Here is a 60948-nt window from a genome sequence, read left to right on the forward strand (position 1 = left end):
TAAATCAGCTATATACACTTGTACATACACTTACATGAATATATAAAAATCTATTGGCTGTGATGAGTGAAGGAGAATATAATAGGAAGGGATGGAATAAGAATATATTTTTCTCAATCTTGTACTTTAAAATTACAATAGTAATCATTTCTAGTCAAATGTTTGTGGTTATACTCCGCCCCTGCCCCCCGACACACACACACACTTGATGCATGGGAAGCGCTCAGAGCAATGGTACTACATATTCTGGGCACTTGTATTATTATATTCCTATTGTCAGTAACCTTATCCTCCACAACTATCAACACTGATATACCTTTCATCAGAGAAATTTAAACAAGATTTACAGGAGAAGTTCATTTATTCACACAACGCATCTTTGAGGCAAGGCTATAATTCCAAAATCTACAGACATAATAAACGACTTGCCCAGATTCTCAAACAAGTCAGGAAATGATCCAGAGACAGAATTCCACTCTTGTACAAATAAATATACACACTGGCTCTTAGCACAGAGCTATAAATACTCCATCCCCTGGCGTCTCAGTCCCTCCTCAAGTAATTGAGTGTTTAAATGACTTGCAAACCTTCACTTTGGCTTTAAAAACTGCCTATGTCTGGGATTCTTTTTTAAAGGAATGGCTTTATAACAACCTTCCCAAGAAAGTCAAGAGAATAAGATTCGTTTTCACCTTCTGCAAGAAGACTCTAGAAGAAATATTGTTTTCCCAAATGACAGCTCTGATCACATCCTTTCTCCTAAGATCAAAAACTTAGCAGGGGAACTCTCTAACTGCATTGCCCTGATTCTGGAAGCTTTCTTAAGGAAGTAGGAGGATAAATGAATCAAGAAAACTGATCAAGCGCTTGCCTCTTCCAATAACTTTGAGTGCAACCATATGTAACTCCATCAACTTTTCTGATCCTAAATTCCTCATCTGTAAAGTAAAAATGCTTCCCTGATTAAATACATGGGCTGTCTCAAGATTCAAATAAGACAGACTGTTAAGCGCTGGATACGTTATTATTGAATAAAAAAGAAAGAAATAAAAAAGGAAGGACATGACTGCTCCTAGGTATGGTGGAGGAGAAAGTTTATTGTAGATAAAAGGGAGAGCATAGCCAGAGGCAGGGACATCTGGGAGAGTCTAGAGTGGACATGACCCTGAGCCATGGGAGGAGAGAGTAGAAAAGAGGCGAACCAGGTACAGCAGCCAAGAGGGCAAAGGGTTAAAAATAAAAAATAAAAAATGGAGGCGGGGGGAGGTAACCAAAATGGCATGGTTATATTGAGAAGACTCTATGGGGGAAGGGCAGCCCAGCCCTTGTCTGGATAGTTCAGGGTAGAGGACAGGGTGGGCCAGTCCTGCCCTCTAAGAGTTAAGGACTGAGGGATTCTGGGAGAACCTGGCAGCCAAGTCTGCTTTGATGTGTTAAAATAGGCACCTCAGTCATTTGTTCCAAGGTTTGAGACTTAACAATTATTAAGGGAGTTCTTCATATATTTCCCACCCCATATTCAAAATATGAAAATGTCTGGTTTGCTAAGTTTAAGTCTCTCCAGTGGGAGCCCAATAATCATCTTGCTTTGTTTTGTTTTAGAGTGAGTTCTCAACTTCACCATCTAGAAAAGGAGCATATGAAACGTGTTAGGTGTGCCAGGTTTAAAGGAGTAGATTAAAGGATGTTACATTGGAACTGTTCCTCACCGCAGTATCTGCCATTGTCCTCTCTTCTGTTTCTGTTCTTCTGTTCTCATGACCCCACTTTCAGAGCTGAATTAAGATATGGGCATTTGGGCAGTAGCTCAAATCATTCACTTACCAGGGGCGCTGTGGTATCATTGACTATGAAGTCTCTACAGAGGTAATTCAGGCAGCCATGGGTAAACTCTCACATGCCAGTAGGTACTCCTCACTGCTGTGATAAATACCCCACAGTAGCGACTTGAGAGAAGGACTTGTGGGAAGGAATTGTTGCGGAAGGATAAGGCAGCCGATTGCACTGCACATGTGGGCAGGTAGAGAGAGGTGAATGCTGGGACTCAGCTGACTTCCTCCTTCCCCCTTTTCACTCAGTCTGGGACTCCAGTTCATGGGATGCTGCCACCCACAGCCAAAGTGGCTCCTTCCTAGTCAGTTAAGCCTCTGGAAACACCCTCACAGACACATCCTGAGATGTGTCTCCTAGATGATTTCAAACCCTAGATGATTAACAATGAGAATTAACCATCACACAGGGATATGAATATGTGTTTGCCCCACTTGAAATACAGCCCAGGCAAGTAGAAATTACAAAAACACTAACTGAACATTTACTGTATGCTTTTTACATACCAGGCCCTGTGCCAAGAGCTTTACATGTGTTATTTATTTTAAACCCAGCAATTATATGTGATTAAACCTATTTTCCTGATGAGGACATTGAGACACCAAAGGTTGTTGCACAGGTAGCATATGGTGGTGTTATTTGGATGCAGTCTTCCTCCAGGACCTGTACTATGCCTTATAGCCCTCCCCTAGTTTTGTAATCAGTTATTACGGTTTGAATATACAATGGTACCACACAGGCTCTCATGTCTGCACACTTGGTCCTGGATGGTGGTTCTGTTTGGAGGAGGCTGTGGACCTTTTAGGGAGTGGGACCTAGCAGGCAGAAGTGGATTGCTAAAGGGTGGACCTTGAGGGCTATCGCCTGGCCCCACTCTGGACTGACAGCTCTCTCTGTTTCATGATCCATTGAGATATAAAAAGCTCCTCAAGGAGCAGCTGTAGACAGAGTCTCAGTTGCCATGCCTTCCCTGCCATAATGTACTCTAGCCCTTTAAGGTATGAGCCAAAATAAATCCTCCATCCCATCAGTTGTTGTCAGTTGTTTGGTTACAATAAAAAGAAAATGAATCAAGATAGAAAACGGGTATCAGGAGTGAGACTGTTGCTCTGATAAACCCATGCTGTTTGTAGGCTGTTGTAGACCACTAGGATTCCTAGTGGCTGTACCCAGCAGGACTGCATGGAGAGGTTGATTGGACCCCAGGCCTGAGTACCAGCTGTTTGTAAGGGTCTTCACTTGACTGTAGCCAGCAAGGCAGAGGGCTTTTGCTCCACCCCTTGGCATTGTTATAAATAGCCCTTAGGAATAAAGTTCTGGGCCGGTGGATAAGGATCCAGGCCCACCTGAGTCTGTCCTGTGTTTCCTCTCCCCTCTTTATTTCTAAGTCTCTTATCCCTCATTCCTCAAGAGTCCCTGGGGTAAAAAAGTGGGGGGGGGCTGCTGGTCCCCCACAGTAGGATTCAAAGTTGGCTAGCAAAAGGATTGTAGAGGAGTTTGGAGCTGTGGGCTAGGGAGCCCCAGAGTGCTGCTGTATGCTGCTCTGGCCAAGCCATTCTGCTGGCAGCTTGGAACACCAGGATGCCAACAGAAACACAGCCTGGGAAGGCTGAGCTTGGAAGGTTTCAGAGGGGACTGGGGCTTTATCAGGAACCAGATCCAAAGCCACCGGCCTTATGTTCTGGAAAAGCATCTGGCTGTGTCCTGAAAACCTGAGTGAGGCTGACTTCAAAAGCAGTGGGCTACTTTGTCTGGTGGAGGAAATTTCAAGTTGCATTGCTTTCAGGCTGCAGCATGATTACTACTAACTGCTTTTAGCAGAATTACTGAGAAAAGAGAGCACAAAGTAGGGCAGAAAGATTTTTTTTTAATACTCATTTTGTCAAGGAAAAGAACTCATATATATTCAAAACTGTCAACAGGGCAGATAAGGCAGATGGATGCAGACAAAGTAGTCAAAGGAAGATTGATAGCAAGGAGAAATCTCAGACTGTGCACTGAGACAATAGGGAAGGTGCTTTGAGAACAAGACTCCAGTTACCACAAGCTCCAGGGTATAAAATGTATGTAAATATGAAATTCTTTCACTTAAAAGGAGAGTACCTGAGAAGTTAGAGGCTCTAAGGCACCCTGCTGAAATAAGACAACCTACACAAGTATTTTCCATCTTCCGCCAGCCATGCATTCAGCGTAGCTGCAGCTGCAGTTCAATGGAATCAGGCTACACCACAAGCTGGTAGTGTAACTTGGCATCATACAAATACTGCTGGCTTTCCAAGCACACTTAATGCAAGGGTTATAGCATCATGGAGGTCTATGCCAAATTCCCCAAAAACCCTGTGGCTAGGCAATACATGGCAGGATCGGATTCCCCAAAGAGAGGCCGGAGAGACTATGCATTGCAATAAAGATTACAAGATATCAGCAATGCTAAGAATGTGAGATGTCTGTGAAGAAAGACTGCAAGCACCAAGTGGAGCCAGCCCAAGAGAGAATGCGCATGCATAGCAGGGAAAACCTGGAGGAGTGGGTCCACCTAAGCCTATTGGAATTCAGAGGATGTCATCTCAAGTTCCAGATATCAGACATGGAGCTGCAGATCCATTTGCCCTGTTGAGTTCTGCTCTTGCTTTGGTTGGGTTTTTCCTTGCTATTCCCCTGCTCCTCCTTTTTGGAATGGGATTGTTTACTCTGTGCAACACACACTGGAAGTGTGTAGTTTGTTTTTTATTTTGTAAGAGTTTAGAGTTAAGAGATTGCCTTAGCCGGGCGGTGGTGGCGCACGCCTTTAATCCCAGCACTCGGGAGGCAGAGGCAGGCGGATCTCTGTGAGTTCAAGGCCAGCCTGGGCTACCAAGTGAGTTCCAGGAAAGGCGCAAAGCTACACAGAGAAACCCTGTCTCGAAAAACCAAAAGAAAAAAGAAAAAAAAGAGAGAGAGAGAGAGATTGCCTTGAGTCCCAGAAAAGACTTCAGCTTTGGAATGTTGGAACTGTTAAGGTTATGGGGACTTATGAAGGTGGATTTCATTTTTGCGTTATGAGATAGCCATGAGTCTACAGTAGCCAGGACCAGCATGTTATGGTTTGAATAGGAGATGTCCCCAGGGGGCCCATGCACTTGAACACTTGGTCCCTAGCTGGTGGCACTGTTTTGGGAAGCTGTGGAATCTTCAGGAGGTGGGGTCCAGCTAGAAGTGGGTCTCTAGGGTCTGGGCCTTGAAGATTGTAGCCAGCCCTGCTTCTGGTCCAAGAGCTATACTTTCTAATCCATTGAGATACAACACACTACACCACAAGGTTCCACTGCCATGTGCAGAGTTCTAGCATTCACAATTTCCAGCTCTGATAGACTACATCCTTTCAAATTGGGAGCCAAATAAAGTGTTCCTCCTTAAAATTGTTTCTGTAAGGTTTTTGGCCACTGTAATAAAAGAAGTAACTAATCAGTCTGCCAAACGTGTTTGCGTCTTGCCTCTTTATGCGGAAGGTATTTGATGAAATTCATTAGGTAGACTAAAACTAAAACCATAGAATTATTCATGGCTCAAGCTATTGACTAGGAACTGGTGACCTATTTTAAACCTGTTAGATAATATGTTTCAAAAAATGTGCTCAGTTCAGAAAAAATGCAAAGGAGGGCACTACAGAAAACGGTGAAATGCATACCAAAATATCTCAAAATAGTTACGCTGCTTAGGGATATGTATAATTCAACTGATGGAAAATTAGTTTTTTACTGCCCCCATAAAATATGTATTAAGCATGTATTTAAACAATGTGAAAGGAGTATCAGGACATGTGGCATATTAAACAGATTTCACTCTACCCAGTTAAATAGATTTACAAGGAGGAATTAGGGGTTTATAAAAGTCCCGGAGGAGTTGGAACAGGGTTGAGGCTGGACTTTGAGAGACAACTTCCAGAACCCCATCACAGAACTAGCTCAACTTGGGCACCACACTTACGTGGCACTTACAGAACTGGGAGTCTCAAGCTCACCATGATCTGAACCAGCATGATGCCCCTCATCATCCTTGAAACATAGGAGCTCAATACAAGGACATCTACTAGGACTGTCTCAGAAAAAACAAACAAACAAACAAAAACATTACTTCCTAGTGGAAACCACAGAAATGGCAAAAGTACAGCCTTCACTTGAACCTTCATGTTCACCTTCCACACAGTCCTAAGGCAAACCTGTTTTACAGAAACTAGGTTTATAATCCAACCTGTAAGGTCTTCTGGTAAATTTGATCTGTGTTTCAAGCCTCAAACAATAAGACCTACTATTAGAATTAAATCCTTCAATCTATGATGTAATCAACAATCAGATGCCAAACTATTAATCAGACTAGTGTACCCACCCATCTTGCTCTAGGCCTGATGTAATCGTCCTGGCAGGAGTGAAGAAAGCCACTGTGCCCCTCCCTTTGGCTATCAGGCTATTGAAATGATGGTCTCCAAAGAATGATGGGAAAAGAAAAGGACTGAAGCCTGGTGCCAGCTTAAGGAAGAACTTGGTTTCCAAGAAGAGATTTCACCCAGTCTGAGAACTCATCAGACTACCTTGCAAGACAGACAGGAGCCAGGACAATGATAGGTCACTGACAGGCAGGACCACATCTTGACCAGAAACTTCATACTCACGCATACCACTACTGACCACTAGTGACCACTAGTGGAGGGGAAGGGCTCCAGGTATTCCTGTCCTTTCTCATCTTCCTATTACCTCTGCTACTGTAAAATTAAAGAACATTAAAAATAGTTTTTGAGAAACTGGACTTGATGGTACAAATCTGTAACCCAGTACTTGGAAGGTAAAGGTAGGAGGATAAAGATTTCCTGGTCATCCTCAAGTCCATTCTGAGTTTTAGACCAGCTGAAACTACATGAGACCCAGTCTCAAAATCCCCAAAAATGTAAATACAAAAATTTATTATTTCTGAGAACCCTGAATGCCATACCAAAAGGAGTTGATTGCCCAACAACAGAGATACTAAATAAGGAAATGACTTTAATATCTGTATTTTATGAAAAGTATCTATTTTAATTACTCATCTCATTGCTGTGATAAAGTACCTAACCTAAGAAACTTAAGGTTTATTTTGGCTCACAGTTACCGGGGGTAGTCTATCATGTGGAGGAAATAATAGTCTTAGGAGCTTGAGGCACCTGGTCACATTGAATCCAGTCTGGAAGCAGAGACAGATGAACACTGCTCTTCAGCTGGCTTTCTTTTTATGCAGTACATATGCATCACATGGTATGATGCCACCGACACTCAGGGTGGGTCTTCCCACCTCAGTTAATCTAATCTAAATAATCCCTCATAGTTATGCCCAGAGGCTTGTCTCCTAGACGATACTAGGTCTTGCCAAGTTGACAATATTAACCATCATAGTATACACATACACAGATAAATCTGAGAGATTGGCTAGGAAATAGACTAGAATTAAACTGATGACTGGGGCTAGAGAAAAGGATGGACAAAGAAATCTATTAATGGAGGGCTTCTCGGCAGGTGAGATGAGAAGCAAAAGTAAATTTCATGTCTCATTAATAAATGGAACCTCCTGAAACTGAAAAGTTTTTGTAAGGCAAAGGACACAGTCAATAAGACAAAACATCAGCCTACAGACTGAGAAAAGATCTTCACCAACCCCACATCTGACAGAGGGCTGATCTCCAAAATATATAAAGAACTCATGAAGCTAGACAACAAAATACCAAATAATCCATTAAAAAGTGGGATACAGATTTAAATAGAGAATTCTCAACAGAAGAATCTCCAATGGCCAAGATACACTTAAAGAATTGTTCAACATCCTTAACTATGAGGGAAATGCAAATCAAAACGACTCTGAGATACCATCTTACACCTGTCAGAATTGCTAAGATCAAAAACACTAATGACAGCCTATGTTGGAAAGGATATGGAGCAAGGGGAACACTCCTCCACTGCTGTGGGAGTGCAAACTCATAAGCCACTCTGGATATCAGTATGGAGATTTCTCAGAAAATTGGGAATCAGCCGGGCGGTGGTGGCGCACGCCTTTAATCCCAGCACTTGGGAGGCAGAGCAGGCGGATCTCTGTGAGTTCGAGGCCAGCCTGGGCTATCAAGTGAGCTCCAGGAAAGGCACAAAGCTACTTAGAGAAACCCTGTCTCGAAAAACCAAAAAAAAAAAAAAAAAAAAAAACAAACAAAAAAAAACAAAAGAAAAAAGAAAATTGGGAATCAACCTACCTCAAGACCCACCAATACCACTCTTGAGCATATACCCAAAGGATGCTCAATCATACCACAAGGACACTTGCTTAACTATGTTTATGGAAGCATTATTTGTAATAGCCAGAACCTGGAAACAACTTAGATGCCCCTCAACCAAAGAATGGATACCAGAATGAAGTATTACTCAGTGGTAAAAAAAAAAAAAAAAAAAAAAAGACATGAAATTTGCAGGCAAATGGATAGAACTAGAAAAAAATCATCCTGAGTAACTCAAACCCAGAAAGACAAACACAGTATATACTCACTCATGAGTGGATATTAGATATAAAGCAAAGAATAACCAGGCTACAACCCAGAGAAGCTAGGTAACAAGGAGGACCCTAAGAGGGACACATGGATTGCCCTGGGAAGGAGAAACAGATAAGATCTCCTGGGTAAACTGGGAGCAGGGGTAGGGGTAGGGGAGAGGTAGTGGGGGTTGGTAACATGAGGGATTGGGATGGTCAAGTTGGGGGAGGGATGGAGAAGGAGAATAATGAAAGAGATATTTTGATAGAGGAGGACCATTATGGGGTTAGAGAGAAACCTGGTGCCAGGGAAACTCCTAGGAATCCACAAGGATGACCCCAGCTAAGGCTCCTAGCAATAGTAGAGAAGGTGACTGAACTGGCCTTCTTCTGTAATCAGATTGGTGAGTACCCTAATTGTTATCATATAGCTTTCATCCAGTAACTGATGGAAGCAGATACAGAGATCCACAGCCAAGCACTGGGCCGAGCTCCAGGAGAGCAGTTGAAGAGAGGAAGGACGGAGTATATGAGCAAAGGGAGGGGGTCAAGATCATGACAGGGAAACCCACAGAGACCCAAGCTCATGGGAGCTCATAGACTCTAGTTTAGACCAACAGCTGTGGAGCCGGTCGGTATGGGACTGACCCAGGCCCTCTGCATATGGGTGACAGTTGTTTAGCTTGGTCTGTTTATGGGGCCCCTGGCAGTGGAACCAAGACCTGTCCCTGGCACATGAGCTGACTTTTTGGAACCTATTTCCTACGGTGGGATACCTTGCTCAGCCTGGATAAGGCGGGGAGGTGGGGGCGGAGCTTAGTCCTGCCTCAACTTGATATGTCATGCTTTGTAAATTGCTTTGTTGATTCCCATGGGAGGCCTTACTCTTTCTGAATGGAAACAGAGGAGGAGTAGATTGGGGGTGGGTGGGTAGAAGGGAGGTGGGGGAAAGGAAAGGAAGAAAGGAGGAAAGGGAAACTGTGGTTGGTATGTAAAATAAATAAATAAATTTTAATAAAAAAAATTGTGTCTCTCACTGTTCTGTAAGTTTCCTCTGAGGTTGAAAGATTCCATCTGGAAAGCCTGAGGGCAAACAACTCAAAATAGCTTTAGAAAGTCCCTGAATCTGACCAGATTCACTAGGCCCCTCCCGGCCAGCGTAAGAAATAAAAGCTAAGAGTCCCCCTCAGATCGAAGGAAACTGAGCTTCCAAGAAGATTCCCAGAGGTGAAAAACTGCAAAGACTCTGAGACCAGATGAGCAGCCTGGAAGAGGTTTAGGCCAACTGAGGCACCTGGAAAGGACACTCTCAACCTGTTGAGCTGCCTGCAGGCTGTGCAGTGCGCTTCAAGCTCCCAGCTTTATGCTGGAGTGGACTTTGGTTGTGCAGCTGTCTTTGAGTCATTTCTGTCCCTGTAAGTAATCCCTCACCTCTATTCCTGTAGGTAACCCCCACAGAACTAACTGGTTCGCCAAATTGGACTCTGATATGTTGTTTTTTGTTTTGTTTTGTTTGTTTTCAGATAATAAGTTCCACCACTAACAAAGTAAGCCAAATTCAGCCAAATTACAAGTATAGTAACAAGCTTATTGAAAACAAAGTAATTCTTGAGTAGGTTCACTGGTCTCAGAGAACAAGGCCAGAGAAGTTGCGCCCACACAAGCTAAGGCAGGGAGGTTTTATAGATCTTAGGCAAGGGGTGGTGATATGTTAGCCAGAAGCTGGGACTGTTCCCAAGTATTGCAAAGACTAAGCCCCTGGGTGGGCACTTGGGTGGGTGGGCTGGTCATGTCAGGAAGGTGGGTTGCACTGGCTGCCAGAAATATAGAACTGGCTTTTGGTGCCATTCCTTTGTTGAGTGCAGGCAAAGTTGGGGGAAGTAGAGCAGATGGGGTTTTCTAGCTTGTGCAGGGGTGAGCTAGAAATTCCAACCGTGTAGTCTCCATACTCTGGTCTGCCACGGGCTCCCTATCAGGGGTGAAGAGACTTGTGTTGCATCTCCTCAGAGAAAGTTTTGTCACACAACAACCACTTTTCCTTCTTTCCAGAATTACTTCCTTTTAGGCACAGCCCCTCATCTATTCCATGGGGTTTGAGTGGTGGATGAGAATAAATCTGCTCTCAAAACAGGAGAAGAGCTCAAGAGATGATTGAGCAGCTAACACTTGCTGCTCTTGCAGAGGACCCGTTTGGTTCCCAGCACTCATGTCAGGCAGCTCACAACTGCCTCGCATCTCCAGCTCCAGGGCTTCTGATGCCCTCTTTTGGCCTCTGCAAACACTTGCGTGCACACACACAAACACACACACACACACACACACACACACACACACACACACACAGAAGGGGAGGAGGGGAGGGGAAGGAGAGAGTATGAACATATTAAAATAAGTCTTATATACACACACACACACACAGAAGGGAGAGGGAGGAAGAGAGAGTATGAAATAAAAATAACTCTTTACACACACAGAGAGAGTAGAGAGAGAAGGGGAGGAGGGAAGGGGAAGGAGAGAGTATTAAAATAAGTCTTTAAACACACACACACACACACACACACACACACACACCCAGAGTGTAGGGTTTTAAAAGAATATAAAATTTTTAAGTATTTTACATACTTACTACTTATGTGTATGGGTGAATACATATAAATGAATATGAGAGAAATAGTGCAAGTCTCTGGAGGGAATATAAGCTACTTAAATACCTAATAATAATTTGACATGATTTGTTTGGTCATTAATACAGTCAGAATGTGTTAAATTTTATGTAATGGTTACTTCTTAGGTCTTTAAGTTTAACTTATAAATACTATATGTTTTTAAATTTCATAATCATAAAATATGGACACTTCCACTTATACTTTGCTATGATCTAATTCACAAGCTTAACTAAATATTTCTTAAATATTTAATATTATTTATATATTCAACTAATTAAGTTTCCTTAGACATCTAAAACTATGATTACAAATGTAGGAATATCTTAGGCAGTGAACTCTTTATAAGCATTTCTATAACTTTGGCAAATCTAATACCAATAAACCAATCTTATACATGTGGTCACTAAACAAGCAGCCTTTACTTACCAAGCTTCATAGATGTCAAAAGCCAAGAATGCATAATGCTAATGATAATGTTCACAGAAATAATGAAACCGTATTACCATTGTTAAATGTTTCAGATTCTGAAACTGGTCAGTGGTGGTGCATGCCGCCTTTAATCCCAGCAGTTGGGAGGCAGAGGTAGGTGGTTCTCTGTGAGTTCAAGGCCAGCCTGGTCTACAAACCAAGTTCCAGGACAGCCAGGGCTATTACACAGAGAAACTCTGTTTCAAACAAAAACAAGTGTTACAGGTTCTGATAGAAATGGAGGTGCAGCACACCAGTCTTCCTTCAAGAAAGGACATACTGCATTGTTTGGGAAAGATGGTCTCTAGCTGTCAACTCTTTCAGGATCTGTCTGGGTAGCAGGCATGCCCTTCCAGGGCATCTATTAGCTGAGAGAGATAGGGTGCATCATCAGGCCCAGAGTGAGACACTGGCCCACAACACTGGACTCAAAGCTTCTTGGCTCATCATCTCTTCTGGAGAATTTACCTGCAGTGCAATCTAACCACAACCAAGATCAACAGAATTGCCATCTCAGACTTCCTACAGGAACCAAGTTCTTGTCACTGTTTCGGTGATGATTTTACTTGAGCCCAGATCACAGGGTTTTTTGTCTGTTTGTGTGTGTGTGTGTGTGTGTGTGTGTGTGTGTGTGTGTGTGTACATCTAAGAGATTAAACTCAGGTATTGTTCTTCCAGAGCCATCTTGTTTCTTTTCTTTTCTCTAAAGTTTCTTTTACTTCATGTGTATGAGTGCTTTGCCTGCATGCGTGTATGTGCACCACATGTGTGCCTGTTGGATTCCCTGGAACTGAGCCACCAGATGGACGCTGGTAATCAATCCCAGGTCATCTGCAGGAGCAACAAGTTCTCTGAACCTCTGAACCAGTTCTCCAGTCCTCCCGTCTTGTTTCTTAAGACACTGGGATCTTGGGGCTGGAGAGATGGCTCAGTGGTTAAGAGCACTGGCTGTTCTTCCAGAGGACCTGAGCTCAATTCCCAGCAACCACATGGCAGATCACAACCATCCGGAATGAGATCTAGTGCGTTCTTCTGGCCTGCAGCCATACATTGCTAATATTCTGATCCTGCCCCTTGGAGCCCACCCTGCATCCTGAGGTAGAAGCCTCTTCTTAAAGAAGAACTCTGCCCATCTTTCTCTGTCTCTCCCTCATGTGCACCCCTCGACCACTCTTTCTCTCTTCTTTCATATCTTCATCTCTCTATAAAAAATTAAATCAGGGCCGTGGTGGCGCACACCTTTAATCCCAGCACTTGGGAGGCAGAGCCAGGCGGATCTCTGTGAGTTCGAGGCCAGCCTGGTCTACAGAGTGAGTTCCAGGAAAGGCACAAAGCTACACAGAGAAACCCTGTCTCAAAAAACCAAAAAAGAAAAGAAAAAAGAAAAAAATCGCAAATAAATAAATAAATAAATAAATAAATAAATGACACTGGGATCTTGAGCTTGCCAATTAGGTTAGACTGCCAGGTCAGAAAGCTTCAGGACTCTGCCTTCCCCAGCTCTGAGATTACAAATGTGTCACTCTGCCTCACTTCTTAAATTGGTGCTAGGTACTAAACTCAGGTCTTCACACTAGCCCTTTCCTACAAGAACCTTACTGAATTATCTTCCTACCCCTCCCTCCACATTTTCGAGACAAGGTCTTGCTTTGTAACCCTGACACTTCTCAGTCTTGGTGAGAATCTTCTTTCCTCAGCCTTCTCAGCGCTGGGATTTCACATATGTGCCAACACACCAGCTTTCAGTTCCTTTTTAAAAGTGAGGCTCCACCTTCTTACTTGATATATTACTGTAACCTTCCAAGTCTAATATAAATTAACTTTGCATGAATGCATACATGCCCACAAGCAAACACATAATTTGTGGTTCCCACAACTAGAATTGAACCTAACACAGTCTATTACTTGGACAAATTTGCAAAATTTATTTTTTTATGCTCCATGTCCTTCCCTGTAAATAAGATCTGATCATAGACTTTTGAAGAGAAAGAGTTAATACATTTAAAAGTACATAAAACAGCCCCTGGCTCCTATGGCATATTCAATAAATATTAGCTAATATCATTATTAGCTGAGTCCTATACTGTTTGTATTTATCTCGTAACCAACGTTTTATAATAATTTGACAAAGCAATGACAGAAAACCATCTGTATGTTTTAAGAACATTATAGAATCTTGTCTATTAACATGTTTAATTGATTAAATATTCTTCCCATTGTTCTAATTTTGAGTTTTTTCCCGTTTACAAAAGATACAAATCAGGTATGTGAAGTTTAGATTAGAAGCATATATGTAAATGTAAAATAAATATATGAAATATTATTCCAAAATTATACTGAAGCTAGACAACTTCATTCGGTCCTGGAAACAATTATTAAGAGTTGGTCTTCTTTCGACATATGAAGACGCTTGATCACAAGTTGAAGGAGCATGTTTAAGAAAAACAGATCTCCTTGGTGTTAACTCCAAATGGAGAATTTTCTGTCGTTGGCGCAGGGTTTGAAACAATCCAACCTTCAGCCACTCCTGTGAAGTCTCACAAGACCAAAATTTTGTAAATAATGGGCCCCACTATCTAGTACTACTTGTACTTTCACACACAAAGTATTATCTATTTCAAGGTGCCAATCTAGGGAATGTCTTCAGGTCTACTGGGATGCCACACGATACCAAAGTGAAGAGTGCACACAGCCTCAAACCTAACCATGCCCTTCTGGGAAAAAAGGGAGGACAAAGATGGATGGCTTAAAACATCCAAACGTTGCAGCCCACCAACGGAGGGTTCAGGAATAAGCTGGTAACTGTAAGGGGCACCTCAGAAAAAGAAGAAGTCTAGGGACTTTCTCTTTCGTCCCACACCTTGGCCACCTGGGAGACCTGACCTCGGCGGGGCCGGAACCCCTGACTGCCACGGTCAAGAATGATGCACAGTGGAGAAAGTGAGTTTTCCTCCCCGCTTCCCGGTACGGCGTGTCCGGGTCACGGAGTAGGGCCTTGAAGAAGTTGCTGAGATCCAGCAGCTAGGGCTCGCGAGTTTCCGATCCACACCTGTCAGCGCCACCCGCGCAGGACACCTGAGCCGAGGGGAATGCCGCCCTGGGCCTCCGCCTATCTAACGGCATCACCTAGGTGGAACTGGCGAAGCCCGGGAATCCGCTCCTGAACCAGCGCTGAGCCAACCACGGCGGACCGGGACTCGGAGAACAAGAGCCCCGCAGGCTACAGCCGGGCTCTCCGGGACCCCGCTCAGCCAGCTAGCAGCCCGCTCCGCGCCTCAACCAAGCCTGGGCCCTTAGTCCCGCCTTACTGCTCAGCGCGGATTGGTGGCAGGGATAAGCTCTGGCGCTGATTGGACGGCGGCGAAGTCGCTCCCGCAGACCGTAGCGTCTAGCCGCCCCGGAGCACTCAAAGGATGTCCAGGCCGAGCACCGCGCCGGCCGCGAATCGGAGCCCTTAGAGGTGCCCTAGGCGGTATCCCCGAGCTGACGGCATCTCCCCGTCCCGCATCCTCCTCCCCTCGGTTTTGTTTTTCATCCCTCCCTCCTCCCTCCAGTCCGCGACGACTGGCTCTAGACCCGGCTCTGGCCTCGCTGAAGGTGAGGAGCAGAGCCGCCGGCGAGTGGGCCGCTCTGAAATGGCCGCTAGCCTGAGCTGTCTAAGATGGCGCTCTCGTGCTGGGCTGGGGACCGTGGCGCCGCGCTGCAGCCCAGCCGCGGCCGAGACAGGAGGCTGCTGAAATGGAAAGGGGTCGGGTGTTGACACGACTTCATGTCGACCGCACAGGTGGTGACATCCTGGGGCGAGAGAGATCCTCAGGCCAGCGTGGGCAGCGACGGGAAGCGAGCGTCCGGGGGCGTGGCGGGCGGCGGGCAGCGCACACCTGAGTCCTCCCCGACAAGTCACTGAGGGATGGCTGCCCCTGGCCGCGGGGCAAGGTGAAAAAGGTCGAAAAGCTCGGAGGTCCCGGCCTAGATGCCTGGCCTCTCCTGCTTCCTAGCCTTCGTGCTTGGCCTGTGCTCCCGCCCCTTATGGAGATAGTGTTCACACCTAGGACAGCCCCACGGCGAAGGCCAAGGCTGAAAGGACAGCTTACCTTTCAGTTCAGGCCAAAGGGAGTGAACTGAACACAGGAGCACAGGTTATTTGTCCTCAGGAGTTGGCGGGATGTACCTCTGAAGAGAAAGGCATGAGGTGCTGCTTTAAGAAAATGAAGCTACTTGTTCTCTGCCCACTTGACGACAAGGGGAGGAGGGGTCTGAATTTTATGGTGAACCATTGGTTCCATGAAATGTTTTTGTTTTCGGGTTTGTTTGTTTGTTTGTTTGTTTGCCAAATTCAAATCAAGGCTGAAAAGAGAGGCCACTGCTAAGGAATGGATTTTATAACTGCTGCCCAGTTTAAGATTGCTGCCTCTGGCAGTTGCAGCATGCTGGTAATCTGTTTCTGCACACACACCAACTCTTAGTACCAGATGGTTGTGGTGCTTGATGAAGTAGAGGAAAACTCACAAGTACTGGTGAAGCACATGGGCTGTACAGTCAAACTTCTGGGGCTCAGTTCTTGATTCTTCACTAACAAAATGTGTTAACCTAGCAGGTAACACCTTCTCTGTGTCTTTCTCTAAAGTGCAGTCATTAACATTCCCAGATTTTTGACAATTGGATCAATTAACCTATGTGAGGAATTGAGCACAGATCCTAACAGCTCACAGAAAGTAATAAAAAGTCACTCAGTGAGCACTAGTTGTCAGATTGGGGACAGAATTTGGTCATCATAATGGCATATGTCATATAACACTTGCCTGTATGATTTCATTTTAGATTCAGCGTTTAGTTTTAGAGATATTGAAATGGGGCTGTACTTCTTAAAAATAGGCTTAGTTTTGTTTGTTTTTTCCCAAAAAAATTTTCTGTGTTGTCAGTGGGTAAAGAAGCATTTCAAAGCAGGGAAACTGCCAGAATAGGAAGTAAAATGAAAATATTAGCATGTTTACTACCTGGTAGGCACAGTCTGTTTATATCCAAGAGCTGCACTGCAGTGAAGAATCGTTTGTATTGACTATTTAAAATATGAATGTTCATAGTGGAAGTTTATAGTTCCGATTGTCACAGTGTCTAATTTTAACCTTTCTTATTCTAGGCTTCTGGTTACTCCCATTCCCACCCTATCCTTTAATTTTATTCTTTTGAAGAATCTGCATTTCAAGCTATCAAGTTGGAGAGAGTGATTGCAGAAAGAAGTGTTCATTGTTCAGGTATCTTACCTACTAGCTATTAGCAGGAAAACCATTTGATTTAAGGGTCTAAAAGGAAAAGAGAGAGCTTAATTTGTAACCACATGAAGTTTAAAATCAACGGGATCGATCTGTATAGCTTACAAATTTAGTTTAAAACTTAGAAAACAGTATTCATTAAATGGTCTTAAGTTCGCATTACTCTTGTGTTTCTTTTATTACACGAGAGAAAAACCTACTAAAGTAAGTTTATATTTTCTTAAGATTTTGATTATTACCTCTAACACAACAGTAGTCAGTAATTAGTAACACTGTGTATTACTTTTAAAAAAAAAGTCTTTAAGATAATATAAATAGATATGTACTTTTAAGTCTAGAGAAGTAGTATCTGCTTTTTGGCTTGTAGTTTATTCTTCATTGTAAATACATAATGCTTAGGATACACTAGAATTCTCTGTCCTGGAACACTGTTTTCAATATAGCTTATTAGAATTGTTGCAGCCCTGAAGGGAGACTTCTGATACATAATACTATCAACATTTAATGCATCTAATGACAGTAGTTATCAGAAAGATAAAAGCAATTCTAAGATACTATCTACTATGAGATAAGGTTGGTAAATTATAGGCCACACAGTCTGTTTTGGTACATAAAGTTTTATTGGAACACCCACCCATTCTTTAATCTGTTGTTGTGCTATAACTACAGAGTTGAATAGTTGCATCAGAGCCTGTATGACCCACAAAGCAAACATTTTTACTGTATGGTCTTAAATGTTTACCAACCCTTACCATGGAAGGATTCCTAAAGATGTTTCCAAAGAGCTCTTCCTTAAAAATGTACATATGAACTCCTTCTTATTTCGTAGCTTAATAGTTCCCAGTTATTTTTAGTATGTTAATATTCTCTGAGTGTTTTGAGAAAAAAAATGATACTAGCAATAATTTTCTTTATAGTTTAATATAAGTTGATTTGAATGTAAGCTTGACTACTAAACTCATTTCTGTAGTTTTTATTTTTATGTGATAATCTGCCTTTAAGAAAGGTGTGCCATACCTGAGAGTACCAGAAGTCGAATGAGAGATCACCTGATAAAAGAACAAGTGATGTTCCACTTCAAAGTGATGCATAGGCAGCATTTATGAATTAACTGATGTGTTGCTATATATCTTCTCTCATCTTTGTTTCTTGTTTTACAATTTCAAAACATTTGTGATACTCGGTGTTAAGTCTAAATTAACCACATTTTGTACCACAAACTCGTTACCCATGGATCTTTTGCTGAAACAAGGAAGTCTTAAACAAGAAGCAGAATCATTTTGTTACCAAATTGTATCTGAATCAGACAGTCCAAAGGTTGGAGTAGTACAAAGTGAAGATGAACCATTGCGGTCTTCAGTTTCTATAAAACCAGAAGGTGAGCTTTCCAGGGTCAATTTTATGTCCAGTTCCAATAAAATAGCAACATTTAGTAAGAAAATAAAAAGAAGAAAATATGATGAAAGTTATTTGTCATTTGGATTTACTCACTTTGGAAATCGAGATGTACCTCATGCACAATGCATATTATGTAAGAAGATTTTGTCCAATAGCTCTTTAGCTCCTAGTAAGCTTCGAAGACATTTAGAAACTAAACACATTGCATATAAAGACAAAGACATCAGCTTTTTCAAGCAGTATCTTGATTCACCTGAAAACAGTAAACCTCCAGCACCTAAGACTGTCAATACAGATAATGAAAGTGCTACAGAAGCATCATACAATGTAAGTTACCACATAGCCCTGAGTGGAGAGGCTCATACTATTGGAGAATTGCTTATCAAACCTTGTGCAAAAGATGTAGTGATGCGGATGTTTGATGAACACTATAGTAAAAAAATAGATGCAATACAACTCTCAAACAGTACTGTGGCACGCCGAATTAAAGATCTAGCTGCTGACATTGAAGAAGAGCTTGTTTGTAGACTGAAAATTTGTGATGGGTTTTCACTGCAACTAGATGAATCAGCTGATATTTCAGGACTTGCTGTGCTGCTTGTGTTTATTCGTTATAGGTTTAATAAATCTATTGAGGAAGACCTACTCTTATGTGAATCTTTGCAGAGTAATGCAACTGGTGAAGAAATTTTCAACTGCATCAACAGTTTTATGCAGAAACATGAAATTGAATGGAAAAAATGTGTTGATGTTTGCAGTGATGCTTCTAGGGCAGTGGATGGGAAAATTGCCGAGGCTGTCACCTTGATAAAATATGTAGCTCCAGAAAGTACCAGTAGTCACTGCTTCTTCTATCAACATGCATTAGTAGTTAAAATAATGCCTGCATCTCTAAAAAGTGTGCTAGATCAAGCAGTCCACATTATCAGTTACATCAAAGCTCGACCACATCAATCCTGGGCACTAAAAATTTTATGTGAAGAAATGGGTGCTCAGCACACAGCACTTCTTCTGAATACAGAAGTGAGGTAAAGTTCTTTTAAGACTTTTTGAGCTTCGGCACAAACTATTGGTTTTTATGGATTCTGCTTTTCGACTATCCGGTTGCTTAACAAATTCATCTTGGCTGCTAAGACTTGCTTATCTTGCTGACATTTTTACTAAATTAAATGAGGTTAATCTGTCAATGCAAGGAAAGAATATAACATTGTTTACAGTGTTTGATAAAATATCGTCATTGTTAAGAAAATTGGAGTTTTGGGCCTCATCTGTAGAAGAAGAAAACTTTGATTGTTTTCCTACACTCAGTGACTTTTTGACTGAAATTAATTCTACAATTGATAAAGATATTTGTGGTGCTATTGTGCAGCATCTAAGGGGTTTGCATTCTACTCTTTTGAAATATTTTCCTGTAACAAGTGAGAGTAATGCTTGGGTTAGAAATCCATTTACAGTAACTGTTAAACCAGCCTCATTAGTAGCACAAGACTATGAGAGCCTGATTGATTTAACATCCGATTCCCAAGTGAAACAAACTTTCAGTGAACTGTCATTAAATGATTTTTGGAGTAGCCTAATTCATGAATACCCAAACATTGCAGGACGTGCTGTTTGTGTACTCCTTCCTTTTGCAACAATGCACCTTTGTGAAACAGGGTTTTCATATTATGCTGCAACAAAAACAAAATACAGGAAAAGACTTGATGCTGCACCTCATATGCGGATCCGACTTAGCAACATTACACCCAATATTAAACGAATATGTGGTAAAAAGACACAAAAACACTGTTCTCATTGAAATTGGACAGTTTGGGATGTCTCTTGATAATGTAAGATGAAAATAAAAGATTATTTACTTCATCTCTAGTATTGGAATTTTAAGAAACTAAGTCAAAAATTCAAATGTCATTGCTATTATTTCTTACATTGTAAATTTCAAAGGGTTCCATAGTCACAACTGGGAAATGATGATCCATAAAATAAATAAAGTTCTAGTTCCTTACTTAGTGTAGCACTTTAGAGTGTAGTTCCTACCCTTTTTCTATCCATGTTTGCCCTACAACTCTCCAGTTCTGTGAAATGTCTTTCCAGTCTCTTAAAAAAACAGCAATTTCATGCTTTCAGGTCTCAAAAACTCAGTCATCCACATCTTGCTTCCTGGTGACTTCTACTTACTTTTCAATACTATGACTTAATTTGCCATGATGCTTTTTCTAAATATTTCAGTTTTCACCCTATTTTATCCTGTTGTATACTCTGTGTGTGTGTGTGTGTGTGTGTGTGTGTGTGTGTGTGTGTGTGTGTGTCTATGTGTGTGTGTAGTATCTTGTGATTTTAAATGTTACTGGGCTGATCCTTTAGAGCATCTTACCCAGCTCCCAGCTCTCTACCTTCATTATCTGGCAAAAGCCTTTACTAAAGTTCAGTAAAAAGGAGAGGAGGAGGATAGTGAAGGAGAACCAACAAAAAAATGGAAATGGAGATTTCTTACTTCACTAGTTGGTATGGTGACGTGTACATCAAGTTTGGGGGGTTTTGGCTGTGGCTCAGGTACTCTGTTAGCTAGAATTCAGTATGACCCTTCTGCGAAAGTCATTGAGGAATGTCCCATCATTTTGATACACTCTGAACTACAGAGGGAAAGGGGAAGAAATAGTGAAGAATACTTCAGATATTTTCTCAGTTCTTCTTAGATTATTGCAAATTCCATTGTGCTTTAGCCTAAATTAATGAGGTTTTTTGTGTAAAGTACTTGGATGGCTAACTTAATTTATTAATGCTATTAATTTATTCTTGGAGTACTATAAAACATTCCTTGTTGACTTGCTGTCTCTGGACTACTTTTCCCATGTCATGTCATATAACATTGGTAACCAATTCTGTTAAATATTTTGTGTTGCTCCTGGATTCAAGAGCTACTACAAATAGTCATTATTTAATCTCACTTACTGAAACATTTATTCTCCTATTTTGGCAAATTGTGGTAAAATGACTTGGGCTCAAACATCCATTCTACTACTTAACTAAATGTTTGACTACAGCATTCTGAACTTTGTTAAATTTCCTTTTAATTCTTTTTTATTTATCTTATTTTATTTGGGGAGGGGTCCCCAGACAGGGTTTCTTTGTGTAACATTGGCTGTCCTGGAATTCGCTCTGTAGGCCAGAATAGCCTCAAACTCACAGAGATCTTCCTGCCTCTGCCTCCCAAATGCTGGGATTAAAGGTATGCACTGCTACCACCCAACTCAGTTAATTCATTTTTAAAATTAGCTTTCAGGGTGATTTTGAAAGTTAAGTGAGACTGTGTTTAAAGACTATGACCCAGAATAGGTGTATGGCATATGTCCTCTACTGTATCAAGTGTTCCCAATAAATTTGACTTAATAATTCACTAAGAGGCTCAATAGTTGTCTAAGCCAGAAAACATATTTTGATATGAGGCAAAATGAAGCACTTCTGTCCAGGTTCTCCCATACTCCTGCCTTTGTCAGCTTATTAAACATCTGTCTATCTGTCACCTCAGTAAATTGTTGTTTATGATTAATGTTTGTAACAACACTGTAAGACTTGGACTTGAGCAAGGTCACACCAAATGGTAAAAGTTTAGTCTTTCTTAAAGATGATACTTTTCTCTGTCATTGCCTTTCAGACTTTTCAAAGAAAAAGTGACTTTATAATTCAGCACAATATTCCCTCCTAAAATCTGAACATTTGAAATGTTTTTTTTTCTAAATTCATCCAAAATGGACCATCTACTTTAAACTATAACTTTATTTTCTTGTAAAAAACAATATATAAATCACTGTAATATAAAATTAAGTATTCAAAAGTACATCATAGTTTCCCATACATAGTGTACATTCTATGAACACACCTGGTATTAAATATGCCCCAGTTTGAGAAGCATGCACAGAGCCGAGTCTGTATCTGTCTTGTACTGAAATCTGGTAATTAAAGACTCTGTATGTGATTGCTGAGCTTGATTAAATCTCTCTCCAGGATGTCCCACTCTTCAAATATATTCTTTTCCTGAACCACATTTCTTTTGGCAGTCTGGTTTCTTCTATTTAAATTCAGTCTCATTAACTAGGACCCTGTTACCTGCTATTGGGTCTCTAAGGCTGACCTTGCCCAACTTGATACCAACTCAAGAATTCCGAAACCTATCTGGCCCCTTGTGTTTTGATGAGCATGCATAACTAGAGAGAATGGGCTCTTAGCATGCATGTAAAGATGATCTGATGCCGGCTAGAGGACAGACTTGACTCCCACATCACAACTTCTTCTAAAATGCTCTAATCTCTTAGTTCTAACCAAATCCCCAGAGAGAAGACTCTTTCTCTCTATGTTTAAATACTTCTTGCCCTTCACAATTGGCTGTCTGTTCTATAAAAACCAAAGTTAGCAACACTGCCAGTCTCCCTTTCTTGACTGTTTACAAGCCTTTTGGTTATAGTGTCAGACAGCATCCTTGAGCACAGGAGCCTCTCAAGCCAGAGGGAAGCCACTATCTGATAACTGATAACTTTACACACACACAACACAAAAGAAATGTTGAAAGAAGAAATAAATGTCATTTGACTTGAGTATCTACTTGGGGTCTAAATGGTATCTTCAAGGCACTATCAATGACAGCTACCCTACCTGCCTATCAAGCAGTGATGCTCAGATGTGTTCAACCCCAAAGGACTTTATCTTGTAATCTCTGTATTTCAAATAGTTGAAATTACTTAGATTTCTTTTTTTTTTTTTTTTTTTTTTTTTCCATCACAGGCAATTTATTTTGTTCTATTCATTCACAGTTAATACAGAAAATACTTGGAAACATTTCCATATAATGTTTGACACAGAAACCATCAAATAGAAGTATACAATGTTGACAGGAGGCAGTACATTTATAATTTATAACCCCAAATGTATTTATAAATTAGAAATGGAAAGATCTACAAATGAAATTATGAAGGTTCACCAAAGTCATTTAATCTGTCAGTTTCTCATTCATTTTTATGTCTTAATAATATTCTATTGTATGAATAAGCCACATTTTATTTCTCTCCAGTATTTGATAGCTATTTGAGTTGTTTTAACTTTTTTACTATTAGCAACACACTGCTGTAAACCTTCATGTACATGTTTCATAGGTGCACATTTTCAGTAGTTTGAGGATATATTCCTAAGGGTAGAATTGTTGAGTAACAGAGTAACAATGTTTTGCATTTTGACCAACCACCAAACTGTTTTGCCATAGTGGCACACCATTTTACAATCTCACCAAATCCTTGTTTTTAAGGCTCTGATTTTTGTACAAAAGCATTCAATCATTCTGTCAGACCAAACCAGGAAAAGTAAGCTATAGTTCAGAGCTGTTCTATTCCATTTACTATGCAAAGCCATTCTTGGCGTTTGCAACTCTCAGCCCTTTTGAGTATTCTTGCAGTGTTCACCTTTTCCTCCACCACTTTTTTTTTCTTCTTTTTTTCTGGTTTATTCCTATCTATTACAAATGTATAAAAAATCCTCCATCAACGCTGCTGATAGCAGCAGAACCTTGAGAAATATACCTTTGGTTTGCCTCAGAAAAGGAACACATATTGTACTGTAAAGTTTATAAAATTGGCGCAAAACATTGTGATAATGTTACAATACCAGTTTTAAGAGTTCAGTGACTAATGGGGAGCCGATGGGATACATGCAGAACTGTGAAAGCGATCTCACTTAGCCAGCTGTACACGTAGACTGTAAATCTACATTCAGATCATTTCTGATCTAAGACTATCATCTCAGTTTATCTGTTGAGGTCAACCAGGAAACCCTAGAATATACCTTGATTTTTGCAAAAAACAAAATAGGGGGAGGGGTTTTTTCAGCATTTCAGTCCACGAGTAACAGTATCCTAACAGGCAAAGTGTTCTCTCACTGTCAACATAGAATGAACTGCTGCTGGAGGTCAACTTGGGCTTTAATTTGCATTAGCGCTTACATGCATAGTAGTCCAAGTTGTTGACCTCATGACTTTAAAAAGTAACTCTAAAAAAGTAAAATGGCCCTTCTTGGAAGACTAAAGAAAGACATCCAGCCATAGTTGTAAAAAATCTCATCAAAACAATATACCCTTTTATGAATTACGCCCCAATTAAAAAAAAAAAAAAAAAAGTAGCCCCAAATAAGAAGCAGCTCTGAAAAAGAAAATACAACTTAAGATATTTGAAAAAAACAAGGTGAATACAGGTTCAAAAATAATTAAGATACATTTTCTTAAGGCTACCTAGAATTAGGCTTTAAAGAATTCTACCATTTCAAGTTTACCACTAGTTACTAGATACCTATTTACAAACAAGATGTTCACCTTTTTTGTTCCTTTATCAAGAGAAAAATCTACCTTCAGATTATAAGGGTGGTGATGGGGAGGGACTAGAAAACAAGATTCAAACAATCCCATGTAAATATCACAATTTTCAAATGGAAGAACTCCAAACTGCACTAGAAGAACCAATCACTAAGACACTTTCCATTGAAATGATTTAAGTACAACTACATGGCACCAAGGTTTAGATTACTTAGATTTCTTAATGAGGATTGTTCCTTTTTAATCTCGACTTATATCCACACATAAAGACAATGGTGATCGAGTTTTCTTATGGGTCATTTATAAAACTCAACACATTTCTTTTTGGTTTGTTTGGTTTTTGGTTTTTGTTCTTGTGTATCCCTGGCTTTTCAAGAACTCTGTTTTTAGACCATGCTAGCCCCAAATTCATGGAGATTTGCCTGCCTCTACCTCCTGAGTGCTAGTATTTAAGGTGTGCATCACCATGCGCAGCAGCAACTTCCTTCCTTCCTTTTTTTCTTTTTTTTTTTTTTTTTTTTCCAAGACTGGATTTTTCTGTGTAGTTCTGGCTGGCCTGGAACTTGTTCTATAGACCATGGTGTGCTTAAACTAAGAGATCCACCTGCCTCTGCTTCCTGAGTGCTGGGATTAAAGACATGTGCTGCCACCACCACCACCCTACCAAACTTATGATCATAGAAAAGTGGATTGAATTTTCTAGTTAAAAGGTGAAATACAATTCTTAAAGCCTTCCTTAAACAGGATGAGAAACTAGTCTGTATTTCAAGAGCTTCAAAGGCAGCATTTCATCGGAAAAACTCCCTATTGCCTTAAGATTGTTTTATTCCCTAAAATGTAATTCACCTACAATTTACAAAATGGTCCATCAGCTTTGGAAATGTACCTGTGGAACTGCTTCATCTTTCTTTCTTTCTTTCTTTTTTTTAAGTTACTATAACTGACTACTGTTAATTAGCACAGTGGAAAGAATTCTAAAGTAGGTATCAAGAGATTTGTGTTCCATAACTAATTAACTGTCTTACATTTAAGTTCATGCCTCTCTAGGTTTTAGTTAATTTTTTAAATGAAAAGGATTGAACTGGCCGGGTGGCAGTGGTGCATACCTTTAATCCCAGCACTTGGGAGGCAGAGGCAGGCAGATCTTTGTGAGTTCAAGGCCAGCCTGATCTACAGAGCAAGATCCAGGACAGGCACTAAAACTACCCAGAGAAACCCTGTCTTGGGAAAAAAAAAAAAAAAGGATTGAACTGAAGTGAGTTCTAAAGTTTTATAAGATATGATCAAATTTTAAACCCAGATAAAGATTAGGGACTCAGTTATTTGAAATTTAAAGGTTTTGTGTGTGTGTGTGTGTGTGTGTGTGTGTGTGTGTGTGTGTGTGTGACTCAGCTGTTCAGAGCTCTTGTTGCTCTTTCAAAGGACCCAGTTGCCAGCACCCTCATGGCAGCTCTCAACCATCTATAACTCTACTTCCAGGGGATCCAACTCTTCTGACTTCTGTGGGCACCAGGAATACATGTGGTATATATACTTCTATCCATGTGGGCAAAACACTCAAACACATAAAATTAATAAACCTAAAAATTTTTGTTTGTTTTTTGAGACAGGGTTTCTCTTCATATTCCTGGCTGTCCTGAAACTCACTCTAGACCAGGCTGACCTTGAACTCACAAAGCTAACCTTTTTCAATTATCCTTTTACCATAATACTTTCCATCAATCCCAGCACTTGGGAGGCAGAGGCAGGCAGATCTTTGTGAGTTCAAGGCCAAATTTAACAAATTGCCCTTTCATAGATACTGACTGGAAAGAATGAAGTGTTTTGAGGGAGGGAGACATGCTTTGAAATTTGGGAAACATTTAAGGACAGGCTAAAATGTGCAGTTAGGTCCAGTTATCTTTTCCATCTTATGCATCCTCAGTTGGTAGAGCATAAATCTATCATAGTTACTAGTCTATTCCTGTGAGGAGATACCATGACCAAGGCAACTTATAAAAGAAAGCATTTTATTGGAGACTTGATTACAGTTTCAGAAGGCTAGTCCATAATCATGGTGGGGAGCAGAGCAACAAGCAGTCATGGCGCTGGAGCAGTAGCTGAGAGTTTTACATCCTGATCTGTAGACAGAGAGGGGCTACTGGGCCTGGTGTGGACTTATGAAGCCTCAAAGCCTACCCCTAAGGACAAACCTCATCCAACAAGGTCTTCTTAAATAGTTCACTAACTGGGGACTAAGCATGCAAATATATGAGCCTATGGGAGCCATTCTCATTCAAATTACCACAAGATTATATGTAGTTTCCAGAGTGTTCTTTGCCCCAATCCACAAGAAGAAACATTTTGCATTATGTTCTCTGTGTATGTGTGTATATACTAAAGTTCCCTAACAGCCCTAATTTTGCAAATGTGAGGTGCATTCTCTAGGTTTAAAGTTCTGTATTTAACTTATTAAATGATGGCTAAGACTGATTCATTTGGGGGTTTTAACCCACAATTTGAAAGAAATTCTTCAGGAACCTGGATCTAAGCCAATTAAGGTAGAGTATTACTCTAGCTACAGGATTAGTGTGTGGCTCAATACAGGCTAGTGAAAAGCAAAGACAATATTTAAGGGAGTTAGAAAATATTTCTTTACTTAAGGAAGAGATAAATATCCTGTGTGCTAGAATACTGTGGCACCATAGCTTAACACCTATGGAAGCCAATATATATAAATGAGTGCAAAGCCAAAAAAATTGATAAATTAAAACTTGGGCCTTAACCAAATCACACTTGATCACTACCTTGCTTTCATTTTTTTTAAAGTCAACTAGACTAATAAATGCTTTTTAATGTCCAAAAGAGTTTTAGTTGTGATTTCTATTATAAGCAAAAATCCATCTTAACATGATGGTCTAGAAGGAAAGCAAGAAGTAACAGAATTTCTTGAACTTTGCTGTGGTGTGTGCCATTCCAAAGTAACATTATTTTCTAGCCATCTACCAGTGTTTTCCATTTAAAACTACCACTGGTACTATTTTATAGATGAGAAGCTCAATTAGAACATGGCTTGATAATAGATATCATCAAATGTCTTTTTCTCTCAGTGGGACAACTTGATATGGATTTTTTTTTTAAGTTTAGGCTATGCTAGTCTTGAATTTGCTATATAATTGAAACTACAGATAAGGACCTATTCAATTTTCTTTAATTTGCTGAAGGTTAGCGTCTTAGTTAAGGTTTTGTTGCTGTGATGAGATATCATGATCACAGCAATTCTTTTTTTTTTTTTTTGGGGGGGGGGGGCGTTCAAGACAGGGTTTCTCTGCGTAGCTTTGCACCTTTCCTGGAGCTCACTTGGTAGCCCAGGCTGGCCTCGAACTCACAGAGATTCGCCTGGCTCTGCCTCCCGAGTGCTGGGATTAAAGAAAGGCATGCGCCTCCACCGCCCGGCTGATCACAGCAACTCTTATGAAGGAAAACATTTAATTGGTGGTAGCTTACAGTTCAGATGTTTAGTCCATTATCGTCATGGTAGGAATCATGGCAGCAATTGGGCAGATAGGGTGCTGAAGAGGTAGCTCAGAGTTCTACATTTGGGTGGACAGGCAGCAGGAAGGACAAGTGAGCCAGCCAGCTGGCCTAGCTTCATCTTCTGAAACCTCAAAGCCCACCTCACAGTGACACACTTTCTCCAACAAGGCCACATCTCCAATAATGACAGTCCTTATGGGCCAATGGGAGCCGTTTTCATTCAAACCACCACAGTAAAGATGATGAAATTTAAAAACAACACCTTAGTCAGTCATGATTTGCAGAGGAACTGCCAGGCAGAAGTAGTGTGAGTAGTTCTCTACATTAAAAGTTGTTTTTTGTCAAAAACTTTAAATAGGTTCCCTAAAGGAGCCATTAATATAAGCATGGCCCCTATCCAAGATACTCTTGAAAAGCTTAGTTTTTATAACAGTGGTACCTTGAAAGACTTCTGAGATCTTTCACTTTAAAGACCATTTTGAGAAATGTACACAGTAGTGGAGACTCATCTGTTTTTTGTTTCCTTGAGATAGGATAGCACAGAATTCGCTTTGTAGCCGAAGCTAGCCTAGAATTCTGTCCTACTCCAGCCTCCCAATTACTGAGAGTGCAGGTATGCAACACTGTTCCTGGCTTACGACTTGCTGGGTTTTTTGGTTTTGTTTCTTGTTTTTTTGAGTTTGGGTTTCTTTTCATAATGTATAGCACCTTTTATATCAGGCTCTTTGTGTAACTTAAATTGAACAATTACCTGATTTGACCTAGAGAAATAGAGTATACTAGTCAGGCCTGTAATCTATGAAAATCCCCAATTTTGTTGTCTTAGGGCTTCTATTACTGTGACCAAAAAGCAAGTTTGTGTAGTAAAGGGTTTATTCGGCTTACATTTCCACATCACTGTTCATCATTGAAGGAAATCGGGACAGGAATTCAAACAGGGTAGGAACCTGGAGGCAGGAGCTGATGCAGAGGCTATGGAGAGGTGCTGCTCACTGACTTGCTCCCCCTGGCTTGTTCAGCCTGCTTTCTTAGAGAACCAAGGACCACCAACCCAGGGATGGCACCACTCACAATGGGCTGAGCCCTCTCCCGTCAATCACTAATTACAAAAATGCCTTACGGCCAGATCATATGGAAGCATTTTCTCATCTGAGGTTTCTTCCTTTCAGATGACTCTAGCTTGTGTCAAGTTGATCTAAAATTAGCCAGGACTTTTGCTTTTGTTTTTATCAAGTGAGAGGAATGACTGTCACATGAAGAGACCTTAACTAGGTCCCTTCACCCGCACAGCTGCTGGATCTTGGCTGCTATGCCTCTCCCTACTCCTCCTCTCCTCTGAGAATTCTTGAGGAGTAGATTTTGCTGTTGGGATTATTTTAAGCATAATTTTTAAATTCTATTCTTCTTGAATCATGATTTTAAGGCTTCATATAAAGTATTCCTTCCTCCCTGCCCAAACTAGTAAAGGGGAACGGTGATCTGAATAATAGAGCATGGGATAAACTTAGACAATAGGACTTCATCCCACAGCTTTTCTCTGCTACCTGAAACAGTGTTTTAAAAATTAGTCCATCCATTTCAGAGCACTTCATAGGTGTTAGGTAACTCATTCTTCACAATTATATAACTAAGTCATACCTATTGAGAGAATTCATTGTTTAATACTTAGGAAATACTTTGTTCTTTTTACAGGAATCTTTAAAGGGCAAATGTTACTTTTTAATTCCAGATGATCAATGAAAAGACACTGTTAGGCTAGCAGAAAGAAACAACTGTAGTATTATCTTCAAAAATGCAAATGATTTTGGCGTGCTCGAAGAGTTTACCAGTTTCATTCAGCCACTCCGATTCATCATTTCTTTTCTCGACCAAGCACCTGTTCCAAGAGACACAAGTGAATACTTCTGCCTTAACAGCAACTCACTTTTGACGTGCATATCATTTAAATGTGCACATGGGATCTATCAAAGCACCATAGTTTGTTCAGACAGTTGTCATCAGGAATTAAACCATCTTTTCAGAAAGTCTTGTGTGTGTGTTGGGAGGGAGGATTTTGACAATAAATTGTATTTATTCCAGAAAACAGGTTACTCTAAAACCTGCAGTATCCAGACGAGTACAGAATTTTGCTTTCATCTATGTATAGTTCTGAGTTTAGTGACTTCTCAGTCTTACTCAATAAACTTGAGTTACAACATTTTCATATTGTTCTTGGGTTCATCATCAGTCCAACACTAAATTCTGCATTACTACTGAGTAAGCTGTATCTGTTGTACTTTTGATTATTTTTATACTTAAGAGAAAAGGCACTCTTGTTAACTAAACTACATGCCAAGAGATGAGTAAAGCTTATGAAGCAAAAGACCTGAAGTTGAGAACTCAAATTCTGTTAATCAATGAAAAATTGTTTAGTCTATATATAAAGCCCTTTCTGGAATTTAGTCAATGAAATAAACCAAGCCAGTGCTGTGTGTTGTATAACTGCTTATAAAATAGCCTTAGGGAGTCATGACAAAGCTAATGATAAATATTGCATTTTCAAGTCAAAATATTTTGAAACATAACCTTGACTATTTCTTAATAAACACTAACATCAGCTTCAAGAGAGCAGATTCTTTGAGTTCCTTCTGTCTTTGTATTCTGAACATAAAATAATTCCTTATGATTAATGTCTATTTACTGAGTAAAGGTTGAATGTTAGTTACACAGTAGTGAAGGAAAGGGTTTAGGCGTGATTCTCAGGTCTAATAACTTTCTAACTGTGAGACCCTGAACAAGTCACTTAAGTCTTCTGACCCTAAGTTTCTTCATCTCTTAAAGGAAAGTAATAATTGACCAAGCATGACAGCACACTATCATTGTAGGACTTAAGAGGTGAAAGTAGGAAGATGAGTGCAACATTAGCCTTAGCTACATGAGACTTAATCTCAAAAAAAAAAAGTATCTGCTCTGCCCAAAGTAAAGTCATCTAATTATGTAAACCACCATGGAAAATGCTGTAGCTTTATTTAAAGTCATTATTTTAATACCAACAGTGTTATAACAGAATGTAGCCTGCAAGAGTAGACTTGAGTTCATAATAACATTCTTTTTTCTTCAATAATATACTGAGTGTCAATTGCTTTATGTAATTGCATTTAATACATTTGTGAAGTAGACTATTAACCCTGTTTTAGAGACTAGGAAACTAAGTTTGTTATCTGATGCATTAAAAAAAGAAGAAGAAAAAAGAAAAGAAAATTTTAATTCTAGCACTTGGGAGGCAGAGGCAGACAGATCTCTGTGAGTTCAAGGCCAGCCTGGTCTACAGAGTAAGTTCCAGGATGGCCAAGACTATGCAAAGAAACCCTGTCTCAAAAACAAAACAAAAAATGGTGTTTTAAAGCTAGAGTAAGTTTTGAGAGTTTTTTGGTTGGTTGGTTGGTTGGTTGTTTGTTTGGTTTTTTTTTTTTTTTTTTTTTTTTTTTTGGTCCAGCTTAAGGGTTTAGGCGTGATTCTCAGGTCTAATAACTTTCTTTTTTAACTTTAATAAAAGTTTTAAAATTAATAACTTAATTTTTATGTTTATGTATTTATATACTAAAATATTGACCCGAGGACCTTATGCATGCTTGGCAAGCACGCTGCCAGTGATCTCTAGCCACAGCAGTATTCCTTAATTCACAGTTTTTAGCATGTCAGGAATCAAATGCAGCCTAGCTTCAAACTCTGCTTTGGAACCTCTCACAAGCTGGTAGTGAAAGTGTGGCCAGGACTGTAGTCGTTTTGAGACTCCACTAGGGAAAGGTGTACTTCCACATTTATTTGTGTCAGCAGGATGTGGTTTCTCTTGAGCTGTTCCAAGTTCTTTAATACGTGGACTTCTGTAGGGCAGATCACAACATACCTAAGCTGGCTTAGTCAAGGTGAACAAGTGAAAGTGCCAGGAAGACTGCAGTCAGTCTTGTTTGGAGACAGAGCTAGATAAATGTGCGTGCTAGATAAATGCTACACTGTTGAGCTACATCCCTATTTCTCAAGTCAATTTATTTATAATCCAGTTGTTTAGAATTGATACCCCTGTGTTTCTGCTGTGTTCTAGTCATTCAAAACAAGTCAACTACATGATCCTGTTCCTATGCAAGATGTGAGAGTATTACACAAGGGCATAGATACCAGGAGGCACAGATCATTGTCAGCAATTATAGGAGGCATCTCCCGTAGCCTGGGAGAGCTGAAGTTGCTTTTCCAGTTTCACATCGGTAATGGGTAGCAAACCTGAGACTCCCAAGTCACATGTGCCTAGCAGCAAAGCCAGTGTACCCATCTATTATTCTTCTCCCAGTGAATGTAGAGTGATGTTTGGCTGGCATAAACCCACTTAGAAATTAATAATTCTTCACTTTTTAAAATCTGTTTGTTCTCCAACATAGAATAAGCTGCTTTCATTCTAATTGTTTTTGCAAGGATTGTTCATCTTAAGCATTTTCTTCATAAATGTAAAGAGGTAAACTTTTCATTTTTTGTTTGTGATAACTGCCAAATTTCAGCAGTATCTGAATTTTCCTTTTTAAAAAAAGTATAAGGGGAAGTTACTTTTCAGCAAGGCTAAAGAAAATAATTTAGTAGATATCCTGGTACAATGAATAGACTGTGGGAGAACATATCTTTCATTTGTTAATTTACTCATAGTTTAGTCAGGGAAGGACATAGACATTTGTAAATAATAAAAGCATGTACAAGATACAGTATAAATCTAGTTAAGAAATAATGACCAAAGATGTATGACTCAAGAACTAATACAGGAAAAAATACTTTGAGCCTTGCCACAAATTTGAATTTTCCAGGTAACCATAACACTGAGTTTTTTATTATTATTATATATAATTATTATTATTATTATTATTATTAAGTCCAAGTTTAGATTATGAGTGGATTTATAATTTTTGAGGACATTCTGAACCAGTTCAAAACAACAAAAAACTAGATATTTGTCTGGGACAAGAGCTGTAGCTCGTAGTGAAAGCATTTGCCTCACATGTAAAACATCCTAGATTGAATACTCAGTACTGTCAAAAATAAATAAATAAATTACAAATAAAGCAGCATGTGTTCCAAAGAAGAATAAAGTAACAAAACTGGAAGAGTAAGTTTCAGAAACATTTTTTAGTTACTCCAAAAGACTAATTGAGGGTTTGGCTCAGTTGGTAGAGTGCCTCAAGTGTATGAAGTTCTGGGTTCAGTCCCCAACACTGTAAAACTGGGTGTAATGGTTGCACACCTTTAACCCCAGAACTTGGGAGGCAGACACAGGCATATCTCTGTGAGTTCAAGACCAGCATAGTCTACATAGTGAGTTCCAGACTGGGCAAGCTACATAGCAAGACCTTGTCTCAAAAAAACAAAAACAAAAAAAACCCCACAAAAACTATAGTGAAATACACACACACACACACACACAACTCCCCCCACACACACATACATACATATTCATGTCTGCATAACATAACATACATATGTAAAGAATACTTTATTATGAAGTACATTTAGATTTACAGAAATCTCAAAAATAACCTTCACAAAGAATCCCCTAATGTTAACATGGAATAATGATTAAAATTAATTTTAAAAAAACGAAGCCATTATAAAAATTAGAAATATGACTTATATATACTAGAACAAAAAAATAAAGTCAATGTTAATGATTAACATGTATAGATGGGTGCTAAATAAAAGGAGATTGATAGTTGCTCTATCCTTATTTCTACACCTATTTATTATGTTGTGTTACCTTCTGTATTTTGTGGATTTGAGTTTTCAATGAATTTATAACCCTCAATCTTGAAATTTTTGAGTCCCTAGTATTTCCGCTTGAATGAATTACTAAGACTCCTTTTAACATTTCTCACTCTATTTGGCAACACAAGGTGAATGGCTGTGTCTCTTTCAAACCATTTTCATTCTTTTTTGGTATGTAGCAGCAACCATATTTCCCCTGGCTAAATGGAACTCTGTTTTCTTTCATTGTTCCAGTGGCATAAGAAGCCCAAAATAAGGCCAGATGTGGTGGCACATGCCACCTGCTCTACATAGTGAGTTCTAGGACAGCCAGGGCTGTGTAGGAAGACCCTGTCTCTAAAAAAGAGAAAAAAAAAAACACCAAAATAATCCAACAATAATATAAACTTTCAGTTAAGTGAAGGTTAGGCCATTCTTGGGTTTTCTGGGGAGAGTTTTTTCTGGGGAGAGTATTATTACTTCCATGGATACTAAGATCTCTAGGCAAAGATCAAAGTTAAGGGACCAGAAAGCAAAATATGTTATGAGTTGGATCAGCAAGCGTAACAGATGAGAGAAGCAGCACTTGATGTTTGCTGCTGCTAGTTCACTAAGCATAATGCTGTAGGACAGGGATGAAGAGTAGAATGAAAATGTAAAGGATGTGTAGGTACTGGCCTGTCATGTATTCTTTGCCTTTGTTTGTAACTCTTCTAAAGTGTAAAAAAAAAAAAAAAAAAAAATGTGAGGGGGTGAATTTTCAAGACAGAGTTTCTTGTGTAGCCCTGGCTGTCCTGGAACTCATTCTGTAGATCAGGCTGACCTTGAGCTCACAGATCTTCCTGCCTCTGCCTCCAAGTGCTGGGACTACAGGCATGCGTGGGCCACTACTGCCCATCATAAAAACATTCCCAAAGGTTGTACAAAAACAGGATGTGGGAAATATTTGCCCTTAGATTATAATTTGCTAAACCCTGTTTTGGGCAGCACTGTAAATTTGAAAAGTACTCCCTCCCTGCTGACGTTGAAGCTAGCTAAGTTTAGAAAGCCATTTAAGAGTTCTAAAGCCCAGCTCTTTGTGGATAATGGGGTATAGTTAGATCAGTGAGTCTTGTGAGCATAGGGATTAACACTACTGTTTGATAATTTGTTTAAAGATGTGATATATGCCTATCTCCTGTGCATGGATTTACTTTTATATATCCCTTTTAGTGAAGGGTGAGAGAAATATTTATGTATGTTACTTCAGATATCCTTGATATGCAAGATCGTTCCTCAGTACTCTATACACAAGGCTTTCTGTGTCTGAATTTCCCAAGACTAAGAAATTAGTGAGAGCTCTTCCCCTTAGTGAGGCCTCTCAGTCAGGCCTAAGTTAGAGTTTGTTCATTTGCCCAAATCTTTAATTTCTTAGTGAGGTGCCATGTACTTTAATACTGGAAACTAATCAGCCACAAAACAACCAAAGATCTGTAAGCCAAACACTTCAATCACCATTCCTGACCCTATTTTATAATTTGCAGTGTGACTATAGCCATTACATCTTGCCACCTACCCTCTGCCACTTTGGGGTCCTTCATGAACACTGATATATGAATGCTCGTTTTGAGCCTGGCATGGTGGCCCACGCCTTTAATCCCAGCATTTGGGGAGGCAGAGGCAGGCAGATCTCTGTGAGTTGGAGGCCAGCTTGGTCTACAAAGTGAGTTCCAGGACAGCTAATGTTCACAGTTGCTTGATTTATTCTACCAGTCTATTTCTTCACATTCTAGTGGGAGATAACGTGCTTTAGGCCTAGTTAGGACAGGAATAGATGATCATGTACAAATAACAACCCAGACTCTGGAACTTGTCTTCAATCTTATATTTTAAAAAAAATGTTCAGGCGGTAGTGGCACACGCCTTTAATCCCAGCACTCGGGAGGCAGAGGCAGGTGGATCTCTGTGAGTTTGAGGCCAGCCTGGGCTACAGAGTGAGTTCCAGGACAGGCTCCAAAGCTACACAGAGAAACCCTGTCTCAAAAATAAAACAAACAAAAAAATGTTGGCACTCAACTTTATTTTGTTTTAGTCATTGGATGAATCTTGTTTTTAATTAGCACAATAACCCTTCTAACTACCCAAACTAGTGTCCCCAGGATCTCTTGTAAGCAAGTATTCTTATATCATCAATAAAACCAGTGTAATAAAATTACATTTTCCTACAAAGAACACATATTCCTCAGCATTTTGCTTCTGTGACTTAGCAAAATCTTGTCATTCTTCTGCCATGTAATCCTTCTCTCATGTTTACTTTGTAACTGATTGCCTGGAGAATACTAGGGTCTGCCTCAATTTAATACCTACAGCTAGTGAAGGGGTAGTAGGCTAAAAAAGGAAAGCTGGTATTCCATGCAAGATGAGCTCTGTATTATCTATTACTGTATAGCAAATTACCAAAATTTAGCAACTAAAAATAATGATTGTCCTGTATAAAACTTTAGGCCTGTAATGTGGGATTAGCTGGGTAGTTCTGGTTTAGGTTCCCTTGTCAATTGGTATCAAGGTGTCAGTGGAGGTAACAGGCATAAGAAGAGTTGACCAGAGCTGATAGAACTGATTTAAAGATAGCTCACTGACATGTCAAGTAAAGTAATGCTGGATGTTGGCTGAAGATTTCATTGCCATCCTCAAAACATGGCCTTTGACTTTTCCCACACCAAAGAGAGAACAAATTGGAAACTACAATATTTTTTTACATTGCTTCAGCAATAATGACATCAGCGTCATTTGTGCAATATTCCACAGGTAACATAGGTCAGTCTACCTTAGAGTGGAAAGAGATGGTATACATAGGGATTTAATAAAAGTTGAAATCATTGGGCTTTTTTGGAGACTGACTACCATGAAAGTACAATAGGATTTTCAAGCTAGGAAAGTCCACCCTCATTAGGAGGGGAAAGGGACTGCTGTGGGCAATGAACACTCAATATTTTGTGGGAATGGGAAGTCATTTTTGAAGTTTCATTCTTTTCCAGTGAATATCCTAGTGTTCACACCATACATCAATGTTAATTTTACCTCTGTAATTCAGCATTCCACTGACTCATAATCTGCTTCTGCTTTTGGTGTTAGACTTGTAGCTTTGGAGACAAGACATTTTTAAAGCAATACTAGAAAGCCCCTGGTTTTGTGAACATGCTCTCAGCTGAGAATTTGCAATCTTCTCCCCCCCTCCATTTTTTGATACAGGGTTTCTATATGTAGCCTTTGCTACCCTTGAAATCTCTTAGTAGACCAGGCTGTCCTCAAAGTCACAGAGATCTGCCTGCCACAGCCTCCCAAGTGTTAGAGTTAAAGGTGTGTGCTGCCACTGCTCGACTGAGAATCTGGAATCTTGAGTATAATTTTCTGTAAAATTTTTACACAGGAACATCCAGCACAAACCCTACTTTTTGTGTCTTTTATTATTTCCATAACAGTCTATAACTGTTGTCAGTTGGCCCATCAAAGACTTTCCTTTAATAGGCTCTTCATTCCACATAACCACAGGTAATATTTTTTAACAAAAATAGTATATTTTCTCATGTAACTGGAATTAATGGGTAGACCTAGATCCAAGGACTTGAATTTTTAAGAATCCCCTATCATCTCTTGGTTCTGCCTTCCTTTGCTGTGATTGTATTCCCGAGAGACCCCTCCATGTGATAACAAAGATGATACCTGTCTTAATCTCACTGTCTTAGCAATTCATAGGTGATATTTAAATGAATTTCTCCTACGTATATCATGAACTCCCAGCTTTCTAATAGAAGTCAAATCCTCACTGTTTTCAGATACAACCAGTTTAGATAACTCATCCAACATTCCTGTTTCCGGAAAAATCTGTTGCTTACATCCTGATGCCTAAATTTGATTGTCAATGCTTTCATCTTGGTTTTTGGTTTTTGGTTTTTGAAGACAAGGTTTCTCTGTGTAACAGCTCAGGCTGGCCTCAAACTCACAGAAATCCACCTGCTCTGCATCTAGAGTGCTAGGATTAAAGGTGTGCACCACCACTGCCCATCTTGGTTATCAACTTGAAACATCTGGAAAGAGGGAACCTCAATTGAGAAACTGCCTCTAAAAGATTGGTCTGTGGGCATGTCTGTGGAGGCATTTTCTTGATTGCTAGTTGATGACACTGTATGGTGTCATCCCTGGGTAGGGAGGCCTGGGGTATATATAAAAGGTAGCTGAAGATGAGCAAGGAAGCAAGCAAGCTAGTAAGCAGCTTTTCGCCCTAAAGTTCCTGCCCTTAATGATAGACTGTGATCAGGAGATGTAAATAAACCCTTTCCTCCCCAAGTTGATTTTGGTTAACAAAGACCCAAACTAATACACACACTTCTGTTTGGTTGGTTTTGGTCTGCAGGTTGGGAGGAATAGGGTCTCAAACTGTAACTCAGGATGGCCTAAAACTCACTATGTAGTCTTGGCTGGCCTTGAGTTGATGGTGATCTTCCTGCTTTAACCTCCAAAATGTTGGGATTAAAGATGTGAGTCACCATTCCCAGCTACAACTTTTGTTATTACTGCATATATAGGTTCAGTTGCATAAAAGAAAATGAAGGCAAGTGTGGTGGTCTGAATAGGAACAGCCCCCATAGACTCATGTGTTTGAATGCTTGGCCCAAACACAGTGGCACTATTAGGAGGTGTAGCCTGGTTGGAGGAAATGTGTCACTGTGTGGGTGGGCTTTGAGGTCTTCTATGCTCAAGCTATGGCCAATGTGGTACACAGTCTCCTGATGACTGTGGATTAAGATGTAGAACTTTTAGCTCCTTCTTCAGCACCAGGCCTGCATGCTGCTATGCTTCTCGCCATGACAGTAATGGACTAAACCTCTAAAACTGTAAGCCAGCCTCAATTAAATGTTTTCCTTATAAGAGTTGCTGTGGTCATTGCCCTTCACAGCAATAAAACCCTAACTAAGACTGCTAGTTTAGGCAAAAATAAGAAAAGATGTAATACAATAGACTTAATGTCTAGAAACCCATTGAAAAGACTAAAGGAGAGAGCTATAGGTCCCACTATTTGGAATCATCTTTAGTACTCATAACCACTCTTATATCTACTGTGATTAGAAAAGCTCCCACCTTATGGCTGTAGTTACCACCAGTGCTGTTCACCATGCAATCACATTATCAATGTTGCTGCTGCTGTTAGAAAAAGGCAACTAATAGGGGCTGGAGAGATGGCTCAGTGGTTAAGAGCACCTACTGCTCTTCCAGAGGTCCTGAGTTCAATTCCCAGCAACCACATGGTGGCTCACAACCACTTGTAAAGCAGGGCGGTGGTGGCCCACGCCTTTAATCCCAGCACTCGGGAGGCAGAGCCAGGCGGATCTCTGTGAGTTCAAGGCCAGCCTGGGCTACCAAGTGAGTTCCAGGAAAGGCGCAAAGCTACACAGAGAAACCCTGTCTTGAAAAACCAAAAAAAGAAAAAGAAAAAGAAAGAAAAGGCAACTAACTGCAGAGTCACATGCATCATCTCTAACAAGTCCACACAGCACATTACATTCCATGCATCTTTTCTCATATTTTAGTTTTGAATTTCTCTTAATGCAACACATTGGAATGAATCTAGAATCCTAAGTGAAACTGGAGTCCAAGGAATGTCACTTGTTAGCTATGTCACTAGTTCTGTCCATACATATGGACAGACAGACATACCCACAAAGGATTGCCATTGTACTGTAGAATATATTGCTGGTTATATTGGCTATATTTTAGCTAGTTCTTTAAAAAAAAAAATAGGGTTTTTTTCCAGATTTAGTTTCCTTGCTTTTATTAGCATAACCATAATTAAACACTGTACTATTTTTTATTATTTTTATTTTTTGTGCATTGGTGTTTTGGCATGGGTGTTAGGTCCTCTAGAACCGGAGTTACAGACAGTTGTGATCTGCCATGTGGTTGCTGGGAATTGAGCTCAGGTCCTCTGGAAGAACAGCCAGTGCTTTTAACCACTGAGCCATCTCCCCAGCCCTAAACACTGTACTATTTTATAATTCTTTGAGATTATAATAATTTTTAAAGCATTTACATGAAACTTTCTGTTTATGAATACAGAAAATTCAAGGATTTTGTCAAATTTGGATTTGAATTTTGGCCTAAAATTTGTTTTCTAACTATATAACTTTGAATAAACTTTTTAAACTTTAGCTGTACAGTGAGGCTTGTAATACTTTCCTCAATGAGTTGTGAGAATTGAATAATATATGAAAGTGCCTGAAGTACAGGAAACACTTAACATTAAAGTGTCTTTCCCCATCTCCTAGGATTCAGGAGCTGGAAAGAACATAAAAGATAACCTAGTCAAACCACACAATACTAATAAACCCTACAATACTAATAAACCCAAAGTCAAAGGAAGCAGATTCCCATAGCAAAGAATCATTTGGCCCTTATATGTCAATAGTGTTGGGATTGAGAAATACTGGCTTAGATTTAGACTCAAGACTTGTTTTTTCAGACTGTACTTCATTACATAGTCTTGGCTGGCTTGGTATCCAGCTGTATTGACTACTTTGACTTCAGACTTGTTTGTGATCCTTCCTCCTCTGCCTCCTGAGTGCTGTGACTATAGAAGCATGCTGATGTGCCAGGATAGACCCAAGACTTGTTCATTAGTCCTTAGGTTGTCAATTTAGTACTTTTATAAGATTATGTTATTTCTTTTCATTTCTGCCAATAACTTCCTCCAGCTGAAATACCTAAAGTTTAAAACCCTAAAGGATAAAATCCCCAAAATATAATTCTGGAAACAAAGTCAGCTAGGCACAGTAGTGAGTCAACAGTCCTAGCTATGTGGATGATGGCAGAACAGTACCTTGAGCTTAGCACTTACAAAGAGACCTTGTCTGAAACAAAAACTCTTCCATATAACCATACTCCCTGTTAGACAAGGTCAGCCTCACAACTCCCTTTAGACAAGGTCAGCCTCCACATTCCCTTTAGACAGAGTCAGCCTCCACATTCCCTTTAGACAAGGTCACCCTCTACACTCCCTTTAGACAAGGTCAGCCTCCACACTCCCTTTAGACAAGGTTGGCCTTCATACTCCCTGCTAAACTAGGTCGGCCTAGGTTTCTTTAATTTTATGTTTTTTGGGTTTTTTTTTTTTTTTGGTTTTTTGTTTGTATGTTTTTTGTTTTGTTTTTCAAGACAGGGTTTCTCTGTGTAGCTTTGTGCCTTTCCTGGATCTCACTCTGTAGTCCAGGCTGGCCACGAACTCACAGAGATCTGCCTGCCTCTGCCTCCCAAGTGCTGGGATTAAAGGTGTGCGCCACCACCGCCCGACTAATTTTATGTTTATACAATGTTTCTCCCAGAAGACTAACAGCAATTTGGGAAATAGTAAACCACACTTCTCACATTCTGTATGCTTATTGCACCTAACAGTTTTTATTTTTACTTACTGTTGTGTGTGATTGTGGGTTTGCATGTTCTACAGCAGACTCTCAGGAGTCACTTCTCTTCTCCCATGGTTTCTGGGGATGAAACTCAGGTTGTCAGCTTCGCACAGCAAGCACTTTTACCAGTGACCCATCTTGCTAGCTCATGTTTCACAGTATTAATCTATAAAGATAATAGACCAACTTCTTCAGAATGTTCCTATTCTCTAGACAGAAGGCCCAGAAAGAAAAATAGGACCCTCACCTATTCAACCTCGTCAAGTAAATCAAATCTTGGTTTCATGGGTCTTCATCTATTATGACCCATTCTTGACCAACCCAGGTTTTTATGTTGGCTTTTGATTTCTTTGCAAGTTTCTTGTTTGCTTGTTTTTAGCTACTCTCTCTCCTAATGGCCAGAGAACCTGTTTCCATTTCTCCAGCTTCTCTATCCCCTAATACCCTAGTACCCTGGACTTCCTGTTTTATAACACATCACACTTCAGTTTCTTTGTCAGTTGTCTTTCTTCCAAGGAACTTCTAGTTAACATGAAGGCAGAGATGACTTCTGCCTACCTTCATTATTCCATCCCCAGCATCTCACACAGTGCCAGCACATGGCAGACATTCAGTAGTTATTATTGGATGCATACAGTACTGTCTCAAATTTCTTTCAGATACATACTAGTAAATAACAATTTATATCACATTTTTAGTGCAATTGAACTTTTCTACACAAAATGAGTTATTAAAACATAATGGACTCCAGAAGGAAATTCAACAGAAAGTACAAACAAGAAAATTTAAATCTTTAAAATGTGACTTCCTGTTTTAACACATGCTGATTAATGTTTTAGGGTCATGAGATCTGCTCCACAGCCCTCCTGACTATGGCACTTTCCTAGACTAGTACTTCTTACCCCTTTGTTCTCTGAGGTTCCAGTATATGAGTCCTGGGGAATAACTAGTGCACATAAAAGAAAATAAGCCTTTTTTTTAATGCCTTTCTCCTATGCCCTATCTTTGGGTCTGGGGAGATGGCTCAGCAGTTAAGAGTATTGGCTACTCTCCCAGGTTCAATTCCTAGCTCCCACATGGTAGCTCATTACTGTCTGAAACTCCAGTTCCAGGGGGTCTATATGCAGACAAAACAGCAATGCACATAAAAATAAATAAATTATACAAAAAAAAGAAGCCTATCTATGGTAGTTTGAATGTAATCAGGTCTCATAATCTCATAGGGGATGGCACTATTAGGAGATGTGGCTTTGTTGGAGCAGGTCTGGCCTTGTTGGAGGAAGTATGTCACTGTAGAGGTGGGCTTTGAGGTCTCATATATGCCCAAACCACACCCAGTGCTTTAGTCCACTTCCTGTTGCCTTCTGATGAAGATGTAGCCAGCACCATGTGTGCCTGTATACTGCCATGCTCCCTGCCATGATAATGGACTAAACCTCTAAACTGTAAGCCTCTACCACATTTAAATGTTTCCCTTTATAAGAGTTGCCATGGTCTGGTATCTCTTCACAGTAATAGAAATCCTAACTAAGACAGAAGTTGATACCAAGAGTAGGGTATTGATGTGATAAATTGGACCATGTCTTTTGTTTGGAGGAATTTAGACTTTGGTACTTTGGGTCAGGAAAGCAGTGGAATGCTTTAAGCATTGCTTAATGGGCCATACTAGTAGGAGCATGGAAGATAGTGGTGCTGAGAGTGATTTTAAACTGTGGGGATCAAGAGGTTTCAGAGGAGAAAAGTGTTAGTATGTGGCCTAGAGACTGGTCTTGTAATATTTTGGTGAAGAATGTGGCTGCTTTTGTCCTTGTCTGAAAAGTCTGCCTGAAGCTAAAGTGAAGAGTTTTGGATTAATTCCACTGGGCAGAGGAAATCTCAAAGCAGCCTAGTATAGACTCTATCATGTGATTATTAGTAATGACTCTGATGAAGATTTATAATGAAAAAACGCAAGCTGCGCAAATAAAAATACAGATTGGGAAAAGGGCCACCAGGAAATGGAATAGAGCTAAATCCTGTGTTTAAGGAGACAAATGGATTAAGAAATTGAATGAAGGGAATGGTGACCTCAGGGCAAGATCCTACCCAGCTAAATTTCCAACTGTGAAAAGGAATTAAAAGTTTAGAGCCAGAAGTGGTGGTACATGCCTTTAATCCCAGCACCCCAGAGGCAAAGTCTGGTGGATCTCTGAGTTTAAGGCCAGCCTGGTCCACAGAGCAAGTCCAAGGACAGCCAGACTTAGGCAGTGAATGTAACCATCAAAATCAGAAAGCTGGTGAAGATGTAATTGAACAAGGGGGCCATATTCTAGCCATGGCAAGCAGCAGAACTTGGCAGCTTCAGTCACATGGTTCTGGCTTTAGAGTTAAGGATAGAAGAAACAGGTTATGGAATTTGCCTCCACACCTAAGGAAAGCCACTGAGGCCAGACATGTGTCAGGGGTGCCCCTGCATGGAGGCCTAGAGAGGCCATTCTGTGAAGCTGTAAAGGTGAAGCCTAGATTGCTTTGGAGACCCCAAGATGTTAGAGATGGGATACCTGCTGAGGAGAACTGTTAACAGGGAGTGGAGCCAGCCCAAGAGGAAGAAGTGTGTTGCAGTCAACAAAGATGAACAGAGTTGGGGGTCTGAAGAGTGTTTTGACATCAGACACGGAGATGCAGAGTTTGGAGTTTGCCCAGCTGGTTTTCAGTCTTGCTTTTTGTCCTGTATTTTCCCCCAATATACTCCCTTCCCTGCATTTGGAATAGTAATGTATATCCTGTGTCATTATATGTTGGAAGTATGTGATCTGTTTTTTTATTTTGATTTTACAGGGGATTACAGTTAAGGGATTACATGAATCCCAGAAGAGACTTTAAGCTTTGGACTTTAAAACATTGTTGAGACTGTGATAGATTATGGGGACTTTTGAAGTTGTACTAAATACATTTTGCATTGATATTGTTACAAGCTTATGGGGGCCAGGGAGTAGAATGTGGTAGTTTGAGTGTAATTGGCCCCCATAATCTCATAAGGAGTGGCATTGTTAGGAGGTATGGCTTTGTTGAAGTAGGTGTGGCCTTGTTGGAGGAAGTATGTCACTGTGGGGGTGGGCTTGAGGTCTCATATATGCCCAAACCCCCATTGCTTGAGTTCACTTCCTGTTGCCTTCTGATGAAGATGTAGCCAGTACCATGTCTGGTTGCATGCTGCCATACTCTTTGCCATGATGATAATAGACTGAACCTCTGAACTGTAAGCTGCCACTGCAATGAAATGTTTTCCTTTATAAGAGTTGCCATGGTCATTGTGTCTCTTCACAGCAATAGAAACCCTAACTAAGACACTGTCTTTCTTTGACTCTCTCTGTAATGGTTGAACCAAGAGAGCTGGCAAGGCAAACCTCTTGAGTTAATCAGAAAGAAAAGAAAAAAAATACTTTAATCTAACCAAGACCGTTTCTTCTTGATTGCCTCCATTTTAGAAACATGCCAAACAAAAATTTTAAATTCATTAAGTTAAACTAAATTTCATATACCACTTGAATATATTTTTAGAAAAGATTGATTTAAAAGTATATTAGTCCACTTGGGTGGGTATAACATTACCATTCACTGGGCAATTTTTTAACTATAGCAAATTTTTTTTTTCTTAATCTGGAGGTTGGGAAGTCCAAAACCAAAGTCCCAGCAGATCCAGTGTCAGGTAAGGGCCCTGCTTCTGATTCATAGGTGGTTCTCCTCTTTGTGTCTATGATGAAGAAGCAAAACAAGCTCCCTTGGTCCTTCATCAGAGCACTTACCATATTAATAAGGGATCTCCCCTCTTGATCTAATCACCTCCCAAAGGCCTTACTTCTTAAACTGTCACCTGGGGAATTAAAACTTCAGCATATAAATTGGTCCAGGGAAGCACATTTCACACCCCATAGCAGACATTTTCTTAGCCATGATCATTACTACTTGTCAGATTTTAAGAATTAGGGAGAAATATTAAAATTCTAAGTTTAAGCATGCTGCCACTACTAAAAGGTCAACTTGATTCTCTGGAGCCATCTGTTATTTACCCCATCCTCCTTGCCAAGTTTTGTCCTTGACTTAACTCTTTCTGTTTTCCTCTCTTTCCTCCTTCCACTCTTCTTCATCCTCCTTCTCCTTGCTTCCCTCACTTTGGCTCTCTGCAATCTCCTTAATAGTAGCCCAAGGATTGATGACCCTCTGAAATCCACTGCTCTGTTACCCACTACCCAAGCTGTATGAGGGAATGAGTCACTCCATTCTATGGCTAGCAGACATCCTTGTTCTTGGGCCAAACAGGTAGTCAACTCCTGTTTAATGTAGCTAGTTACCCCAGGGTTCTTTTTTCTAATTTAGAAATGTGGTAGTATAGTTTATAGCTTTTTTTTTTGGGGGGGGGGATTCGAGACAGGGTTTCTCTGTGTAGCTTTGCGCCTTTCCTGGAACTCCAGGCCGGCCTCGAACTCAAAGAAACCCTCCTGCCTCTGCCTCCCAGTGCTGGGATTAAAGGTGTGTGCCACCACCGCCCAGCTAGTTTATAGCTCTGAAACCCATTTACTTATTTTTCTGTGTCTATGTCTTCTTGTCTATTAAAGAAATAATATCAACTACCTCCTAAGATTGGTATACACTTATGAAATATTTGGAACACAGAGTGAAACATGGTAAACATCTGCATTTATTATTATTATGGATTGACCCAGGACCTTGCTTGAGAGAGACTCATAGTACTTCTTATATCACAGTAACAATTCAGCAAGTGTTTATTAGCCATAGGATCCAGACAGTGTGCTAGGCAGATCATAGATTTGAAACAAAAACTAACCTCAGCTTTCATGAGCACTGCTTGCTCTATTGATAGTGCCAATGGCAAGGAATAGCTTGTTTTTCTTGATGATCCTTTTGTTGGTTTGTTTCGACACAGGGTCTTGCTAAGTAGCCTTGGCTGGCTTGAACTGCTGTATGATGCAGGCTGCTCTCAAACTTAGAGCAACTCTTCTCCCTCTATCTCCTGGGTGCTGGAATTACAGATTTGTGCCACCATTCCAGGTTCTACTGGTGTGTGTTGTGTGTGTGTGTGTGTGTGTGTGTGTGTGTGTGTGTGTGTGTGTGTATTTTACCCTGCTAAGCCATCTCACCAGATCTGTTTACTTTTTCATGCAAAAAAGCATTTTTACCTTAACTTGACACTCTCTCTCTCTCTCTCTCTCTCTCTCTCTCTCTCTCTCTCTCTCTCTCTCTCTCACACACACACACACACACACACACACACACATGTGTGCATGTATTTATTTTTGAGGAAGGGTCTATGAGTTCATCCCTTCCTGGAATTTGATATATAGACTAGTCTGGCCCTGAATTTACAGAGATCACCTGCCTCTGCCTCCTGAGTGCTGGGATTAAAAAGTTTGCCCCCACGCCTAGCTGCTGAGCCAGCTGGTTGGCTGTTGTTCACATACTGCTATCCCAGTAGAAAACACCTTTTTGTAATAGCCCTAGCATTCTTTTATAGATTGTTTCCCTCAGGAGGACAGAAGCACATTTCACATTCATGGTCTGCATGATTCCGTTTGTCTGTCTTGACTAAATCTAATAGAGACTGTCAAGACTATAACTTTTCCTATTATTAAAATAAACTAGGGATGGTGAGATGACTCAGTAGTTAAAGCACTTACTGTGCAAGTTTGGAGCCCCAGAACCTGAGTCAGTACTGAGTGGGGATGGCAGCTGGCCTGTACTTCCAGTCTTAGATGGTGGGATTTCTAGACCCAACTTGTGAGCTCTGAGTTTGATTTTTTTTTTTTTTTTTTTTTTTTTTAAGAATAAGAAAAACTAGCTGGGCGGTGGTGGCGGCACACGCCTTTAATCCCAGCACTTGGGAAGCAGAGGCAGGCGGATCTCTGTGAGTTTGAGGCCAGCTTGGGCTACAGAATGAGTTCCAGGAAAGGCGCAAAGCTACACAGAGAAACAACCCTGTCTCAAAAAACCAAAAACCAAAAACCAAAAAAAAAAAAAAAAAAAAAAAAAAAAAGAAAGAAAGAAAGAAAAACTACATGCTGTCTTTCCCTGAATTCTCAGTTCTCCAAGTTCTCAAAAATCTTTGCTTTTGCTTTGAATCTTGAGCTGGTTCCAATCTTTCTGGTTTTCTCCTTCTGGCTTTTTGAGTTGGTGGTTTGTCAATATGTACACTTTCCCTTTGGCTGATATGAGATGTGAGAATTCAACTGTAATCAGAAAGGTGTCAGAATCAACCATTGATGTCTACACTTAACTTAGGGACTTTTCTCACCAGTTACTTCCCAGATCTAGCTAGATTTATTACTGGCTTATGATTAGTAGTAAAAACATGCAGAAAAGAGCCAAATTTTTTAAATGTTCTCACCTGAAGATAATAAAGAACACTTTCTAAAACAAAATGTGAAGTTCTAATATAAATGACACCTGAGAGTCAAAAAGAGGAGGGAGTGGATCTTCAGGAAAATATGGTGAATTAGCCAAAAAATAAATAAAGAACAATTCTTTGTTCTTTTTTTATCATTTCCACCTAAACAGAGACATCTTTATTTGTATAGTTACAAGTATTATCTCTTCTGGAGGATGCTCAGCAACCAGAATATGAAAATGAAAACATGGGAAACATACAATACAGATATTTGAAATTCTCTTTCTTAAAGTGGTCTGTCTTAGTGTCTGTCCTATTGCTATGAAGAGACACCATGACCACAGCAGCTTTTATAAAGGAAAACATCTAATTGGGGCTGGCTTACAGTTCAGAGGTTTAGTTCATTGTCATCATGGTAAGAAGCATGGTGGCACACAGGTAGACATGGAACTGGAGAAGGAGCTGAGAGTTCTACATCCGGATGCACAAGCAGCAGGAAGAGCGAGACACTGGGTTTGTAATGGGCTTTTTGGAACTTCAAAGTCCTCCCCCAGTGTCACAACAAGGCCTCTTAATCTTTTCAAATAGTACCACTCCCCAGTGATCAAATATTCAAATCAAAAAGCCTATGGGGGCCATTCTCCTTCAGACCACCACATGGTCCTTTGAATTTATATTTCAATTTGTGACAAAATTACTAAAAACAAAGAGAGTATCTAACCATACAGCAAGCACAGCTCTGATTCACTGCCTGAACATGGATCAGAATCAAAGTATGAAATTCCTAGCACAGGAGGCATGAAGCAAATGAATTTCAAAGACTTGGCAAGGGAGTTTGTGCTGGCATCTACTCCCTGCCTTGTGCAACTTTAGGGCAAGACCCTAAACATGGATCTCATCATGCTTTGGTTTCATCATCTGTAGACTTGAATAGTTCTAGTTCCTCTTTACAGTCTCCTTTCATGGATACTGAGATCTGATTGCAAGAAAGTGCAGAACTCAGAAAAACAGTGCTATATCGTTTGAAGCATTGTAATTACACTTTAAAAATTATCTACAATCAGGTATTTCATTTTATTTTTACCTGTGGCTCTAGGAATAGCTTTATCCACCCATACAGAGTACCTCCATTCAAACTTTTATTATTATTTGTTTGTTTTGTTTTGGATAATTTTGTTTTGCTTTGTTATATTTGTTTTAAGACAGGGTCTATCTACATAACCCTAGCTGTCCTGGAACTCACTCTATAAACCAGGCTGGCCTCATACTCCCAGGGATCCACCTGCCTCCTGAGTGCAGGGATTAAAGGCACATTCCACCATGCCTAGCGCTCTCTCTCTCTCTCTCTCTCTCTCTCTCTCTCTCTCTCTCTCTCTCTCTCTCTCTCTCTCTCCTTACTAAATAGCAGGGTTTTTTTTTTTTTAAATGGCTTTTCCAAACATCTTTGGTTCGAGTTGAATCTCCTCTCCTCATCTCCCTGCTTAAACTTTTCTATTCCCAGGATATCCATCCCTGCTTAAACTTTTCTATTTCCAGTATATCCATCCCTACTTAGACTCTTCTATTCCCAGTATATCCATCCCTGCTTAAACTTTTCTATTCCCAGTATATCCATCCCTGCTTAAACTCTTCCATTCCCAGTATGTCCATCCCTGTTTAAACTTTTCTATTTCCAATATCCACCCCCATTAATTTTCTTAAGACATTTTTATAGGACATCTGTTCTACTATACCTCTTTCTTGAAGCTCTCCACAATGCCCCCTTCCAGCTTCTTGTCCTTTATATACACTTACTACCACATAAAACAGATACATAAAACTCAGAAGCTAGGATCTGCATGAGAAAGAGCATGAACTATTAGTCTTTCTGAGCCAAGGTCACCTCACTTAATATATTTTCCAGTTCCATCCTCTTGCCTGAAAAGTTCATAACTTCATTTTTCTTTGTGGCTGAATAAAATTCCATTGTGTTTATGTACCACATTTTCATTATTTTTTTCAAACAAGGTCTCATGTAGCCCAGGCTGGTTTTGAATTTCTATGTATTCCAGACTAGCTTTGAATTTATGATCTGCCTGTGTTAGCCTCCACAAGTACTGGGAGATTACAAGCATGAATTACTATCCCCAGGTAGGCAATCTTTTTTAATTAATAGCTTTTAAAATTATCAGTGTTCTGAATAAATCGAGAATAAAATTAATTCCAGTTTCTGTAATAGTCTTCCCAACAACCTCTGTATTCGAGTTTTCCTGAGTACTAGAACCAAGAATATGTGTGTATGTGGTCTCTCTACATGTGTGTGTAGAGAGACTGGGAGAAAGAGACAGAGAGACAGATACTGAGCAATTGGCTCACTTGAAGGCGAACATAAAATGGGATAAACCAGCAGGCTAGAGGCAGGGAAGAGTTGTAGATGGGGGAGAAAGGAATATTTTCTTCATCCATTTATCATTTAATGGACGCTTCAGTTGATTTCATGTCTCGGCTATTCCAAATAATGTTGCAATAAACATGGGAATGTAGCTGTCTCTTGGACACACTAACTTTATTTCCTTTGCATATATACCCAGCATTGGAACTGCTGGATTATGTGGCCATCTAGTGTTTTGTGGAACCACCATACTATTTTCCCTAATAACCAAACTAAGTTGCATTCCCACCAAGAATATAAAGGTACACGTTTTGCCATACCCTCTCTAACAATTGTGATGGGTATTCTAGCAAGTATGGGGCAGTACATCTCATTGTGTTTTAAATTTGCATTTTCTCTCTGAACATTTTTAATATATTACCTACTGGCCATTTGTGTGTCTTTTGATATATGCCTATTTAGGTACTTTACCTGGTTTTCAATCAGGTTATTTGCTTTCTAGCTTTTGGGTTGAATTCTTTGTATATTTTGAACAGAAACCTCTTACCAGGTGAATGGTTTATAAATATTTCCTTTCATCCTACAAGTTCTTCATTCTGTTCACTGTTTCTTTAGCTATGCTGTTTAGTTTGGTATAATCCTATATGCCCTATTGTTTTGGTTGCTTGTGCTCTGGGAGCTATATTTAAAGAAAGCATTCCCAGATGTGGTAGTTTGGATGTAATTGGCCCCATAATCTCATAGGGAGTGGCACTATTAGGAGATGTGACTTTATTGGAGTGGGTATGGCCTTATTGGATGAAGTATGTCACTGGGGGAGGAAGCTTTGAGGTTTCCTATGCTCAGGATACTGCCCAGTGTCTCAGTCAACTTCCCATTGCCTCTGAGTCAAAATGTAAGACTCTCAGCTCCAGTACCACATCTCCCTGCATACCACTATGCTCCCTATCCTGATGATAATGGACTGAACCTCTGAAACTGTAAGCTAGCCACCTCAATTAAATGTTTTTATTTATAGGAGTTGCTGTGGTCATGGTGTCTCTTCACAGCAATAAAAACCTAAGACACCAGACCAGTGCCACAGAGCATATATTTTCTGCTGGTAGCTTTATCATTCCTGGACTTATATTTAAGTCTTTAATCCATTTTCAATTGATTTCTATATATGATTATGAAATGAGAGTTTCAATTCATTCTTAGATCATGTGGATATTCTGTTTTCCCTGCACTATTTATTGAAAAGGCCATCCCTATACTGGATATTCTTGGCAACTTTTTTGAAATCAGTTGACTATCAGTTTGTGAATTTATTTCCAGGTTCCCTGTTCTATCACATTGGTCTGTTTCTTTGTATGTTAGTAGCATGCTGCTTTGATAAAAATAGCTTTGAAGTCCTGTTATGGTACCTCTAGATTGCTTTGACTACTCAGGGTCTTTTCTATTTCCATATAAAGTTTAGAATTTTTCTATTTCTATAAAGAATGTTATTGATATTTTGATAGAGATTGCATTGACTCTATAGATTAATCTATGTAGAATGAGCATCTTAACAGTATTTTTCCAACCCACAAGCATGTGATCTCTGTCCATTTCTTTTTTGTCTCATTCCTGCCATTTATGCTTTGTAATTTTGTTTAGAGATTGTTTACTTCTTTAAATTTATTCCTAAACACATTTTCTGAAGCTACCATATGGGATTATTTTCTTGCTTTCTTTTTCAGATAGCTCACAATTAGGGCACAGAAACTATTGATTTTTCTGGTTTTGTTTTTGTTTTTGTTTTTATTTTCTGTATCCTAAAATCCTACTTTATTCTAAAAGCTTTTATCTCCGAGAGGCATCTCTAGCGTTTTCTACATGGAAGTCTACATAGTCTCCAAACAAGGAAATTTTAACTTCCTCCTTTCCAATATCAGTGGATTTTTTTTCTCCCTTTCTCTTAACTTCTCTGTTTCCAACTTCTATTACAATGCAGCTATTAGAAGAAAAGCTTTCAACTTTTTTCTGTTGAGTGTGAGTTAACTGTGGGTTGTCCTGTGAGTGGGTTTATTGTGCTGAGGTGTATGCTGCTTCTATACCTAATTTGCTGAGGGTTTTTGTCAAGAATGAATGTTAAATTTTGTCAAATCCCTTTGCTGTCTGTGACTATTTAAATGATCATACAGTGTTTTACTTTATTCTGCTAATGTGATATATTACATTTATAGATGTCTGGATGTTGAAAGATATTTGCATCTCTAAGATGAATCCCACTTAACCAGGGCAAATCATCTTTTAAAAATGTATCACATTTTGTGTGTTCACTCATGTATGGGTGTGGGTGTGAGCATACACACAACTTGTGAGGCTTGATGGCAAACATGTTTACCCACTGAGTCATCTCACAGGCCCCAAATCATCTGATTATACTAACTATGTGGTCTAGCACTAAGCTACATTCACAGCACACAAGAAGTATTTTTCTTCATTTTATAGATGAAAAAAATTAAGTTGAAAAAAAAAAAAAACCTGATGCCTGTATCTATTGTTTTATACCTTTATTCCAGTGGTCTTTATTAACTTTATATCCAAAAGTCGGAACATATCTTACCTTGATTCTAAAATCAATAAAGGACACTACAAAAACAAAATAATAATGAAAAAATAAAAAATCTGAACAGTTCAATGAGTAAGGAATTTGAGTCAATAATAGAATGCCTCCCATAATGAAAATTCCAGAACCTTATATTTGAGGTCTTGCATTCAACTGTTAGCAGCAAAAGATTTATTTCCTCTGCACACAAAAGTGTGGTGATATTTTATTTGTATGTTAATAAATAAAGTTTGCCTGGAGATCAGAGGAAATAGCAAGCCATTAAGTAAACACAAAAGTTAGACAGTGATAGCACACACCCTTAATCCCGATCACGTGGCAGGCAGAGTCTCTGTGTGTTCAAGGCCACACTAGGGAACAGCCAAGCATGGTGACACACGCCTTTAATCCCAGTACCAACCATAGAGACCTGGAGGTCTGTACAAACAGGCAGTGACAAGGAAGTGAGGTAGCTGGGCTAAGAGACAATGAAAGGTCAGAACAGCAAGCCAGTAAAGGTGTGGGTAGACAGGAAGTAGCTCACTTTTGGTAGCTGCAGAGCTGGAGAGGTAAGGTTGGTGGCTATAACTATTTCCCTGATCTCTAAGGCTTTCACCCCTATATTTGGCTCCATGTTTTTTATTTAATAAGACAGTTTAAAAAATTCGTCTACACAAAAGCATCCTTCAGAGTCTGTAAGATGGCTCAGCAGGTAAAAGTACTTGCCACCAAGTCTCATGAGTTCCATCTCTAGGACACACATTGTGAAGAAAGAGAACCAACTTCCTAATCTGTGCCAATAAGATGTACTTTCCTCCAAAGTATAATAAAATAATTGGTTTATTGCAATTAAATTTTTCTGTTGCATTTCACTAATTTCTATTTTCTAAGACAAAGTTCTTCAGCTGCATTGTTTTAGCAAATTTTGATCACATTTAATTATAAAATGGATTATTAATATTGTTGCAAATAAAAAGTATAAATTATTTCTATCTGTAAATGACTCTGTTAAGATAAGGTCTATAGCCCAGGCTGATTTAAAACTTGCAGCAATTCTCCTTCCTTGACCTCTCAAGTGATGGAATCAAAGGCAGGCACGAACCACCAAACTGAGCTGTGATTTTCTTTTTCAATAAATAAGAAAGGATATGATGGCACAGAGATGCAGATTAATCATCTCTCAACCTTTACCAGAGAAACGTCTATTTGCACTAGATGGAGGTTAACACAAAGACCCACAAATGGCCAAAGGTGCACAGAATAAGACACTGTAGAATGCTCAGCCCTAAATGCAACATCTATTCTGTTCTTCCGCCAAAGCTCAGGGATCACTGTAGAAGAGCCAGTGGTGTGAATGAATACAAACAGTAGCTTCCAGACACATAGGACAGCTGCACATATAAACTCACAGTGGTTATGAGAACATGCACAAGCCCTGTGCAAGCTCAAGCCAGACCAAATCCTAGAATGAAGAAGGAAGATGGACATGAAGTCCCAGCCCTATCTGAGGAGCTACAGGCAAATGACAGCCGCTGCAAAGAGAGAGTGTTGCCCCTGTTAGCTTGCCCATACTCCAAAGGAGGGCCACACATCTATAAATACATGTACTTAATGGGTATTTAAAAAAAAAAAAAAGGACACAAAATTGGGTGGGTAGGGAAGAGGTAGATGTGAAAGTAGTTGTAGGAAGGGTTGAATATGGTCAAAACTCATTGTATGAAATTCTCAAAGGATATAAAAAGAAAAGGAAAAGAGGAGAAAGTATGGTGGTATTTTATTTGTACTGAAATGTGATTTTCATTGTATGTTAATAAATAAAGTTGCCCAGGGGTCTGAGCTATTAGAGCCATAGCAAGAGCGTGGTGGTGGTGGTGGTGGTGGCGGCAGCGGTGGCAGCACACGCCTTTAATCCCAGCACTTGGTAGAAGAGCTAGGTAGATCTCTGTGTATTCAGGGATACAGCCAGCATTGGAGACATATGCCTTTAAGACCTGGAGGGCTGTACTTACAGGCAGTGACGAGGCAGTCATGTGTTTGGGTTTACAACCAATGAGAAGGCAGAACAGAAAGACTATTTAAAGACAGACACACAGGAAGTAGCTCTCTTTCTGGGAGGTTGGAGCAGTGCAGGAGGTAAGATTTTAGCTCTGAGCTCTGACCTCTCGGCTTTCTCTTTTACATTGGTTCTGTGTTTCTTATTTTAATAAGACGGTTGGTTACATCTACAAGAAAGAATTTGGTATTATCCCTATAATAGTAACTTGTATTCATGTATCTTTTACTGCTTTGGAGAGACAAGGAATAGTAGGAATCCTACACAACTTGAAGCAGCTCTCCTTTAACTTGCTGCCAGTTAATCTTGATCAATTTTCAGGAATGCTTCTTGCAAATGAGTATCATCCATTCTCCAACTTTAATTTTTCTAAATATATTATGAATCACAGTAAGTGAAAAGAAAATCAGCTGTCCTCTTCACAATGTTCACTTGTTTCTCTAATTCAGTACAGAAAGTTTTACCTGTTCTCCACCCAAAACCAGTCATTGAAAAAAGAAACTCTTAAGTGATAAACATGACAGGCAAGGTTCCTACTGTCATTGCGCTTACATACTAATGCAATGAGAAGACAACACCTAAGAATGAAAATCATTTCAGAAAAGAAGGACTTCCAAGTGAGGGGACTATTACAGAGTGCTTAGAAAAGGGTACTAAGGGAAGCACCATTCTGACCCCTGCAGCTCTGGGGATTGATCCCAAGGCCTTGAGCATGCTAAGCAGTCACTGAATGACATCTGTAACTCATGTAAAACTTCTTCAAAGGTGGCTATCCAGGTTGAACCCTAAACTATGGGGTGAAAAAAAAAAAGTCAGCTATATAAGAAACTGGAGTGAAAGCTTTTGTGGTAGTGGTAATTTCCCTAAAACCATCCACTCACCAATGAAAAGTTATTAGCGTTAAACAAAACTGAGCCGAGCACAGATATGTTCAAGAGCTTTCTTTGCCTGCATGGTCAAATATCAAAGCATCTCTCTGTTACTGAAGAATGAATGTCCACAACTTATCTCCTATTATTCCTTCTATAAAATCTTACAGAATTTTTTTCTTGGTTGTCCAATTTAGCATGGATTTCAACCCTTCCCTGACCAGAATTTTTTCTTTTTTTTTTTTCTTTTTTTTTTTTTTTTTTTTTTTTTTTTTTTTTGTATTTCTGAGACAGAGTTTCAGTATGTAGCGCTGGCTGTCCTGGAACTCATTATGTAGACCAGGCTGGCCTCAAACTCAGAGATCTGCCTGCCTTTGCCTCCCAAGTGCTGGATTGGCATATTTCTTTTTTGTTTTTTTTTTTTTCTACACTGTGAACCACTTGAAAGTAATTATACCTAAGCTCCTTGCATAATCCTTAGTATATTAACACATTAACCTCTCCTAGATGGATAAAAACTGAATTTTAATCATATAGAAGAGTGGTTCTCAACCTGTGGGTTACAACCCCTCTGGAGGTTAACTGACCCTTTTACAGGGGTCACCTAAAACCATTGGAAACACAGGTATTTACATAACAGTTCATAACAGTAGCAAAACTGCAGTTATGAAGTAACAACAAAAATAATTTTGATGGCTTGGGGTCACTACAACATGAGGAGCTGTATTAATGGGTCACAGCATTGTGAAGGTTGAGAAACATTGATATAGAACATGGTATAATGGAGCAAAACGTGAGTACCATGAGACTAGATTAAGGTTAACTATAGGAATGAAGGAGGGGTATGCCTAGAAATAGGGAAACAGTTTGAAACAAGCAGAAGTCCTTTTATGCCAAACTAAGGAAAGGAATTCAGAGGTTATTCTGTTAGAGGAAAGGTAGTGTGGTGATTTGAATAAGAATGGCCAGTATAGGCTCATATATTTTAAATGCCTAGTCACTGGGGAATGTCACCATTTGAAAGAATTAGGATTATGAGGCATGAACTTGTTAGAAGTGTGTCACTGGGAGTGGGCCTTGAGGTTTCAAAAGCCCACGTCAAGCCCAGACTTTCTGCTTGCAGATCAGGGTGTAGTTCTGCCTGCCACCGCGCTCTCTGCCATGATAATGGACAAACCTCTGGAACTGTAAGCCAGCCCCTAACTAAATGCTTTCTTTTGTAAGAGTTGCCTTGATCATGGTGTCTCTTCACAGCACTAGAACGGTGACTAAGATAGAGGCTGGTACAGGAGTGGGTTACTGCTGTGACAGGTTTCCCCAGGCTGCTTATTAGTGGAATGTTGACTTGGGGACTTTGGGTTAGGAAAGCAGTTAAATAATGAAAACAGGGCTTGATGGGCCATACTGGTAAGAGCATGGGAGAGAGTGGTGCAGGGAGCAATGTAAATTATGGGCTGGCTCAAGAAGTTTCAGGGAGGAAAAATATTAGTAAATGTCCTAGGGACTATTCTTTTGATATTTTGGTGAAGAATGTGGCTGCTTTTTGCGATTGTGCTTAAAAAAAAAAAAAAAAAAAAAAAAAAAAAAAAAAAAAAAGCCTGAGGCTAAATTGAAGAGTTTCGGACTAATGGCAAGAGATTTCAATACAGCCTAGTATTGACTTCATCATGACTTCATCTATAATGAAAAGGAGCAACCTAGACAAAGAGGAATACAAAATGTACAGTGTAAAGAGAAAAGGAGCACCAGGAAGTGTAATAAAAAATGTAAAAAAAAAAAAAAAGTGTAAAGAAAAGCCTGATGCTAAATGGAATAAAGGAAGTGGTGACTTGAGAGAAAGACCCCAACCTGCTAAGTTTCCAGCTTGTGAAAAAAAAAATAAAGGAAACAATAAGCAGTAGAAAGGGATCATCGACAACAGAAAGATGTTACAAATGTAATTGGAGCCGGGCGGTGGTTTCCCATCCAGTCTGCAGCTTGCCTTGGCAGATATCCCATGACTCTGGCATCTAACATCTTGGGGTCTCCAATGAAATCTTGGGTTCACCTTCACAGCTTCACCTAATAGTGTTTCTAGGCTTCCATGCAAGAACACCCATGACACACATCAGGCCTTAGTCGTTTTCTTTAGTCATGGAGGGAGATTCTATAAACCATTTCTTGTATTCTTGACTCTAAAGCAAGAACCATGTGGTCAAACTGCCAAGTTCTGCAACTTACTGGAGCTGGAACTTTGCGTCTCCCTCCAATTACATATTTTTTTTTTTTGTTTTTTTCGAGACAGTGTTTCTCTGTGTAGCTTTGGTGTTGTCCTGGATCTCGCTTTGTATTCCATGCTGGCCTCGAACTGACAGAGATCCACCTGCCTCTGCCTCCCGAGTGCTGGGATTAAAGGTGTGCTCCACCACAACCCGGCACTTTTTGATTTCTTGAGACAAGGCTTCACCTTGTAGATGAGGCTGGCCTCACTCTCAGAGATCTGCCTACCTGTCTCCCAAGGCAGCACCCGCTTTTAATCCCAGCACTTGGAAGGCAGAGGGAGGCGAATCTGTGAGTTCGAGGCCAGCCTGAACTACCAAGCTAGTTCCAGGACAGCCAGCATTAAACAAAGAAACCCTGTCTCAAAACAAAGCAAAACAAACAAACAAAAAGAATGGCCCTTATAGGCTCATATATTTAAATGATTAGTCACCAAGGAGTGGCACTATTTGAAAGGATTAGGATTAGTAGGTATGGCCTTGTTAGAGGAAGTATTTCACTGGTAGTGGGCTTTGATGTTTCAAAAGCCCATGGCAAGCCCAGACACACACTCTCTCTCTTCCTCCCTCCCTCTCTCTCATTGTGGATGAGGATGTAGCTCTCAGCTACTTCTCCAGAATCACACCTGCCTACCACCATGCTCTCTGCCATGATGGACTAAGCCTCTGAAACTGTAAGCAAGGCCACAATTAAATGCTTTATTTTTCTAAGAGTTGCCTTGGTCATGGTGTCTCTTCACAGCAATACAACAGTGAGGGCTTGATACTTATATCTGTGCTTCAAAAATGAGATGGTAGGGGAAATAAATGCATGCAGTGGAGTATTAGGTGTGAGCATTTAAAAAAACACATTTATATCTATTTGTATGCTTGGGGATGAGTGGGTCACTTGTACCTGCCACAGTGCACCTGTTGAGATCAGAGGACAACTTCCAGGAATTGGTCCTGGGGCTCAAACTCATTTTCAGACTTAGGGGCAAGCACCTTTACTCACTGGGCCATTTTACCAGCCCAGAAATAAATTTTTAAAGGCAGCAGTACCTGTCTAACTGGCTCCCTAAGAGATGACAGGATGTCTGGGAGTGATGAAAAATAAGGCCAGCAGAAGAGGTAGGGTTAGCCCAGAATATAAAGGAATTAAAAGCTGAGATCCCTGGGTTTGAATGTCTGATGTCTGCTTGGGAAAAGTCAATTTCCACTTTCTAGAGAGCAGTTTCCTTTCCTGGGAACTGCAAATATAATTTTCTATAATCCTCTTCCCTGTGGTAGTGATTGTTAAAACTTGATCACACACTGGAAATAAAATCAGAACTTTAAATACTATTGATATCTGGGTTCCAAAACCCAGAATTATCTGGTCTAGAATCAACAGCTGGGACCAAGTGCAAGAGACTGTGGGTGACACATCACTTTGAAGCTATAAGCAGCTCCCAATAGGTTCATGGTCATCTCTGTGTTAATTGTCTTATTCCTGTGACAAAAATTACAGTAACACCTGAAGGGAAGAATATTTTAGCACAAAACGTCAGAGATTTCAGTCCATCGAAGCAAGGAGGGTACAGTAGCAGGCACACACAGCTTTGTCTAAGGTAAGGAGTGTGAGGCGAAACCACCAGATCTGGGAGCAGAGAAGAGAGGGAGCAGTACCAGGAGTAAGTGTAACCTTCAAAGGCTTGCCTCCAGTGACCTACTTCACTCGTCATGTTCAATCTCCAAACAGCTCCACAGCCTTCAAAAAGTGCCACTAGCCAGAGAACAAATGCTCAAATCACATGCCTGAAAGGGACAGTTCAGAGTCAAATCGTAACTCAGTATGTGACATTCTATGTCGGTGACTATGCTATGTCCCTTGCATATATACTCTCATTTAATCATTACAGCTCTATAAATGTCATTCCTCTCTTTACAGGTTCAAAACCGAAGAGAACAAATTACTCCCAGGATCGAGTACTGATGTACTGAATCTGTTGAACAGTTCAAAACAGCAAACTGACTATACAGGCTAGAGAACACCAGGAAAGGAGTGGATCAAGTCAGATTAACTACAGAGAAGTCCTTTCCACCTACCCACACCCATCTGTCCATGGCTGAGAATCAACCTAAAACCTCTCAGGAAGGGTAGGCAAGTGCTCTACTGCTAAATTACATTCCTATCCCAAGAGAAAAATCTACTCAGCCACTCTTGCCATATGGGAATTTCAGGGTCATATTTTAAGATTTTTCAAAAAAAAAAAGATGGAAATCTTTTCTTTGCATATAATCTCTTAATATTTCAGTGTCAAGTTGCTTAAAACAATATTATGTAGTTCAAACCAAATAAGGCTCAAGTTTGCTTCTCTGGTTCGTATGATGTTGAAATTCAGAAGGAAGAGCTCTGAACTTCAGATACAAGACTAGGAAATTCTTAAGCACAAATGATAGTCACACACCAGGAATAGTGTGTGATGGAATAATAACCAATGAGGTGGGTGGTGCAGGAATCCCAGGCACAGACAACAAAACATTTAGGAAGCTGAGGCAGGAAGATACCAAGTATGAGGCCATCCTGAGTTACATGGTGAGAGGCTCAAAAAAACAAAAATGATACTTGACATGATTAGTTAAAAACAATGTGAAAAGCCAGGCAGTGGTGGGGCACACCCTTAACTACAGCAGAGGCCGGAAGAACCCCCACCCCACCCCCACCCCCAGACAGGGTTTCTCTGTGTAGTTTTGGTGCCTGTCCTGGATCTCGCTCTGTAGACCAAGCTGGGCTCAATTCACAGAGATCTGCCTGCCTCCCGAGTGCTGGGATCAAAGGCCTGCACCACCACAGCCCAGCCAGCAAGAGGAACTTTATGAGTTTGAGGACACCATTCTGCAGAGCAAGTTCCAGGACAGCCAAGACTACACAGTGAAACCCTGTCTCAATATATATATATATATATATATGGAGAGAGAGAGAGAGAGAGAGAGAGAGAGAGAGATCGATCTTAGCAGTTTCCCAGACTTACTAGAAATGAATAAAATAGATATGTAAAGCTATTTGGTTACATTTAGAATCCAAGTATTTGAAATTTTATACATTCAAAATATGCAAACTTCAAATTTGTATGACTGAAAAGATTTTTTTTTCAAGACAGGGTTTCACTGTCTTGATAGCCTTAGCTATCCTTGAACTCACTCTGTACACTAGGCTGGCCTTGAACTCACAGAGATCTGCCTGCCTCTGCCTCAAGTGCTGGGGTTAAA

General features: G+C 40.0%; 1 protein-coding gene across 3 annotated transcripts; it reads left to right on the forward strand.

Annotated features, from left to right (window-relative positions):
* Positions 1-14111: 14111 nt before the first annotated feature.
* Positions 14112-60407, forward strand: Zbed5 (zinc finger BED-type containing 5). Of its 3 annotated transcripts, none has more exons than XR_003735216.2 (3): positions 14112-15080; positions 16624-16738; positions 59627-60407. XR_003735216.2 is itself a non-coding variant. In XM_028875838.2 (3 exons), exon 3 carries the CDS (start codon positions 17987-17989, stop codon positions 19184-19186), a length of 1200 nt encoding a protein of 399 aa, XP_028731671.1. In that variant the 5' UTR covers positions 14199-15080; positions 16624-16738; positions 17727-17986; the 3' UTR covers positions 19187-19406. The 3 variants fall into 3 exon arrangements, 2 of the variants coding, with proteins under 2 accessions (XP_028731671.1, XP_028731672.1); XM_028875838.2 differs by lacking the exon at positions 59627-60407 and adding an exon at positions 17727-19406 and having other exon boundaries at positions 14199-15080; XM_028875839.2 differs by lacking the exon at positions 59627-60407 and adding an exon at positions 17759-19406 and having other exon boundaries at positions 14199-15080.
* Positions 60408-60948: the final 541 nt, after the last annotated feature.

This window comes from Peromyscus leucopus, chromosome 1 (assembly GCF_004664715.2).
Source record: "Peromyscus leucopus breed LL Stock chromosome 1, UCI_PerLeu_2.1, whole genome shotgun sequence".
Lineage (NCBI taxonomy): Eukaryota > Metazoa > Chordata > Mammalia > Rodentia > Cricetidae > Peromyscus > Peromyscus leucopus.

Coding starts and splice junctions, on each gene's coding strand:
- Zbed5 (XM_028875838.2), top strand. CDS start 17,987: ATGGATCTTTTGCTGAAACAAGGAAGTCTTAAACAAGAAGCAGAATCA.